The 72,089-nt window shown below is 40.0% G+C and overlaps 3 protein-coding genes across 12 annotated transcripts; 1 reads left to right on the forward strand and 2 right to left on the reverse strand.

Moving 5' to 3' along the window:
- Positions 1-3,964: 3,964 nt before the first annotated feature.
- On the reverse strand, positions 3,965-39,894 carry Zfp182 (zinc finger protein 182). 8 transcript variants are annotated; one of them, NM_001013387.2, is made up of 5 exons: positions 39,675-39,819; positions 38,284-38,309; positions 14,409-14,553; positions 14,118-14,252; positions 3,965-9,433 (listed from the first exon to the last, which is right to left on the reverse strand). In NM_001013387.2, exons 2-5 carry the CDS (start codon positions 38,296-38,298, stop codon positions 7,845-7,847), a joined length of 1,884 nt encoding a protein of 627 aa, NP_001013405.2. In that variant the 5' UTR covers positions 38,299-38,309; positions 39,675-39,819; the 3' UTR covers positions 3,965-7,844. The 8 variants fall into 8 exon arrangements, with proteins under 8 accessions (NP_001013405.2, NP_001104546.1, XP_030107227.1 ...); NM_001111076.1 differs by having other exon boundaries at positions 38,284-38,333; XM_030251367.1 differs by having other exon boundaries at positions 3,970-9,433; positions 38,284-38,338; positions 39,724-39,894.
- A 6,316-nt stretch (positions 39,895-46,210) lies between these two features.
- Positions 46,211-55,739, forward strand: Spaca5 (sperm acrosome associated 5). Its single transcript, NM_001085393.3, has 4 exons — positions 46,211-46,413; positions 54,306-54,464; positions 55,388-55,466; positions 55,570-55,739. The coding sequence occupies exons 1-4, from the start codon at positions 46,269-46,271 to the stop codon at positions 55,667-55,669; spliced, it is 483 nt and encodes a 160-aa protein (NP_001078862.1). The 5' UTR covers positions 46,211-46,268; the 3' UTR covers positions 55,670-55,739.
- A 249-nt stretch (positions 55,740-55,988) lies between these two features.
- Zfp300 (zinc finger protein 300) lies at positions 55,989-67,479 on the reverse strand. 3 transcript variants are annotated; one of them, XM_006527628.3, is made up of 5 exons: positions 66,787-67,479; positions 66,303-66,361; positions 61,997-62,123; positions 61,689-61,781; positions 55,989-61,069 (listed from the first exon to the last, which is right to left on the reverse strand). In XM_006527628.3, the coding sequence occupies exons 2-5, from the start codon at positions 66,315-66,317 to the stop codon at positions 59,367-59,369; spliced, it is 1,938 nt and encodes a 645-aa protein (XP_006527691.1). In that variant the 5' UTR covers positions 66,318-66,361; positions 66,787-67,479; the 3' UTR covers positions 55,989-59,366. The 3 variants fall into 3 exon arrangements, with proteins under 3 accessions (XP_006527691.1, NP_001345769.1, NP_899008.2); NM_001358840.1 differs by having other exon boundaries at positions 56,931-61,072; positions 66,787-67,010; NM_183185.3 differs by having other exon boundaries at positions 56,931-61,072; positions 61,997-62,136; positions 66,787-67,010.
- Between the last annotated feature and the right edge of the window lie 4,610 nt (positions 67,480-72,089).

Here is a 72,089-nt window from a genome sequence, read left to right on the forward strand (position 1 = left end):
CTATTATCTGTAGGTTTGGTCTTCTCATTGTGTCCTGGATTTCCTGCATGTTTTGAGTTAGGATCTTTTTCATTTTGCATTTTCTTTGATTGTTGTGTCCATGTTTTCTATGGAATCTTCTGCACCTGAAATTCTCTCTTCCATCTCTTGTATTCTGTTGCTGATGCTGGCATCTATGGTTCCTGATTTCTTTCTCAGGATTTCTATCTCCAGAGTTTTCTCCCTTTAGGTTTCCTTCATAGTTTCTACTTCCATTTTTAGATCTTGGATGGTTTTCTTCGATTCCATCCCGTTTGGTTGTGTTTTCCTGTAATTCTTTAAGGGATTTTTGTGTTGAGCAGTGTTTGCTTGTAGTTCTTTAAGTACTTCTACCCGCTTAGCAGTGTTCTCCTGTAATTCCTTGAGGGATTTTTGTGTTTCCTCTTTAAGGGCTTCTACCTATTTAGCTGTGTTCTCCTGTATTTTTTTTAAGTGAGTTATTAGTGCCCTTCTGAAAATCTTCTACCACCATCATGAGATATGATTTTAAATCCGCGTCTTGCTTTTCGGGTGTGTTGGGGTATCCAGGACTAGTTGTGGTGGGTGTACTGGGTTCTGATGATGCCCAATGTTCTTGTTTTCTGTTAGTAAGATTCTTACGTTTGCCTTTCGCCATCTGGAAATCTCTGGTGTTAATGTTCAAGCTGTCTCTGCCTGGAGCTTGATCCTCCTGTGATTCTGTTAGCCACTGTCAGCACTCCTGGGAGTCCATCTCTCACCTGAGTTCCAGTGGTCAGAGCACTCTCTGCAGGCAAGCTCTCCTCTTGCAGGGCAGGTGTCCGGCAGCCTGGAGTTCTGACCCACCTCCTGAGTCCTGGGGTCAAAGCCCTCCCTGTAGGCCGACTCTCCTCTGGCAAGGAAGGTGCCCAGGGGTCTGGGTCTCAGCTCTGCCTCCTGGCTGAGAATGAAGGCCAGACGGGACCCTGACCAAGAAGCTCTGTTGCTTCTATCACCCACGTGCTCTCAGGTGATCACGAGGTCCTGGGTGTGTTATGGGTCCTGTGGAGAGTCCTCTGGTGCCCTAGACACCCTCGGCTGGGTTCACACAGAAGATGGCGGGGCTGGCCTTGACCTGAATGGATCCCATCCTCTGGTAAGGCGGGGTTCCTCTGTCCCTGTTCCTCCTGGCACAAGACCCTCCACAATTCTTTGGAGCTGATGTTGCCTTACACTCACCTGTGATCCCGAGGTGATCCCAAGCTCCTGCAGTGTGGAGAGGACTCTGGAGCTCTTAGTGGCCTCTGCTGGGCTCAGAAGGAAGATGGCGGGGGTGGCTCTGACCGGAAAGCATTTCTTGACAATTTGATATGCAATTGTATTTATTAGGGATTTAGTTCATAATCAATTGTGCGTGGGTGCATGCATGCTAGGGTGCACCCTTGTGGAGGTTAAAGGACAACTTGCAGGAGTCTGTTCTCTCCTTCCACCATTTGAGTTCCAGGGATTAATTTAGATTTTTAGGCTTGCTAGCAAGAGCTTTTACCCAGTGAACTGTTTTGCTGGCCCCTACTGAAAACATTTTACTTACATGCCATTAATTATACATGATAACAGAGTTCATTAAATATTTATATTCATGAACATAGAATTCACCAATCAAATTCACATTCTTTTCAAACTCATCCTTATTCTATTTAACTTATTTTCAAACTTAAGATTTTTAATTTGATTGTACCAGTCATGAGCATTCTGGTTATAATGATTGCTTCCATGTGCTATAACTAAGTGTGATTTAAATGGGCCTCAATTGGTGTGGTCCATTGCCTTATGTGATGACACTGATGATATTTCCTACCATGAACAGTAACCAAGACCAGCACTAATCCAGAGCTCCCTGAGACAGAACTTGGTGGACTCTGGACTAAGTCATCATGGTGCATGCCACCAGAGTATGTCATTTTGTATGCTTACCCCGAAATCCTATAAGTTGCTGAACTCTTTGGTCAGCTAATGTTTTCTGTTGAAATTACACAGGAACTTATGAGGCCTTATAACCACTTACTCATGTCATAGAAATCCTCACTAACTAGGCAGAGTGGACTATGGTCCAAATCTTCATGCAGGTTTTCTTTTACCCTTCTGTAGATTGGCCAGAATGCTGTAGTATGGATGCTATTGTCCCCACCCATGTTGTGGCAGCTATGTCTGGTCTTTGAAGGTGGTTGGGCACCAAACTCCTCTCTGAGTGGCCTTCTGGTAAGAAGCAGTCCTAAGGCTCAGTATGAATTTAATAGGATACCCATCTCCCTGGAGTCCTTGAGTGGGCAGAAGTATAAGATCCCTTGAATCTAGTCTAATTCATTAGCTGTAGAACCCAAATGTGTGATCTTGATATCCTGCAGGGAGGGCCTTAAAACATGACATCTGCAACAAATAACTGTGCTACAATAACTGTGGCTAGGTATGTAGGGGCCAGGCCTTAGCCTAACAACCCTGCCTTACCAGTTCAGCTTTCATTATGGTTCTTAGGGATAGATATTCTTCTCCCAGTCCTCCATATCAGTAACCCCACACATGGAGCTCTTCCCATTATAGTCTGTTTTATGGTCAGGGTAGCCCACCGTCCAGGATGGCATGTTGTTCCTTTTATGTTCATCCCACAGATTTCACAAAGTCTAGAACTAATGTAATTGAAATTGAGTGGCTAACCTTTCTCAGGTAGTTGGATACCTCATACATCTAGCTGTCAATCTTCATTGAGTGTGGGATGGTAAAACCATGCCAGGAAGCTCGGTGGGTAGAGCAGGAGACTTGGTGGGCACATCCCTGAGACTTAGGAAACTCCCTGCTCCCTGCTAGATACCTGGCTGTAACATGTGCCATGCTTCCCATGTTGGTCATGTAGCCCTAAACAGAGTTCTCCATACTAATAAGGTACCTAGAGGTCCTGAGGGCTTAGCCAATAAGCTTCCTGTTCCAGACATTCCTCCCTGCAAAAGGTATTTAATCTCATTTTCTGCCATGAACAGTTAATAAACAGTTTAGAACCATGGACTGTCTCTTTTAACTACTATCTCCATGGGGAACATGTAGGCCTTTGCCTACAAAGCCACAGCTTAAATCTCCCATAGGTCTAGATGACAGTCTTCAGCCTGTGGCTCTGACTCCATTTTTGGCTTTTCTCTGACTTCCACTAGCTCCTGGATGTCCAAGAGTCGGAGAACCCAACAGCCCTGGCCTCTTTGCAGGTCCAGATACCCCCGAATCAGCCCTGCTTTGCCCCTCATTTCAGACTGCATTTCCCATCTCCAGAGCAGCATCTTGGTGCTCCCCTGAAGCCCAGCATTGGGAGACACAGTCAAGCACTTCTCAAATTCTGACTCCCCAAGAGGCAGTGCCTAGTAGCCAGGCATATGTGGACCTACAACTGAGTGCTTTCACCCATATTCTGGTGCTACTGCTTGACCATTCTAGTGATACACAGAGGGAGTCCATAAAAAATGGAGTGTAGCATGGTACAGAAAACTGCCATGCCAGACTGCTACAGTAGTATTCTTGATTCACTTACCCTTTGAGGCTCTTTATGATCAACTTGCCAATTATTTAATAAACTGTGTAGACCCTGTGCCACCAAAAATGTGGCCTTACACTGGAGAATAATCAACGTACCAGGGGCTTTCACCCTTTTGGTAGCTAAAATGGTGGTACTTTATGCCCACTTCTTCTATCCTTATTGGAATTTAGTCTTAAAAACTACTACAAGTTCATATGTGCAACTGCTCTGCTGTGCCCAGAAGACACCCTTTCCTTGTTATCCATGGCTCATGCTGCAGTGGAAGCCCACACACCCAAGACTATATGAGTAAATATTGTACAAAATTCTCATAGAACTAGTGAAAAATTCAAAAGAAAACATCTGTACTGCAGTGTCTAGTGAGTTTGAGGATTTCTAGCTGGTCAACCAAGAGATATGATCTTGAGATACCAGTATTACACAGGAAGTGTTTATTCCAGTTTCAATCAGATGCCACTGATTTGTATATCATCCATTTCTAATATGTTCATAATTAAAATATTTTAATACATGAGTGATTTAGGATAACAGAAATTACTTGAATTTATTGCATTGAACCTAGAAAAACATGCCCCTGTGATTGGCTGAGCCTTTTAAATTTTGAGACAGGTATTGCTATATAGCTGTTCTGGAATTCACCAGGCTGGCCCTGAATTCACAGAGATCCATCTGCTTCTGCCTCCTGAGTGCTGTAATTAAAGACATGTGATATCACATGTGGCCGGCTGCTGGGCTTACATTTATGATCTTCTACTTACTAAGTGACTAACTGGTAGAAGCCAATAACATGGAAATGCCTGATAAGGAGATGGTTTATAGGATGGTGTAAAGTCTGGTGTAACTCAAAATGGCACTCAATTTAAAACAGTGTTTCTGGAATTTTCCATTTAATGTTTTCAGAACAGAGTTGACAACTAAAAGAAAACTTAGGCTTTGTAAAAGGAAACTACTGTATCCTTGTATAGCATAGGCACACTTACTTTTTTGGATTCTTCTTTGAATGTTTATTTTTGTCCATTTTGCCTGCCTTGTGTTCTCATAGTTAAGATATCTACTTATCTTGGACACTGAGAACAAGGCTTAAACTAATAAAAACATTAGCAGAGGAGCTGATACATTGGCCTGAGCTACTTTTTTAAAAAAATATATGATATCTTGAGGCATGCTAAGTATAACCCACAAGGACATGGAGAACAGAGCTGACCTTAATTGAACACTGAGTCCAGAGTCCAGGTTGTTTCCATCTCATATACCTATGTTCATGGTGGGGTTCTCTACTTGGCTCTCACCAATTGCCTAGCATTACCCAAGGTCTTGTGATTGTAACTCTTGATACCATAGCTCCTTGTTACCTATGAATACTCATCATTCTTTCACTCTAGCAGTCTGCCTACTTTGTTGACCCATCCCTTTTCCTCTTTTCATTCACCTGCATGGTTCTCTACTCAACTTCATCGAGCAGGAACATTGGCTATACCTCACCATCCCTCACTTCCAATACAATTTTCTTTGCCCATTCACCCTCAAATCCATGTTTGCTTATGTTCATCTAGTCTCAAGTACTGTACTCCACTGGAGATTTCATATTTCTCCTCCTTCCCCCTATTCGCTCCCCAACTCTGCCCTTTACTACTCCATTGACCCATACTTGGTGCTTCATTAGCCTTCTCTCTTTCCCTCTAACTTTAGCCCATTTGCATCCTACAGTTCATCCTTATCCCATCCTTTTCAGTCTATGTCTCTGTCACTTCAGTTTACCACATGCAGCTGGAACAAATTGCCATCTGGTGCACAGGAAGGTGTTCCAAGATTCACAGGATAAGGCACAACCTGAGCTCTCACCTGACTGCAGATTAACCTTAAATGGAGATGATTTTCTATTGGTAAAAAGATCAAATAGCTATTTCTGGTTCCCTTGAGAATCTTTAATGTAGACTGCACCAGGAACAAGCTAGTGGGCCCTACATTTTTTTTCTCCCTGGAAATGGATGGATCTATCTATCTATCTATCTATCTATCTATCTATCTATCTCTTATGGAGTTCAAAAATAAAGGGAAGACACAGCAGAATGTGGGAGCACTTCACATCTGCAAAGCCCCTTGTTTGACCTACAGCATTAAAACATTGCCCCCTCAAACCTGAGCCTATTGCTTACTTGTTCACCCAAAATTAAACCATAAAAAAGAGGCTTGAAAGATGGCTCAGCCATTAAGAAAGCTTTTTACAGAGGACCCAACTTCAGTAAATATTTATACATTAAATATTGTTTGACTGGGGCTATGGCATTTGAGAGAGAATTATTGAGAGCAGATATATTAAACTTTCTAAATGCAATTTAGAAATCTATATAAAAGCAATTTAGCATCTAGGCTTTGACCCTGGAGAACAAATATGAACATACACAGACAAAAAAAGTTGGATTGCGACTCTCTGGTCCTCAACATACATGTATATATGCATGAGTGCATGAATGCAAACACAACACACACACTTAAAAATAGGTAGTCTAGAAAGGCACAAACAGACTCAAGTCTAATTCATCTGTTTTGGTAAGTACAAACCTAGCTGACCTCCAGGTTTTATATAGCTTGTGTTGCTTATTAATGCTAGACAAGAATCAATGAATAATCGCCACATTAATAAGAGGGCTTACAAATACGGTAATCCACAACAAGACCTCTTGTTCTCCAGAAAATGTTATATTGTTCTCATGGGTCTCAATTTCATCTCTGATCTTAGAAAATACATGTCACCAGCACTAGTATGATATTTGGAGGATGTTACTCTACCTCCTGTTGAATTGGTATTTTATGTTTTTTTGTAAAAAATGGAGTGATTTAAAATCACTTTAAGATTTAAAAAGATATAAATGGATTTTAATAAAGTAACTTCCCACGTGTGTCACTGTGCACCTAAATTGGAAATGTGTTCCAGATTTTGTTATTTTAGGCTTACGTAATATGGTCCCCAGGTGACCACACACACAGATTCATTTGAGGTTTGGGGAAAATGTCTACATATCTTAGGAATTGAATGAATATTTTTGTTTCTCTGTTTGCCTGGTTATCCAATTTGCTCACTGAAAATAAATTAAACTCCATCGAGCTTATATACATTAAGTGTTATGAATTCTGTATGTAGAGTGACCATTAAAGGAATACAATATGGTTTTAAATATAGTTTTTTTTCAAACAGGTAGTATATTCACACTGTACAACTTTCCAAAGCTATGAAAGAATACAAAATGTGTCTCCAAGTTTCATCTCCCTAGTAACCTACTGACCTCTTTCCTTTTGTAAGGTAGTAATTGTAATTACATTTTTATATTCCTTTCCAGGAACAGTTTATACATACAATTCATTCTGTACTTACAATTTCCTCCCTTTTATATACAAATAGTAGCACATAGTACTCACTTTATTGTGCGTTGCTTTTTGTAGCTAATTATGTAACTTGGAGATTATCTCAAATCACTAGAAAAATCATATCCACGTTCTTTCTGTTCATTTTTGTCTCTGAGGAGTCTACTGTAAGAATATATCAGTTTCAGGAAGCAGAATCCACATGATGCAATTTCAACAGCTTCTAATCTTTTGTTTTCAAACAATGCATCAACAAATACCTCTGCATTTTGATTATTTTTACACATATATGAGTATATGTATTCCCAGAAGTTGAAATTTATTTGTGGTTTTCATTACCTTTAAATGCTTTTCTTTGAATGAGAAAAATCATTCCTGGACTTGCTGTTTGCCAAAAGTTTTTGTGGAGAATGTGCCAGGATCACAGTTTTTTAAACAACTGATACACATATTAGTTCTTTCAGACTTTACTTTGTCCAAATCATTAAACAAGACCAACTATATCCCTATCTTCCCCATCTCTAGCTGTTCCTCAAATCTGTCAGATTACTTTCTGTAAATGCAAGGTTTTTCTGCTTGTTTCTCCCCAGACCTCATATGGTCTTTGTCACAGCTATCTGTGGTCATGAACCTTAGTGTGCTACCGAACCCTCTCCAGAGTCCTTAGCTATGCTGCCTCACTTCGGAAGCCCTTAAATCTCCTGCACTGGTGCCTTATCTGGTCTCTTCATCTCTTCAAAGAAATTACACATACACTACGTTTTCAACTTGCATTAGGGTGAAAAAGATGAAAGGAAATGCTGTTTATCCCAATGATTAGGCTAGAATTCAGGTCATACTTTTTAAATATTAAATGAATAGATATTTCCTTTGGAATATATAAAAGACAATATAGCGTAGTAGGCTTTGACTTGTGAGTGTGGTCTTTTCAATGGGCTTTCTTTACTGTATGCGTCCTCTGATGTACAATAAGGTTGGATTTCTGGGTAAAGGCTTTCCCACATTCTATACACTTATAGGGCTTCTCTCCAGTGTGAGTTCTTTGATGTACAGTGAATGTCGATTTTTCCCTGAATGCTTTGCCACATTCTGTGCATTCATAGGGCTTTTCTCCTGTGTGTGTTCTCTGATGGATAATGAGCTGCGACTTCTGGCTGAAAGCTTTCCAGCACACAAGGCATTCATAGGGTTTCTCTCCTGTGTGGATTCTCTGATGGATAATGAGCTTTGACTTTTCTCGAAAGGCCTTTCCACACTCATTACATTTGTAGGGTTTTTCTTCTGTATGAGTTCTTTGATGTATAATGAGATAGGACTTCTGGGAAAATGCCTTCTCACATTCATTGCATTCATAGGGCTTCTCGCCAGTGTGGCCTCGTTGATGTAGCATGAGGTAGGATTTCTGAGAGAACGCTTTCTCACATTCATTACACTCAAATGGTTTCTCTCCTGAATGAGTTCTTTGATGCACACCCAGATTTGATTTTTGGGTGAAAGTTTTCCCACACACATCACATTCATAGGGCTTCTCACCAGTGTGAATTCTTTGGTGCACAATGAGGGTTGACTTTTCGTTGAAAGATTTCCCACATTCAGTACACTTATGAGGTTTCTCTCCAGTGTGAGTTCTCTGATGTATAACGAGGGTTGACTTATCACTGAACGTTTTCTTACACTCACTACATTCATGAGGCTTCTTTCCTGTATGAGTACTATGGTGTATAATTAGGTCAAGCTTCTGTATGAAAGATTCCCCACACTTGGTACACTCATAGGTTTTTTCTCCTGTGTGGGTTTTTTGATGAACAATGAGGTTTGATTTCTGAGTAAAGGCTTTCCCACATTGATTACATTCATAAGGCTTCTCTCCTGTATGAGTTCTATAATGGATGATGACAGTTGACTTTTCTCTGAAGGCTTTGCCACATTCTGGACATGCAAAGGGTCTTTCTCCTGTGTGGGTTCTGAGGTGTATAATGAGCTGAGACTTTTGGCTAAAGGCTTTCCCACACTCAGAACATTCAAATGGTTTCTCTCCTGTATGAGTTCTCCAATGGACAATGAGGTGGGACTTTTTGCTGAAGGTTTTCTGACATGCAGTACATTCAAAAGGCCTCTCTCCATTTTTAATTCTCTGATGAAGGCTAAGACCTTTCTTTTGCCTGAGGGTTTTCTCATATTCTTTATATCCACAGGGTTTCACTATGAAATTAGGGTTTTCATATTCTGTATGGAAGAAAAATTTTGCACACCCAGTATCATGTTTATTTTCTGTAGAGCTTCCAGTAAGCAAGTTTAAATTGTCTACCATAGTATTTCCAAATGATTCAAATTTATGGGATCTCTGCATTGGAACAAGAAGGCCTGTGCTCAGATGAAATGCATTTCTAAAATCAGTATAGTTCTGGCCACTCTTGGTAATTATGTTGTCATTAGGGAGTCTAACTTGCATCAACAGATACTTATCTTGTTTATCTTGATGTTGCCTCTCAAATTGTTCATTAATTTGGCAGACTTCTAAAAAAAAGCACAATAAGTTATGTTTATACTTTGTCAGTATGGGGAATAGGCCTTTTTCTAGAACTGCTATGACCTCAACTATTACTGCCATACTGCTATTGACCACCTGAGATGCAGATTTAGCAGATCCTAGGTTGTGCTTGGCTCACTCAAAGTGCATCTTATAAGAGCTTATCCTGGAAATCAGTTTGGCTGTTGCTCAGAAAATCAGACATAGTACTACCTGAGGACCCAGCTCTACAACACCTGGGCATATACCCAGAAGATGCTCCAACACGTAATAAGGACACATGCTCCACTATGTTCATAGCAGCCTCATTTATAATAGCCAGAAGCTGGAAAGAAATCAGATGTCCCTCAACAGAGGAATGGATACGGAAAATGTGGTACATTTACACAATGGAGTACTACTCAGCTATTAGAAACAATGAATTCATGAAACTCATAAGCAAATGGATAGAGCTAGAAAGTATCATCCTGAGTGAGGTAACCCAATCACAAAAGAACACACATGGTATGCACTCACCGATAGTGGATATTAGCCCAGAAGCTCAGAATACCCAAGATACAATTCACAGACCAAATGAAGCTCAAGAAGATGGAAGACCAAAGTGTGGATACTTCAATCCTTCTTAGAAGGGGGAACAAAATACCCATGGAAGGAGATACAGAGACAAAGTGTGGAGCAGAGACTGAAGGAAAGACCATCCAGAGACTGCCCCACCTGGGCAAACCCAGACACTATTGTAGATGCTAACAAGTGCTTACTGACAAGAGCCTGATATAGCTGTCTCCTGAGAGGCTCTGCCAGAGCCTGACAAATGCAGAGTGGATGCACTTAGCCAACCATTGGACTGAGCACAGGGTCCCTAATGGAGGAGCTAGAGAAAGTACCCAAGGAGCTGAAGGGGTTTGCAGCCCCATAGGAAGAACCACAATATGAACTAACCAGTACCCCTAGAGCTCCCAGGGATTAAACCACCAACCAAAGAGTACACATGGAAGGACCCATGGCTCCAGCTGCATATGTAGCCTTGTTGGTCATCAATGGGAGTCGAGGCCCTTGGTCCTGTGAAGGCTTGAAGCCCCAGTGTAGGGGAATACCAGGACAGAGAAGCGGGAGTGGGTGGGTGGGTGTGCAGCGGGAGGGAGGATGGGATAGGGGGTTTTTAGAGGGTACCAGGGATAACATTTGAAATGTAAGTAAAGAAAATATCTAATTTAAAAAAAAAGAGCTGATTCTGTGAGTCAGATTAGGCTGTCACATCATTTTTATCAGAGTGTCCTGGGAGAGAGAGGATCTTTTAGTACATAGACTGGGCTAACTGATAGAGATCCATCTGCCTTAGCCTCCTGAGTGCATGTGCAGGAGTGCTGACTCCTGGCTTACTTATATCAACTTCTGACTACACATGACTTATATTATATCCATCTAGGGGGAAATTTCGTACTGTGCTTCCTAAACCCAATATTAATAATCCTGGATCCACCTGACAGGAAGTCTATAATACTGAGCTCAACAAAATCAAAATGTACTTAATCACCATTCACAAGCGCATCTCCTTTAACATATATACAGCTCTTCAAAACCATTGTTTCTGCTGTCTACTTTATTTCACTTACAAACTATGCATATTTTAACTGTGACTTTTAAGATGTTTCATTATCTATATTACCCTCCCTTCTTTTATATTTTGCTATATTGAAAATCTGTATAGCTTTTAAGAGGCAGTTGTATCACTTCACAAAAAGCTTAATCTGACCTTCCTATATACTTTTATCATCTGTAAAATATTTCACATTTTAACACCTCTAAATTCAAATGTAGCTTAAAATCAATGCTATCATCATGCCATAAATTAATTAGTAGCAATATTTGGTGGCACATCTTAAAATCAATGGTGTCTTGAATCTAACCCCCCAATATATATATATATATATATATATGTATATATATATAGTTCATATATATCACATAAATATGAATTATGTTTTTAGTTTACTTAAATATTTTAGATTTAATAATTATATGTATATAAGTGTTTTGCTTGCATGTATGTGCCTGGTACCAACAGAGGTCAGAACAGTAGGTCAGACCCTTGGAACTGGGATGGTTGTGAAGTACCATTGCAGTGTTGGGAACTGAACCTAAGAGTTTTACAAGAGCAATACAAGCACTCTTAACCACTGAGCTACCTCTTTGGTCTCTGTAATTTCTAAGACTGTATTATGAGACAAGTTGAAACAAGTGGAGTACAACTACTTCTCAAGTTTCTAGCTGGATTTCATAGTAGTAGGACTTAATTTTTTTTTTTTTTCGAGACAGGGTTTCTCTGTGTAGCCCTGGCTGTCCTGGAACTCACTTTGTAGACCAGGCTGGCCTTGAACTCAGAAATCCGCCTTCCTCTGCCTCCCGAGTGCTGGGACTAAAGGCGTGCGCCACCACGCCTGACGACCCAAAACTCTTGTTCTTGCCTAAAAGAACTGCAGGGATAAAAATAGAGGAAAAGAAGGTCCAGTGACAGGCCCAAAGTGGGATCCAGCTCAAGGGGAGGTCCCAAGGCCTGACACTATTACTGAGGCTATGGAGCACTCACAAAAAGAGACCTATCATGACTGCCCTCTGAAAGACCCAACAAGTAATGGAAAGAGTCAGATGCAGATATTTGCACCCAACCAATGGATAGAAGCTTCTGACTCCAATGGTTGAATTAGGGAAAAGCTGGAAGAAGCTGAGGAGGAGGGCGGCCCTGTAGGAGGACCAGCAGTCTCAATTAACCTGAAACCCTGAGACTTCTCAAATACTGGACCACCAACCAGGCAGCAGACACCATCTGATATGAAGTCCCTAACACATATACAGCAGAGTACACTGCCGGGTCTGTGTTCATTCAGAGATGATGCAATTTGGGCTGGCTTAGTCTTGTGCATGTAACAACTGCTTTGAGTTACTCACATTCATGAACATATGGACAGCACCAACTGGACTTGGTTGTAGGAAAAAGAAAAGACATGAAATTGGGAGAAAGATATGTTGAGGGGATGATGGGAGGAATAGGAGGTAGGAAATGGTTAGGTAAGTGTGATCATATTTCATTGTATGAAATTCTCAAGAATAAAAAATTAAATTTTTTTTGGTTGTGAGCCTAGCCTTTGATGGCCCAGTCAAGTACAGGATAAGCATGTTATAATCCATAGAAGCTAAGTAACAAGGAGGGCCCAAAGGAGGGCCCAAGGGAAGATCCTTGAATCTCACTCAGAAGGGGATATAAAATTGACATTGGAGGTGGATGGTGGGAGGGAACTGAGTGGGAGAAGGGGTAGAGAAGGTAATAGGGATGGGGGACAGGTGTAGGGAAGAGTAGGTGTTGGGGTATGTGTAAGGGGGCAGAGAGAATGGAAATCAGAAGGGGAACATCTCTGGGACAAGCTGGACACCAGAGATGGGGGAGGCTCCTGAGAGACTATGAGAGTGACCCTAGCTGAGACTCCTAGCAGGGTGGATATGGAGCCTGAAGTGGCCACTTCCTGTAGCCAGGCGGGACTCCCAGTGGAGGGATAAGGACAGCAACCCACACACAAACATGTCCTGCCTACAAAATGTACAGGGGCCAAGATGGAGCAGAAACTGAGGGAATGACCAACCAACAGCTGCCCCAACTGGAAATCCATACCATGGGAGAGAATCAACCTGACACTATTAATGATACTTTGCCTGGATTCAGGGGCCTAGCATAACAGTCTTCTGAGAGGGTTCATCCAACAGCTGATGGAAACAGATGCAGAGACCCACAGCCAAACATTAGGTGGAGCTCAGGGAGTCTTATGGAAGAGTGGAGAAAAGGACGGAGGGAGCCAGAGGGGTCAAGGACACCACAAGAAGACCTGAGGAGTCAAATAACCTGGGCCCATGGAAGCTCACAGAGACTGAACCACCAACCAAAGAGCATGCAAGGAATGGACCTAGAAGCCCTACACATTTGTAACATATGTGAAGCTCGGTCTTCCTGTGGGTTCCTGAACAATTATAGTGGGGGCTGTGTCTGATTCTGTTACCTGTCTTTGGATCTCCTTCCCCTAACTGGCCTGTCTTGTCTGGCCTCGGTGGAAAAGGATACAATTAGTCCTGCTGTGACTCGATGAGCCAGGGTGGGTTGGTACCCATGGGGTTCTTCTTCTTGGAGGAGAAGAGGAGAGGAAGGTTTGTTTGGGGGAGGGTTTGTGAGGGTGGGACTGGAAGGAAAGGAGGGAGAGGGATGCAACGTAAAATGACTAAGTGAATAAATTAATTAATGAAAAATGAAAAAGTCGCCCGGCGGTGGTGGGGCACGCCTTTAATCCCACCACTTGGGAGGCAGAGGCAGGTGGATTTCTGAGTTTGAGGCCAGCCTGGTCTACCAAGTGAGTTCCAGGACAGCCAGGGCTATACAGAGAAACCCTGTTTCGAAAACAAACAAACAAACAAACAAAAAAAGAAAAATGAAACGTCATAATTTTGCATTTATTAGTGAATTAGCCTAAGCAGCAATTACCAGTAACTAATAGCATAAAACAGACAATTGTGCCTGACAAGCCTGATGGGAATAATTAGGCAGTTTGGAAAAAAAAAAAGAAAAAGAAAGCCCTGAATTTAATCTAGCTTAAAAGAAAACAAAGACAGAGGGCTACAGTAAGATACTACCTGGAAAGCTCCAAACTGGAATTTCTCCATCTTCTGGGTCTGGTTCTTCTACCTCCAGCTTGATAATGAGATCTGGCTTAGTAACCTGCTGCTCTAAGGATGATAAATGAGAGATACCTCCTTGGTCTTCAGAGCCTGAAACAGCACAAGTTGCAGTTTGGGGTCAGCAGAAGGGACCTGTCACGTAACATAAACCATTTAACCAAAATTTTGAGTTTCCTTTAAGAAAAGAAAAATGTGAAGGGAAGCAAGCAAAGCTCCCGCACTGAAAAAATGACCATCAAAAGTTACCTATGGAAGCCACCTCACACACAGAAACGAGGTTGCTGTAGGTTTCAAGCATCACATCTCGGTACAGGGTCCTCTGTGGAGAGTTCAGGTATTGCCACTCCTCCTGAGTGAAATCCACAGCTACATCCTCAAATGTCACTGGTTCCTGTAATGGCAAACTTCTTTTACTCTAAAATGCTGACCACTGAATGATAAGTATATAATGTGAGAAAACTGCTAATTGAGCTCCCAGTTCAGGTCCTGGTCTACAGGCATATCTGTCAAGCATTTTCTTAATTGCTAATTGATAGAGGAGGCCCAGCCAACTGTGGCAGTACTTTGTAGGTGGGTCTGGGTCTTTGGGAAAAGTAGCTGAGTAAGGCAGAAATAGCAAGCCCATAAGTAGCATTCCTCCATAGTCTCTGCCTCAGTTCCTGTCTAGTTTCTTGAAAAATTCTATGTGCTTTGTTCTGTGTCTCTACCATGTGGTTGTTCCTGAGTTGTACCCTTCTTCTAGTTTGGTTCTTCTGTTGCTATGATATTCACTATGACAAAAAGCAGCTTAGGGAGGAAAGGGTCTATTTGCCTTCCACAAACTGATCACAGTTCATCATTGAGGAAAGTCAGGACAGGAAACCAACCAGGAGCAGAACTCATAGCCTAGGAGTAGCATGTCCACATGAGCAGGGTCTTCTCACATTAATCAATAATCAAGAAAACTGTCCCATAGATATGCCCACAACCATTACCTTCCTGAGTTCTCTGAGTAATTCAATTATATTATTGAACTTGTACAGGATAGTTGCGGGGGGGGGGGTTCTCTTTACAGCCCCATGTTAATTACTTTGGCTTGTCTACTTGAAATGCCTAGTTCATTAGTGAAGCACACTTGGATATGTCCATGAAAGCATTCCAGATTTGATTAACTAAGGAGGTACAGCACCACTCTAAATGTAGACAGCACCATCCAAGGGCTGGGATCCCAGAATAGATAGAAAGGGAACAAAGGAGAAAGCCAAGGTGAAGTGAGCACCAGTGAACCCTTTTCTGTTTTCTGATCTGCAGGGAAGCAGTCTTCATGCTCTATGATTTTCTCTGTAGGATGGATTATACCATAAAACCATTGAGTTTCTCTGTTTATTAAGTATTTGGTTACAAAAATGAGAAAACTCCATAGTATACTCTCAAATTTGCAAGTGGGTAAGCAGAGGTATAAGTAACTCAGGAACTCCATTTTTGGCTGGTATCTGAAGTCAAGAAACTTTGTGGGACTACTGTGTGGTCTCCACTAACACTGGTACAAAAAGTTCCTAACTCAAAACATCCACAAAATTTGGGACACAATGAAAAGACCACACCTAAGAATAATGGGCATAGAAGAAAGCAGAGATTCCCAACTCAAAGAGCCAGAAAACATCTTCAGCAAAATCGTAGAAGAAAACTTCCTTAACCTAAAGAAATAGATGCCCATACATGTACAAGAAGCCTACATAACACCAAATAGATTGGGCCAGAAAAGAAAATCCTTCCATTACATAATAATGCATAAAACACTGAATGCACAGAACAAAAAAAGAATATTAAAAGCAGTAAGGGAAAAAGGCCAAGTAACATATAAAGGCTGACCTATCAAAATTACACCAGACTTCTCAACAGAGACTCTAAAAGCCAGAAGATCCTGGATAGATTTCATCCAGACCGTAAGAGAACATAAATGCCTGCCCAGACTACTATACCCAGCAAAATTCTTAATCATCATAGATGAAAAATACAAGATATTCTATGACAAACCCAAATTTAAATGATATATTTCCACCAATCCAGCCCTACAGAGGATACTAGGGGGAAACTCCAACACAAGGAGGGTAACTATACCCAAGAAGACAAAAGAAATTAGTGATTTCACAACAAACCCCCAAAAAGAGAAACACACATAGACACACACACACACACGCACACACACACACACACACACACACACACACACACACACACACCTCCAACAACAAAAATAACAGGAACTAACAATAATGGGTCTTTAAAAATCTCTCAGCATCAATGGACTCAATTCTCCAATAGATACAGGCTAGCATACTAGATATGTAAAGAGGATCCATCATTCTGCTGCATATAAAACAGCTGGGCAACAAAGACAGATACTACCTCAGAGTAAAGGTCTAGAAAAAAGCTTTCCAAGCAAAGGGTCTGAAGAAACAAGCTGGAGTAGCCACTCTAATATCCAATAAAATAGATCTTTAACCAAAAGTAATCAAAAGAGATAGGGAAGACACTTCACACTTACCAAAGGGAAAATATCTACTAAGAAGTCTAAATTCTGAATATCTATGCTCCAAAGGCAAGAGCACCCACATTCATGAAAGAAATTCCCCAATAAAAAGACACAGCCTAACAGAGTGGATGTGTAAACGGTATCCATCATTCTGCTACATACAAGGAACATACCTTGGCAACAATGATAGACATTACCTCATTGTAAAGGCCTGGAAAAAGGTTTCCCAAGCAAATAGACCCAAGAAAAAATTTGGAGTAGTCATTCTAATATCTAATAAAATAGACTTTCAACCAAAAGTAATCAAAAAAGATGGAAAAAGATACTTCATACTCATCAAAGTAAAATGCCACCAAAATATCATCTCAATTATGAACAACTACAACTCCAAATGCAAGGGCACCCACATTTGTAAAAGAAACATTACTAAAGCTTACATCACACATCAAACCCCACACACTAATAGTGGGAAACTTCAACACCCCACTTTCACTAATAGACATGTCATCCAGACAAAAACTAATCAGATATAATGAAAATAACTGACATTACAAATAAAATGGACTGAACAGGCATCTACAGAATATTTCATTCAAACACAAAAGAATATACCCTTTTCTCAGCACCTCATGGAATGAACCTTACCCAAAATTGGTAACATAGCCAAGATTCAAAAAACTCCTTGTAATCTATCAACCTACCATGGATTAAAGCTGGACTTCAGTAATAACAGAAACAATAGAAAGCCTATAAACTCATGGAAACTGAACAACTCTCTACTCAATGATTAATGGGTCAGGGAAGAAATAAAGAAATTAAAGACTTTCTAGAATTCAATGAAAATGAAAGCGCAACATACTTATGGAACACAATGAAAGCGGTGCTAAGAGGAAAGTTCAGAGCACTAAGTGCTTCCATAAAGAAATTAAATAGTTCCCATACCAGGAATTTAAGAGTACAACTGAAAGCTCTAGAAAAAAAAAAAGAAGCAAACACACTCAAGGGATTCATGGCACATACCTAAACACAATAAAAGCAATATACAGCAAGACAATAGCCAACATTAAATTAAATGGAGGTAAACTTGAAGTAATGCCACTAAAATCAGGGGAAAGATATGACTGCCCACTCTTTTGCTATCTATTCAACGTAGTGCTTGAAGTTCTAGTTAGAGCAATAAGACAACAAAAGGATATCAAAGGGATATAAATCAGAAAGGAAGAAGTCAAGGTATCACTATTCATGAATGATATGATAGTATACAGGAGTGATCCCCAAAATTCTACTAGAGAACTTCTATAGTTGATAAAAAAAAACTTTAGTAAAATATGTGGTTACAAAATTAACTCAATTTTAATTAATCAGTATCCCTCCTTTATATAAATGATACATGGCCTGAGAAAGTTATGGAGATAACACCCTTCTCACTACCCATAAATAAAATAAAATAAAATAAAATATACTGATGTAACTCTAACCTAGCAAGTAAAAGACATGAATGACAAGAACTTTTAAGTCTCTGAAGAAAGAAATTGACAGGGCTTTATACTCAAATAACACCAGGAGAGAGCTAGCCTCTCCAAGAGTACAGGCAGTCTTGTGAGCACAGATTAGACCACCACTGCTATGTGGAGGAACTCACCTGGAACCCTCAGGGCACAGGAACCAAGGGGCAGCCTGGGACGGAGTCTTCCGGTTTCCATTTGTGCCTGGAGCCGATCCTCTGCCACAGAGCTACACACAAATACCACCAGGAGAGAGCTGGTCTCCCAGGAATGGCTACACTCCTGCGAGTACAGGTAAGACCACCACTTCTCTTCAAATTCCTGGCCCAAGAGGGACCCTCCCATAGCCATCAGGACACAGGAACCAAGGATTGGCTGGGGACAGGATCCTTCTGGTTTCTGTCTGCACCACAGAGCTGACCCTGTGCCATAGCTCTCCATACCTAAATTCCTCCAAGAGAACTGGTCTCCCAGAAGTACTGACACACAGACTTGCAGGATGGGGAAGTCACAGTCAGAGATAGCAAGATGAGCTAACACCAGAGATAACCAGAGGGAGAAAGGTAAGCACAAGAACATAAGCAACAGAAAAAAAAGACTACTTAGCATCATCAGAACTTAGTTCTCCCACCACAGCGAACCCTGGTTACCCCAATATACCAGAAAAGCAAAACTCTGATTTAAAATCACATCTCATGATGATGAAACAGGACTTTAAGAAGAACGTAAGGAACTCCCTTAAAGAAATAAAAGAGAACACAGGAAAACAGGTAGTAGACCAAAAATCCCTTAAAGAATTTCAGGAAAACATAACCAAACAGGTGAAGGAACTTAACAAAACCATCCAAGATCTAAAAATGGAAATACACACAATAAAGAAATCACAAAGGTAGACAACCCTGGAGATAGGAACCTAGGAAAGAGATCAGGAGTCACAGATGCAAATATCACCAAACGAATACAAGAGATAGAAGAGAGAATCTCAGGTGCAGAAGATACCATAGAAAACATTGACACAACAGTCAAAATGCAAAATGTAAAAAGCTCGTAACCCAAAACATCCAGGAATTCCAGGACACAATGAGAAGACCAAACCTAAGGATAATAGGTATAGAAGAAAGAAAAGATTCCCAATTTAAAGGGCCAGTAAATATCTTCAACAAAACTATAGAAGAAAAGTTACCTAGCCTAAAGAAAGAGATGCCCATGAACATACAAGATACCAAACACCAAAGTTAAATCAGGATCAGATAAACAATCTAAATAGTCCCATAACCCCTAAAGAAATAGAAGCAGTCATTAAAAGTCTCCAAACCAAAAAAAAGCCCAGGACCAGATGGTTTTAGTGTAGAATTCTTTCAGACCTTCATAGAAGACCTAATACCAATACTATTTAAAGTATTCTACAAAATTGAAACAGAAGGAACACTACTCGATTCATTCTATGAAGCCACAATTATGCTGACCAAAACCACACAAAGACCCAACAAAGAAGAGAACTTCAGACCAATTTCTCTTATGAATATCTATGCAAAAATACTCAACTAAATTCTTCCAAACTGAATCTAAGAACACATGAAAACCATCATCCATCATGATCAAGTAGGCTTCATCCCAGGGATGCAGGGGTGGTTCAATATATGGAAATCCACCAATGTAATCCACTGTATAATGAAACTCAAAGGAAAAAAAAACACACTATCATTTCATTATATACTGAAAACGCATTTGACAAAATTCAACATCTCTTCCTGTTAAAAGTCTGGAAAGATCAGGAATTCAAGGCCCATACCTAAACATAGTAAAAATAATATACAGCAAACCAGTAGCCAACATCACACTAAATGAAGAAAAACTTCAAGCAATCCCACTAAAATCAGGAACTAGACAAGCTGTCTACTCTCTCTCTCTCTCTCTCTCTCTCCCTCTCTCTCTCTCTCTCTCTCTCTTTCTCTCTTCAATATAGTACTTGAAGTTCTAGCTAGAGCAATTAGACAACAAAAGAAGATCAAAGGGACACAAATTGGAAAGGAAGGAGTCAGACTACCACTATTTGCAGATGATATGATAGTATACTTAAGTGACCACAAAAACTCCACCAGAGAACTCCTATAGCAAAGTGGCCAGATATAAAATTAACAAATCAGTAACCTCCCTCTACTCAAAGGATAAACAGGCTGAGAAAGAAATTAGAGAAATGACACCCTTCACAATAGTCACAAGCAGTATAAAATATCTAGGTGTGACTCTAACCAAACAAGTGAAAGTTCTATAGGACAAGAACTTCAAGTCTTTGAAGAAAGAAATCGAAGAAGACCTCAGAATGTGGAAAGATCTCCCATGCTCGTGGATTGGCAGGATTACCATAGTAAAAATGGCCATCTACAGATTCAGTGCAATCCCCATCAAAATTACAACATCATTTTTCACATAGATAAAAAGAGTAATTCTCAAATTCATTTGTAACAACAACAAGAACAACAACAACAAAAACCCATGATAGCGAAAAATATTCTCAACAATAAGAGAACTTCTGGGGAATCACCATTTCCGACCTCAAGCTCTATTCCAAAGCAGTAGTGATAAAAACCTCATGGTATTGGTACAGAGACAGGCAGGTAGATCAAAGGAATAGAATTGAAGGCCCAGAAATGAACCCACATACCTACGGTCACTTGATCTTTGATAAAGGAGCTAAAACCATCCAGTGGAAAAAAGAGCATTTTCATCCAATGGTGCTGGCTCAACTGGCAGTTAGCATGCAGAAGAATGCGAATTGATCCATTCTTATTGCCTTGTACAAAGCTCATGTCCAAGTGGATCAAGGACCTCCACATAAAACCAGATGCACTGAAACTAATAGAAAAGAAAATGGGGAAGAGCCTCAAGCACATGGGCACAGGGGAAAATTTCCTGAAGAGAACATTAATAGCCTATGCTCTAAGAACAAGAATTGACCAATGGGACCTCATAAAATTATAAAGCTTCTGTAAGGCAAAGGACACTGTCAATAGGATTCAATGGCAACCAACAAATTGGGAAAAGATCTTTAACAACCCTATATCCAATAGAGGACTATTGTCCAATGTATACATAGAACTCAAGAAGTTAGACTCCAGAGAATCAAATAACACTATTAAAAAATGGGGTACAGAGCTAAACAAAGAATTCTCCACTGAGGAATACTGAATGGCTGAGAAGCACCTAAAAAAATGTTCAACATCCTTAATCATCAGGGAAATGCAAATCAAAACAACACTGAGATTCCACCTCATACCAGTTAAAATGGCTAAGATTAAAAACTCAGATGACAGCTGATGTTGGCGAGGATGTGGAGAAAGAGGAACACTCTTCCACCTCGGGCAGAATTGCAAGCTTGTACGACTACTCTGGAAATCAGTTTGGTGGATGCTCAGAAAATTGGACATCGTACTATCTGAGGATCCAGATCTACCACTCTTAGGCATATACCCAGAAGATGCTCCAACAAGTAATAAGGACACATGTTCCAGTACGTTCATACCAGCCTTATTTATAATAGCCAGATGCTGGAAAGAACCCAGATGTCCCTTAACAGAGGAATGGATACAGAAAATGTGTACATTTACACAATGGAGTACTATTCAGCTGTTAAAAACAATGAACTCATGAAATTCTTAGGCAAATGGATGGGACTAGAAAATATCATCCTGCATGAGGTAACCCAATCACAAAAGAACACACATGGTATACACTCACTGATAAGTGGATATTAGCCCAGAAGCTCGGAATACCCAAGACACAATTCACAGACCAAATGAAGCTCAAGAAGAAGGAAGACCAAAGTGTGGATACTTCGATCCTTCTTAGAAGGGGGAACAAAATACACATGGGAGGAGATACAGAGACAAAGTGTGGAGCAGAGACTGAAGGAAAGACCATCCAGAGACTGCCCCACCTGGGGAATCCATCCCATATACAATCACCAAACCCTGACACTATTGTGGGTGACAGAAAGTGGTTGCTGAGAGGAGCCTGATATAGCTGTCTCCTAAGAGGCTCTGCCAGTGCCTGACAAATACAGAGGTGGATGTTTGCAGCCAACCATTGGACTGAGCACGTGGTCCCCAATGGAGGAGCTAGAGAAAGGACCCAAGGAGCTGAAGAGGTTTGCAGCCGCATAGGAGGAACAACAATATGAACTAATCAGTACCCTCTGAGCTCCCAGGGACTAAACCACCAACCAAAGAATACACATGGAGGGACCCATGGCTCCAGCCGCATATGTAGAAGAGGATGGCCTAATAAGGGACTTTACTGGGAGGAGAGGCCCTTGGTCCTTAGAAGGCTCAATGCCCCAGTGTAGGGGAATGCCAGGACAGGGAAGCGGGAGTGGGTGGGTTGGTGAATAGGGAGTTGGAGAATGAGATTGGGGTTTTTCAGAGGGGAAATCAGAAAATGGGATAACATTTGAAATGTATATAAAGAAAATATCTAATAAATTAAATAAATACAAAAAGAAATTAAAGAAGATATCAGAAGGAAAGCTCTTCCATGCTCATTGATCAGTATGATTAGCACAGTGAAAATGGCCATTTTACCAAAAGCAACATATAGATGTAAATTCCCATCAAAATTCCAACACAATTCTTTAGACTTTGAAAGGGCAATTCTCAACTTCATATGGAAAACCCCAAATCCCAGTAATCCCAGTATAGCTAAAATAATCCCCCCCAAAAAAAACCCACCAAAAATCAACCAAACAAAACCCCCTTGGAGGTATTACCATCCCTGACTTCAATCAAGCTGTATTACAGAGCAATAGTAATAAAAGTTGTATAGTATTTGTATAGAAACAGACAGGTTGATCAATGGAATCAAATCAAACACACAGAAATAAACCCACACATCTATGGATGGACACTTGATTTTTTTTTTTTTAAAAAGAAGCTAAAATGGAAATTGGAGAGCATTTTCAAAAAATGGTGCTGGTCTAACCGGAAGTTTGCATGTAGAAGAATGGAAATAGATCCATATTCATTATCTTGCACAAAACTCAAGTGTACGTGGATCAAAAACTTCAATGTAAAACCAGATACACTAAATCTAATAGAACATCAATTGAGAATACCTTTCAATACGCTGTTACAGGAGACAATATCCTGAACAGAACACCAATGGCTCCGGCTCTTAAGATCAACAATTGATAAATAGGACCTCATAAAACTGAAAAGCCTCTGTATGTCAAAGGACACTATCAATAGGACATACTAGCAGCCTACAGATTGGGAAAAGGTCTTTACAAGCCCTACATCCAACAGAGGGCTAATATCCAAAACATATAATGAACTCGGGAATTTAGACTCCAACAACCTAAATAACCCAATTACAAAAATGGGGTACAGAGCTTAACAGACAAATCTCAACAGAGGAATCTCTAGTGGCTGATAAACATTTAAAGAAACTTTCACCATCCTTAGTCATTGTGAAATGTAAATCACAATAACTCAGAGATTCCTCTTTACATCAATCAGAATGGCTAAGATCAAAAACTCAAGTGACAGCACATGCTGGCAAGGATGTGAATGCAAAGGGAACAGTCTTTTTCTTTTTTAATTTATCTTTTACACTCCATATTCCATTCCCTGCTCTCCTATCCACACCTTTAACTGCTCCACATCCCACACTTCCTCCCCATCCCCTGTCTCCATATGGATGCCCACAGCCCTCCACCCCACCCAAACTCTAAACTCCCTGGGGCCTCCATTTTTTTGAGGGAAGTCCTCTATTCTCTTGTGTGCTGGGGGCCTCATATCAGCTGGTGTATGCTGCCTGGTTGGTGGTCCAGTATTTGAAAGAACTTGGGCATCCAGATTAATTGAGACTGCTGGTCCTCCTACAGGGTCAGCTGCTTCTGTCCATTGGTTGGGTACGAATATCTGCATCTGACTCTTTCCACTACTTGTTGGGTCTTTCAGAAGACAGTCATGATAGGTTCCTTTTTGTGAGTGCTCCATACCCTCAGTAATAGTGTCAGGCCTTGAGACCTCCCCTTGAGCTGGATGGCACTTTGGGCCTGTAGTTGGACCTTCTTTTTCTCAGGCTCCTTTCCATCTCTGTAATTCTTTCAGACAAGAACAATCATGGGTCAGAGATGTGACTGTGGGATGGCAACCCCATCCCTCACTTGATGCCCTGTCTTCCTGCTGAAGGTGGACTCTATAATTTCCCTCTCCCTACTGTAGGACATTTCACCTAATGTCCCTCCCTTTGATTCCTGAGAGTCTCTTACCTCCCAGGTCTCTGGTGTTTTCTGGAGGGTTCCGAAAGCAGAACACTCTTACACTACTGGTGGAAGTGCCAAATTTATATAACCAGCCTGGAAGTCAATATAGCTGTTTCTCCAGAAATTGGGAATAGTTCTACCCAAAGACCCAGCTATATCACTCCTGGGTATATACCCAAATATGCTCCATCATACCAAAAGGACACTTGCTCAACTATGTTCATACCAGCTTTATTCATAATACCTAGAAACTGCAAACAACCCAGATGTCCCTCAAGTAAAGAATGGATGAAGAAAATGTGGTTCATTTATACAATGGAATACTACTCAGCTATTAACAATAAGGACATTACTAATTTCACTGGCAAATGGATGGAACTGGAAAATATCATCTTGAGTGAAGTAACGCAGACCCAAAAGGACATGCATGGTATGTACTCACCTGTAAGTGGATATTAGCCATAACATACAGACCCAAAGAAACCAAATAAGGAAGGCCCAAGGGAGGATGCTTAAGTGTTACTCAGAAGTGGAAATAAAATAGATATTGGAGGTGAATGAATGGAGGAAACTGGGTGAGAGTGGGGATGGAGAGGGTAAAGGGCAGGGTGGGGATCAGGTGTAGGGAGAGCTGGGAAGAGAGAATGGAAATAGGTGGTTGTCAGGGGGAACATCTCTAGGACGTGCCAGAGACCTGTGATGGGGAAGGCCCCAGGAAGTCTAGCTAAGACTCAGCAATGGTGGATATGGTTCGTGAAGTGACCACCTCCCATAGCCAGGCAAGACTCCCAGTGGAGGGATACAGAAACCAACTCACCCACAACACCTTCTACCCAAAATGTGTCCTGCATACAAGATGCACAGGGACGAAGATGGAACAGAGGAGGGAATGGCCAACCAATGACTGTTCTAACTTGAGACCCATCCCATGGGTAAGAACCAATCCATGCTACAATTAATGATACTGTGTTATGCTTGCAGACAGAAGCCTAGCATGGCTGTCCTCTGAGAGTTCCACACAGCAGCTGTCAGAAATCAATGCAGAGACTCACAGCCAAACATTAGATAAGAGCTTGGGGAATCTTGTGGAAGAGTTGGGGGAAGGATTGAGGGACCTGAAGGAGATAGGGACATCACAAGAAGACCAACAGAATCAACTAATGTGGACTGTCGGGGCCTCCCAGAGACTGAACCAGTAACCAAGAGCAAGCCTGGGCTGGACCTAAACCCCCTGCACATATGTAGCAGATGTGTAGCTTGGTCTTCATACAAGTCCTCAACAACTAGAGCAGGGGCTATCCCTGATTCTGTTGCTTGCCTGTGGATCCCGGTCCCCTAACTGAGCTAGCTATCTTGTCTGGCCTCCGTGGGAGAGGATTCACCTAGTCCTGCAGTGACTTCATGTGACAGGGTAGAGTAATACCCAGGGGGGCCTCCTCCTTCTCATAGGAGAAGGGGAGGAGGGAATTGAGGAGTGTCTGTGTGAGGGGGGAACTAGAGAAGGGGAGAGCTGTGACCAGGTTGTAAAGTCAATAAATAAATTAATGGGAAACAAGAAGTAAAAGTGTTAAAAAAAAAGAAAGTTGAAAAATTTTGAAAGCAGCTAGACAAAGAGTGCGTTATATATAAGGGGGCAGGATTTAAATGATAGATTTCTCATATAAGGAGGTCAGAAAGAAGTAGCCCCAACACTTTTCAAATGCTAAAAGAAACACAGTGATTCAACCACAAACTGTTATTCTTCAGGAAAGAAAATTAAAATATTCTCAGATGGAAAAGAAAAAAAAAACAAACAAACTAAAAATTGCTACCAGAAGACCTACGGATAAAAAACATGCCAAAGGTAGGCCTGAGAGAGCATACTGGGATTTCAGCAACTTGGAAGGCTAACACAGAAGGATAACTTAGGACAAGAGTTTAAAGGCCAGCCCAGGAAACATGGTGAGACCTCTATCTAAAACAAAACCAAACCCCCCAATCTAACAAGATTGTTTGTAGAACACCAGGAAGAACAGCAGTAGACAGATCAGAAAGATGACTGAGTAGATACAAACACAGAGGAGGACAATGGGAGGAAGCGGAGGTGGCTTGAGAGCCATGAATAAGGTTATATATAAAGAACAGACTTCCCTGGAGATATTAACCAAACCACTAAAGAGAAGTCTTCTCTACAGGGTGATTTTTAAAAATCAATTATTTTTAAAAATATCAAGCTTTTGATATTCACATTACTTTTGCATTCCTTACTCAGGAATTAGATTTTCCTTACTCAGGAATTTAGATTTTTTTTTGGTAGGGTTCTTCCATTGCATTTGTCATAACAGAGATTTCTCTCTTTTTAAAAGAGAAAATGCCTAGGATCACTCACAACTGAAAGTAGAATGAAACAGACAATATCAATATATTCCCACTGCTTCCAACATGTGCCTAGTAGTTTAGCAACACAACAGCTGAGAGCAGTGATCTATGTATGCACTTGGAATATACAGGCATGTTCCCAGGGTCAGTGGGCAGCATGGTGCAGTGTAACTCTGGGATCCATGCTTCCAAGTAAGATGGAGTGAGCATATTCCCCCTGTGTTTCCCTTTTAGTACAGACATGAAACCTGGACAGAAGGCAAGAAAGAGCAGTTAGAAGAATCTAAAAAGGAAAAGGGTACCAAGAAGATTAAGGGAAAGGCCAGAATTCAACAAATTATGAGTTTCTACTTTTCACTGGTATTCACTGGCCCAGAGTAAAGCTAAGAATAAACACAGCTAAGAAGATGGTATGGACACAGACAAAGATCTCTAAAAGTGACTTTACTGTTTGGCTTTAAAAGAAGGGAATCTTTAATGTTCATCCACCTATTTTTTCCATCCTTTTTCTCATACCCCAAGCAACCGAAGCTTCACTTGCAAAACCAGAACACAGAGCAGCAATGGAATCTAGGATACTTACCCAAAACCTACATAGTGGAAGAAGAGAACTGACTTCTATAAGTTGTCTTCTGGCCGCCACATGCACAAATGTATGCACACACAAAAACATAAGTAAATGTAAGAAATGATAACCACACTGAAAAATCTATGCTATGGAAATTCCCTTCAGGAATAAAAGTGAAATAAAGATACTCACAATAAAGGAAAAGTCTGCTGCCAACAGACTTAATCTGAAAATAATTACTAAAAGCAGTTTACAGACAGACAACTGATTGCAGAAGGAAATCTGAATTATCAACAATGAAGGAAGAACACAGACATGTTTTTTTAAAAGATAAATAATGTCATTTCTCTTCAATTCTCTAAAATATGAAGACGCTGAAAGCAATAACTATAACAATGTAAAGACAGATGTAGTAGTACATGGCTGTGCCACCTATTCAGGATGCTGAGGCAGGAGGATCAAATGAACCTAGGAATTTGGGACCTGAGAACAAATATAGTGAAACTCCACATAAAAGGAACAACACCCTAAACCAAACAGAGACAAAGACTCTGTAAGAGTGTCCAATGCTGTCTTCTTTTTGGTTTGTTGAATGTGAAACTCAAGAAGAATGAAGACTGAAGTGTGGACACTATGCCCCTCCTTAGATTTGGGAACAAAACACCCATGGAAGGAGTTACAGAGACAAAGTTTGGAGCTGAGATGAAAGGATGGACCATGTAGAGACTGCCATATCCAGGGATCCACCCCATAATCAGCATCCAAACGCTGACACCATTGCATACACTAGCAAGATTTTATTGAAAGGACCCAGATGTAGCTGTCTCTTGTGAGACTATGCCGGGGCCTAGCAAACACAGAAGTGGATGCTCACAGTCAGCTAATGGATGGATCATAGGGCTCCCAATGGAGGAGCTAGAGAAGGTAGCCAAGGAGCTAAAGGGATCTGCAACCCTATAGGTGGAACAACATTATGAACTAAGCAGTACCCCGGAGCTCTTGACTCTAGCTGCATATATATCAAAAGATGGCCTAGTCGGCCATCACTGGAAAGAGAGGCCCATTGGACTTGCAAACTTTATATGCCCCAGTACAGGGGAACACCAGGGCCAAAAAGGGGGAGTGGGTGGGCAGGGGAGTGGGGGTGGGTGGATATGGGGGACTTTTGGTATAGCATTGGAAATGTAAATGAGCTAAATACCTAATAAAAAATGGAAAAAAAAAGAGTGTCCAATGCAACTTTCAATGCATGTAGATATATAACAACCAAAACAGAAATAGGACCAGGTAAGGTCCTATTTATATAAGTTCATTCATGTAGCTAAAGAGGTAAAAGTATTAACATTAATCGTATTTTATAAAGTTAAGTACACATAATAATCACTAGAGTAAACACAAAAGAAACTCTAAATAGGTATAGTCTAACATATAACCAAGGGCAAAGCATGGTGATACTTTTACCTGCAATCTCAATGCTTAGGAAGCAGAAGAGCCAGGAGGATCACAAGTTTGAGGCCAACCTGGGCTGTATGTATATCAATCAATTTCTAAAACAGTCTGAAACTAAAAGAACCAGTAGATAGAAAAGTAACATGTGACTTTAATCCCAGCACGCAGGAAGCAGAGCAGGCAGAGCTCTGTGTGTTCAAGTTCATTCAAGAACTACATGGTGAGACTGTGTCAAAACCAATACAAGCCAACCAAACAAACTAATATTACCAACTAACCATTTGCTGATATATACAGAATACCCCAGTAAAAAGCACAACATATATTGTTTTCAAGTATGTATGAGTTGGGGAACAAGTTTTGACAAAGTTAATATAACTGAACTCACTGGGCTACATAGCAAGACAAGATAAACACAAGATACTAAGTGGTGGAGTATGTTATCATACCAGGGTTCTGGGTTCAATTCTCACCACATACAGAGAAATAAATAAATATGTAATACAAAACACAAAACAAATGCTTAAATTTTAAAGGCAGCAAGAGGAAACACCTCCAAATAAAATGGGTAAAAGAGCAGTGAATGAATTATAAAATGGGATGCCTAAATCCAAGGGTATCAATAATTCCATTTAAATTGAGAAGACTAAAATGCACCAATTAAATGAAAATTTCCAAATGGATTACAACTATTACCCAGTATTAGGGACTGAATGTTATGATCTCCAGTTCATATATTAGAGCCCAATTCATATACTATATTTGGAGGTAGAGCATTTATAGAGAGAATTAAGAATTAAAAGAAGGGCTGGGGCTACAGATCAGTGGTAGTAGCAAGCACAACGCTAGTCCCCAGTTCGATCCCCAGCACTGCTATAAAAGAAAAAGGAAAAATTAAAGAAAGATATGAAAGTAGAGCTAATAAAGTATGGTATAAGTAGAGGAACAGTGTGAAGACAACAGCAAGGTCACAGCATGTAGGCCACCTGCAAATAGAAAGCAGGCCCTAACCAAACAAGAAGTCAGAAGAGAGAAGACTTTGATCTTGGAATTCTAGACCTATGAAAAGAGAAACCTTTAGTGTTTAAGGTATCTAGTCTGTGGTACTTTGTGATGATAGGTCCAACAGACTAATGTACCCAACTATATATAGTTAGCTACAAGAACATGCTTCAAACATAATTAATACTAGTTGTAGAAAAAGTAAGGATGAGCTAAGTGATGTGGTGCACACCTGCAATTTCAGCATTTGGTAGTTGGAGACAGGAGGATCTTGAGTGTCAGGTCAGCCTGGGCTAAACAGTGAGCTTGAAGCTAGTCAGGACTGCATACGGAGAGGCTCTATGTTGACAAAAAGGAATGAGTCTGGAGAGATGGCTCAGCAGTTAAGAGGGAAGCTTGCTCTTCAAGAGGACCTGGTTTCAATCCAACCATTGGTAACTCCACATCTAAGGAATCTGATGCCTTATCCTGGCCTCCATGGGCAAAAGGCATGCGCATGCTACATAGACAGAGATGCAGATAAAACACCTGTACACAGAAAATATGGAAAGGAAAAAAGAAAAGGGATGGAAAAGACATATTATTGAAACAGTAGTCAAAGAAAAACTGGAGCGACTATATTCCTAACAGCCAAAGTAGAACTTTGAGAGACAAACTAGACACTGAGAATAGAATCACTTAGGAGAATGGCTGACAATATATAAAAATAAGAAGGTCAATTTATAAAACCAAACAAAATATCAAAAAGCCTATCAGTCCTAAGACAACACTGGTTGTACATTCCTGTAATCTCAGTGCTAGGAAAGCTGAGGCAGAAGGACTATCAGTTCAAGGCCTACTCGAAGCACACAGGGGATTGAGGCCAATCTAAGTTATATAGTAAATCCTGTCTAAAAAACCACTACTTCTGAAAGTGCATGTATCTAACAACAGACCTTTACAATGTGTGAAGCAGGGCTGGGGAGATGTCTGTCACTGAAGGGCATAAGAAAAACACCTGATGCTGATTTCTGGCTCTACATGCATATGCATACACAGATATACCCACATGTGAATACATATGTATAAAATACACACACAAACACATTATTTGGAAACTGAAACTGACAGGAGAAATAGGCAAACCTGACAACTCAATGTTTGTTTCTTAGGAACTGACAGAGCCAATAAACAGAAAATGTAACAGATATAAAATTAAATAACACCATTAACTTATGTAAATGATATATAGAATAATCCACTAAAAACAGAAATAGACTTTTTTTAAAATGCATGTAGGGTTTTTTTTTTTAATTATTATTATATGTAAGTACACTGTAGCTGTCTTCAGACACACCAGAAGAGGGAGTCAGATCTTGTTACGGATGGTTGTGAGCCACCATGTGGTTGCTGGGATTTGAACTCTGGACCTTCAGAAGAGCAGTCGGGTGCTCTTACCCACTGAGCCATCTCACCAGCCCAGAAATAGACTTTTTAAAGTATATGTGGCTTATTAACAAAAAAGACTCTATCCCAAACAAGCTTTAACTAACTTAAAATAACTGAAATTATACTAATTATGCTACCAGATCAGAAAGAAATTTAAAAAAAACAACAGTAGTAGAAAGATAAAAGGAAAATTTTTAGACACTTGGGAATTAACTACTATTCTTCTAAAAAAATATTCTGAGTGTCATTGCAAGACCCTGACTCAAAAACAATTACCACTCTAGAAAGTATATATACATAACAAAAGACAGTTAAAATACATGAAGTAAAAACCATAAGGAATATTAGAGAATATTTTGAACTGAACAAAAATGAAAACATAAAAATATATGAGACACTGCTAACGTGCTTAAAAGAAATCTTACAGCACTAAATGAAAAAAAAAGATTTTTATGAGACAGAATCTCACACATTCTAGGCTGGCCTTCAACTTCTGACCCTCCTGCTTCTACTTTCCTAGTACTGAGGTTAAAAGCATGTGACACCATATCTTGTTTTATGTGGTGCTAGGGCTCAAATCCAGACTTCATAGATACTAGGTAAGTAAAGACTCTACTAACTCAAGTATCCTTGAAAAAAATTATTCTTAAAAAGGTATAATTTGAGTTGGTACTCTCCTTCCATTATGAAAAATCTCAGGAATTGAACAAGTGTCAGGCTTGGCAGCAGGTGCCTTTACCCACTGTCATTTCACCAGCCAACCCTTGGAAAAAATGTTTAAATCAATAATATAAACTTACTTCTTAAGAAAGTTAAAAAAAAAGAAAATTAAACCAAAACAAACTGAAGTAATAAAAAACAGAAACAAATGAAATTTAAAATAAAAAAACAACACAGACCAATCAATAAAGACATGATGATTATTTTAAAAGTATCATAATAGGCTGGAGAGATGGCTCAGTGGTTATAAGCATTTGCTGTTCTCCTAGGGCACCCTCATTTCCAGTCCCATATGAGAGCTTACAACTGCCTGTGACTCCAGTTCTGGGAATCTAATGCCTTCTTCTGACCTCTGTAAACTCCAGGCAGGCATGTGGTATGTATACATACATGCAGACAAAGACACCTGATTCATACACATAAAACTTAACAAAACAAAGCTAAAAGGATAAACACTTTACAAAGCCTTAGCAAGACTGTCAAAGTGTGGGGTCATAAATTGCTAATACGAGAAATAAAATTATAGATATTGAGAGGCTACAAGAAATCTGAAAAATAAATTATATTTATGTATATATATCTATATATGTATGTATAATTTATAAATGGAGTAATTCTTCAGACACCAAAGCTAAAAAGTTAATATTGAATATATTTGGAATTAGTAAAGAGGTTGAATATTTATTTACTTATTTTGTGGTACAGGGATATAACCTAGGACATTACACCATTAGTTATCTATTACAGCTAGGTATCACTGTGCCACATCTTCAGTCCCTGGAACTGAATATTTTTAGTTAGCCTGCAATAAAAAAATGCAAACACACAGTTCAAGCACTTTCTAGGAAATATTTAAAATAGAATCTACTCTAGTTCAAAGTAGTTCCCAGAAAATAGAAGTGAAAGGAATAGTTTCAATCTCATGAGACATTACACTAATGGTAAAACTAAATAGGAAAACAGTGTAAGAAAGCAAACTAGCTGGACATAGTGGCACACACCTTTAGTTCTGGGAAGCAAAGGCAGGTGGATATGAGTTCAAGGTCAATGTGAACTATACAGGGTTTCAGGACAGCCAGGGCTACACAGAGAAACCCTAGCCCAAATCCAAACAAACAAAAAACAAAGTCACATCTCTCACAAGAACTATGACTGTTAAAATATTAGCAGCTTGGATTTACAAATATCCAAAAATAAAAAATACACCACAACCAAGTAGGATTAAAGTACCCAAGGATAGTTCTATATTTAAAATTTAATCAGTAGAACTGTACAACTGTTGCTCATTGTAAAAAAGAAGCACCTCAGATCAAAACTGAGAGCCAAATGCATCTATGGGGATAAATAGAACTACTTAAGAGCCAAATTGGCAGGTGAATCACATCCATTTAGCAAAACTGTGATAGTTTACCTATGCCTTCCCCAGGCGAAGGCTTTTGAATGGGCTAATACTACCACATAATGTGTTTTCAAATACAGATGTGTGTGTGTGTGTGTGTGTGTGTGTGTGTGTGTGTGTGTGTGTATGTATGTATGATAGTTTGTATATGCCCGGCCCAGAGAATGGCACTATTAGAAGGTGTAGGTGTGTCACTGTGGGTGTGGGCTATAAGAACCTCATCCTAGCTGCCTGGAAGCCAGTAGTATTCTGCTAGCAGCCTATAGATGAAGATACAGAAATCTCAGCTCCTCCTGCATCATGCCTGCCTAGATGGTGCCCTGCTTCCGCCTTGACGATAATGGACTGAACTGAATCTGTAAGCCAGCCCCTATTAAATGTTGTCTTTATAAGACTTGTCTTGGTCATAATGTCTGTTCACAGCTCAAAGACAGTGTGTGTGTGTGTGTGTGTGTGTGTGTGTGTGTGCACGCATGTGTATTTCATTTTTAAAGTGACTGTAATGGCTTTTGTTTTTAAATGTTTATTTTCCAATAGTTACTATCAGTGTGTAAAAGTCTGTAGAACTGTGACTAATTTTTGTCTGTTGACTTCTATTTTGTGATTTGGTTGAACACGCTTAATAGCCTTAGGTAGTCTTAATCATGTTTTTCTTGACATGGAGATGCTTGTTTTTCTTTTCAGTCATACCTTTTATTTCTCTTTGCCTGCACATTTGGACAGGCTCGCTTTCCCAGCCTACTGTTTAGTAGCAATGGGGAAAACAAGCACACTGGCCTTGTTTGAATCTGAACTTTTATCATTCAATTTTATGTTTTTTTTTTTTTAATAGAAGGGTTTTTCTTTTCTTTTCTTTTCTTTTTTTGGTTTTTGGTTTTTCGAGACAGGGTTTCTCTGTATAGCCCTGGCTGTCCTGGAACTCACTTTGTAGACCAGGCTGGCCTCGAACTCAGAAATCTGCCTGCCTCTGCCTCCCAAGTGCTGGGATTAAAGGCGTGTGCCACCACGCCCAGCTAAATAGAAGTTTTAAAAGTGTTATTTTTTTTAAATTGGATTCAGAAAATTTCTTCCTTTTCTAATTTTCTGAGGATTTCTACCATAAACCACTCTTGAATTTTTCAAAGACTTTTCTGTATCTGCTGACATAATCTTGTGGTTATTCACTGAGAATATTTTACTAGTTTTCTAGGGGTAGGGACTACTGAGACATTATTCTCTCTAGGAATCTATAGGCAGGTAATGGGTGCTAGAGGGATGGAGAGGAGGCATTTTTTTCCAGTGGGCTAGCCACTGGTAAGGTGTTCTTAATGTTGCAGTAAATAATCTCTCAACTCTCTTCCTGTAAACAATCCTAATGAAATTCATTGGGTAACACCCCCCCCCACCCGCCCCAAAAGACATGAAAGTAGGGATACTATCTGAGAATCTGAGAAGAGTAAGAGCATTGTCCGAAGTGGAAGTGTGAAGGAAAGTGAAAATGATCAAAATACATCCTATCCATGACAATGTATAATATGTGCTAATAAATCTATTAAAAGATACATCAGTATGGACTGAAACTATATCCTTCAAAATGTACATTTGAATCTTAAATCTTTATATAAGCCAATGTGGTTTGGTTTGGGGGTGCAAATTAGGGAGATAGTAAGGTTAAATGGGGTCAGAAGGGTAGGGCCTTCACTTGATTGGAGTCCATAAGAGGAAGGACAACAAATTAAGTTCTCTGCCCTCCTCTTCCCATATGATGTACACACAGGAAAGGCCATATAAGAGCACATAAAATGGTAGCCACCAACAAGTCAAGAAGCCACTGTCCCAGAAACCAACCCTGTTGGCACCCAATCTTATACTTACAGTCTCCAGAGCTATAAGAAGTTAAGTTTATATAGTTTAAGCCACCCAAAATGAGGCTTGCCTTTTTTAAAATCAATTTTTGTGGTATTGATAGCTGAACTATATCTTTATCAACTGTGATATCTTCACATGGTAACCTAAGCAGAATAAAATATATGCATAGGATATGTATGCTGAAAACAATATAACATCAATGAGATGATCAAAGATCTAAATAAATGGAGAGGTATACTGTATTAAATATTATTTAATTTGATCACAGTCCTAGCAAAATATTTTTAAACATATAAGCAAGATCATTCTAAAATTTATGCAAAAAGTCAAAAGGAAAGAAACACACATAGGTTAACAATTTTGGCAAGGCAGAATAAAGTTAAGAGACTTCACACTATCTAATTTTAAGATTTACTATAAAGCTCCATTAGTGAAGGAACTGTAGTACTGGTGGAAGACACATACACAAATCAACAGAACAAAATAGACAACTCCTAGATAAAAATACAGAACCAGGCCATGATGGTGCATGGATATCAGCATAGCAGTCAGATGCTGAGAGGCAGGAAGATCAAGAGTTTCTGGCCAAAAAAGAGTATACAGTTAGTTTCTGGCCAACCTGGGTTACATAACAAGACCTTAAAAGTTGGGTTACATATCAAGACCTTAAAAGTTAAGAAAAAAATTAAAATTCCACGAGTAAAACACAGTCTGGCAATAGTTGGTTTGGGATGTGATCCCTAAGGCTCAACAACAGAAATAATAATAGGTAAGTAGGATTAAATGAAAAAAAAAAAAACCTTCTACATAAGGAAAAAATAGCTAAGAAAGTGAAGAAGCAAACATGTGGATTGGGAGAAAATAAAAGTTATATTTAAATAATTTTAAATCATTTTTTTAATAAAAATCATTATTTCTGATAAGGTATTAATAGCCAAAAAGTACAAGGGACTGAACTCAATAGCAAGTAAACAGCTCCACTTGAAAACAAGCAAGGAACCTCAACAGATTCTTTTAAGAAAAAAGACACAGGCAAGCAAACACCTATAAACCTAGCACCTGGGAGGTAAGCATAAGCTACATAGCAAGTTCATTGCTAGCCTGGGACACTGTCTCACTTACATGTAGAACCTAAATCAAACTCAATAGTAGTAGAGAGCCAAATGCTAGATACCAAAGTATAGAATTAGTTAGGCAGGATTAAGTGATAAGTATTTGAGGTGACAGATGTGTTGGGTGTGATCTAAGCATTCCTCAATATATAAATGTCATCATTTTGTGTGACTTCCTATCACCTTGCTTTTTATATAACCCAGGACCATCTGCCTAGGAGTGGCACCATCCCTAGGGGGCTAGGATTTCTCATATCAATCAGTAATCAAAAAAAAAAAATGATTCACAAGGCCAATCAGCCAGAGGCATTTCCTCAATTGAGCCTCCTTCTTCCCAGGTGACTCTAGTTAACAAACACACTAGCCCCCACAGTATCCAGTAAATATATACAACTATGCTGAATATTCTTTTTTTAAGTCAGAACAGAGATAGATACCACCAATAATTTTTTAATGTTGGGAATTGAGCCCAGGGTCTTGCGTTGCCTGAGAATCTGTTACTTAGATGATTTCATTTATATCATATGAAATAACCAAACTCTTGAAATAAGAGAACAGATAGGTGTTTCTAGAATTCTAGGTCTGAGGTGGAAGTCGGGGGCGGTGGGGGGCAAGCGTTAGGGAGCAGTGAATGTAGCCTTGAGGAAGCCTTAAAGTGATGCAAAATTTTGATCATGTTAATGTCAATACCCTGTCTGTGATGCTGTACTATAGTTCTGAAAGATATAGTGGGTATACAGGGCCCTTTGTATTATTCTTCGAAGTATATGTACATATTCTTCAAACAGTATGTAAATCGATAATCTTGAATCTAGTTAACAAACACACTAGCCCCCACAGTATAAATATGTTATAAATATGTGATCCCATCTTATATGACATCCTTGTGAAAACAAAACTGTAATAACACAGAATAGATCTATAGTTGCCTGAGTTTACAGGATGGGATACTATAAGAGAACAGCATGAAACAGCTTTTAAGGACGATGAAACTATTCTCCATCTTCCTGGTTAGTTAGTTACATCAATCTACTTGTGTTAACATTTATCAACTTGTACAACAGCAAGATTTCACTGTAATTAAAAAATGAACAAAAAAGATGGTAAGGTGTACATATCTTGAGGAATTTGTCTTTTGGATGCAAGAGAAATGAAAATCCAATTGAGGAAATGATTGCAGGAAAATCATTTGAAAGAGAAGAGATTTCATTCCCAATGTCTCCATTCTCTCTAGGGAATTTTGTGAGAAAAAACTGCAGGAAAGCAAGGATACATTTGATCAGTCTATTACTGAAGACAATTCTACATAAAGACACCAAAAAAAAAAAGGCTCCAAAATACAATTCCAGAAAACCTTGATTTTCCCTGAAGCCTTGGTATGCTCTATCCTAATGAAATAAGGCAAGTCAAAGTAGTGGCCACACAACCACATGGCTGCCAGACTGTTCAACAACAAACTGGAAACTCCAGTTTAGTTAAGATAATCTTAACTAAAGAATTAACATTTTTTTTAATTTTTTTTTTTTACTTTACAGTGGTGCAAAAATGATGTGAACTGAATAGAAACCATACTTCAAAGTTTGATTTTTCCTGGAATAAACATAATTGATACTCTATTCTCTCATGATATAAGGCAGCAGCACTGAGAAATAGCTCCTGTAAGAAATGTCATTATGGTCTATACACACCACATGATGTTTAGTGGGATAAGGGTATTAAATGAAATTTCAACTATGAATTGACATAACTTCCGAATACAGCAGCATCATAAGTTAAGAAACATCTGTTACCCTTCCTTAGTCAATGCATCAGCTATCTAACTTGACCTTAATTGACTATTTTTCATTTTCACTGATCTCAGTAATTTATAGTTTCCTATTTTGCAGTGCTGATGCCTAAATATCGCATCACATCTATGATAAAATATAGAAACAGATAGACCACATACTTACCTGGGGTTTGGCCATTTCCTGCTTTTCTTGAGAAAACAAATGTATGAAAGCTGAGCTAGAATGAGTAGAGTAGAATATAACAGTAGAAACCATTAGCTTTGCAGTACTCAGAATCATCTGCCCAGAAATCTCTTCACATGCGAGGCCACTCTCTGGAAGAGTATGGACAACTCTAAGTTTTTTGTTTTGTTTGGTTTTTGTTTGCTTGTTTGTTTTTTGTTTTGTTTTGTTTTGAGACAGGATCTCTCTGTGTAGCCCTGGCTGGCTTTTAACTCCCAAGTACTAGAATTAATGGAGTGTGCCACCACATCAGCAGCAACAATTCCTTGTAGTACTGATAGAATCTATTCCTAGGGCTCTGTGCATGCTAAGCCAGTACTATACCACTGAGATACATAGAACAGATTTTAATAATGCCAAACTAAAGCAATCATAGAAAATGTGTAATATGATAATAAATAGAAATTCAGGATGAAATGCTCTATAGTTGTTAAAAAATGTATGGAACTACACACGTATTATCTACATATTTTGTAACTCAAAGTTTAGAAAACTGTTTCAGAAAAATATCTTAAGCCAAATTAAATTTCTAAATAAGATATATAAAACTGCAGGCATACATTTTAAATATATAAATTAAATGTTAACTATTAAGTGATATATAGCTCTTGAATGTCTAAGAATGGACATTTAAATAAGGGAAAATTAGCTCCTATTTTCTTCTCTATTTTCAAGTTAATTCTTTATTTCTTTATTTATTTAGGTTTTTCGAGACAGGGTTTCTCCTAGCTGTCCTGGAACTCACTCTGTAGACCAGGCTGGCTTCGAACTCAGAAATCCACCTGCCTCTGCCTCCCAAGCGCTGGGATTAAAGGCGTGTGCCACCACCGCCCGGCCTCAAGTTAATTCTTAACTCAAATGCTATTTATTACACTCTAAAACATAAGCCTCTACCTATTATTCAAATGGTACCTGTCTATCCCTCCTCAGACCTCCAAATGTCCAAAGGCCGCTAAGGCTCTACAGATGACGTTTTTTGTCTGCTTGTTTTCCTTTTTCTCTCACCTCCCTCACTGGGGCTGTTTAGCTCAGGTGCTGTAAAGAAGTCTTTAAATGCTGATTTAATCCAGCACTCTTCCCCATGATTCCTGCGAGCTGTACACTGGAAGACGGAAACAAGGGGGCGCATCTAAAGAGGGGATCACTGTGCTAGAAAATGTGTAAAAGCTAAAGTTTAGTACGACTCACTTAATCCTAACTAGCCTCATAACTTTGTCCACTATTAAGTCCGCAGACCCCCGTTTACTCATCTCTCAAGCCCCCATCATCCCATCTCCCAGTCTCTCGCATCAATGACATACCCGAACCTCCCTCCACTTAGAACTACCCACCACTCAGCTCGCGACCCCAGTCTAACACAGACCCTCATCTTTACTCAACCAGATTTTTTGCAGGGTGTTGAGTAGACCTTTCCGTAAACGGCCTGGAAAAGCACTTCCGCATCGGACCAACTAGCTGTCTCTGTCGCCTAAACTTAGGACAGCGGTTTGTTCTACGCATGCTCAGGTTTGCCTTTGAGACAGCATCCGCCAATAGTCAACATGGCGCGCAAAGGCGACCAGGCTCAACGCAGGCGCAGAGGGTAGTGGGCCGCGTCGGTGATGTCACCGATTAGGAAAAAAAAAACAAAAAACAAAAAAAACAAACGGCATCCACTGTTTCTTTTATACTCCCGAGTCTCCTGACAAAGCTGGTGTTTGTTTTGCAGAAATTAGCAGTTTCTAAGGACGTCAGGCGCCATTTTTTTTTGATACAGCAGAAAATGGGAGGGTCCAATTAAGAAAATTATTAAAACAAGGACGAATTCCTGTGGTGAATTCAGAGAGTAGCCACAGGGTACAGGTGTAATTAACAAGACAATGCAGGCCTGCGACCTCTTTAAGTGATTTGAATACCAGTTTAGGGAAAAGCCTTGGCTCCATCCTTTTGTCTAGTACTGGGAGTTTGCATTTTAGTATCTAAAGGACCATAAGACAATTCAAACAACAAACTTAAGAATTTACTGCCATAGAGGGCCACACAGTGGGAAAAGTAGTGTTTTAAGTGGTGGCTGACAATGCCTTCACCTTTCCAGAGAAAGCAGTCATTGTGCTGGGAATGAGAAGGTGTGGTTATTGACTACATGGTATAGGACTTTCTAAACCAGAGACAGGGCATCATATTTTATTTATTAAAACAGACGGAGCAACCTAACATTGTATACCGAGCTTAAAATTACATATAAATCTACAAGCAGTTAGTTACCGCCCACTTCACTGCACCCCTGCAGTGTATTCAATAAAAAACTATTCTTTTAAAATGGTGCAGGATAGCCCAAATAAAACCCTCACCTCTTCGTGTTACCCAACAGCTGGCTGGGGGCCTTTTCCCAGACAGGATTAGTGGGCAGGGTAAAAGATTTTCAGTCACTGGTCTTTGGCAATTTTTTTTTTCTCCCTGTTTGGTGGCAAGTGATGGCTGCAGCAGGTGGCAGCACAACCTCGAAATGGCTTAGTTGGGAGTTTTTACCACAGCTTTGTTTTGTTTTGTTGTTTTTCGAGACAGGGTTTTTCTGTGTAGTCCTGGCTGTCCTTCTTGGAACTCACTCTGTAGACTAGGCTGGCCTCGAACTCAGAAATCCGCCTGCCTCTGCCTCCCAAGTGCTGGGATTAAAGGCGAGCGCCACCACTGCCCACGTTTGTACCACAGCTTTTGCTACCACAAAACTTGGAGAACTCAAGAACATCCTGCAACTTGAAGGGGAATATTTTCCCCCAGCTGGCCCAGCCCAGGGACTGCTGTGACTGGTCCTAAAGAGGCAAGAGTCTCAAAAGCTATGATTGATGCTAAAAGGCAAGGCTAGGGTTGTCTAAAGCATTCGGCTGTGATTAGTGCTTATGCTTGTAGAGCTAAGGGTCCACATACCAGAAGCCTACAAAGACTATACCACTTAAGGAGCTACCTGCTGCTGCCGCCACCTGCTTATTCCGGTCAAATGTGAGGTAAACCACACCTTCTAAAGAACAGTACTTGAAGAGTTTCTCCTCACCTGATTTCCCTCTCTGATTTTTTTTTGTACATTATTGGCTTTCACTTTTACTAGTATGCCTAAGTATAGCAGTACACTATGAGCTATTATACAATAGCTCTAATAAATGTGTTTTCATTGTACCCACATGCATATAATATTCTATATGTATATAAATGTCCTTAGGTACTCATCCAGGACAGGGACATTCACTTCACTAGGTGACCAACCTGACATATCTTCTTTCACTAACATTGTTTTAATTAGCACTGGTTCTGATGGTCTTTTCACCTTATTCAAGATTTTGATCTTGGTAGGACCAAAGCACTCCAGCTGGCTGTGTGACATAGGTTACACCCTTAATTTCGCTGTCCTGTTTCCTCATAACAATTTCTGCATGATTAAGGTGGTGGTGACAAATGAGTTGAAAATTGTAGAGGAACAATATCTACTACATAGAGGTGCTAAGTGATTTCAATAATCATTTAAATAAAATCATACACACACACACACAAACACACTCTTTTTTTCCAGAAAAGGCTGTTTTAAGCTGGTATGAAGGCAGACAAGCAGTCACATGGTGAGAAGAGAGACTTTAGAATAAAGAATAGGAAGCCCAGAAAGTTGGGGTGTGGGGAAATCCCGAAGTGTTATAAAAATGGTAGAAGAAAAAGGGGGGAGAAAGTTACAGTTTTTTGAATAATTCAAAAAAAGTGTGTGGATTTACAATCCCTGCATGGCTATGGCCTATGAACTACTGCTTCTATATAACTTTGTAGTAAAAAGGGAAACTTGCAAGTAAGAAATATATTGGAGGCTAGTTTGGTGAAGAACATAATTTAAAAGAACTAGAAGGTCAGTGTAGAGGTTCTGGCAACAGGCACAGGAAGTGAAATAAATGTGTCTTGTGTGCCATACACTTTGTGAAGTACATATTGAACTGCCTCAAATCAATACAACAGTCTCCTTGCTCCCATCTGTTAGATAATGGAACTGTTCCAAAGATCAGTACTTGCCCAAGGTTACAAGTTCTCAAAGTGGGATCCATAACTTCCACTCAATACTACCCTTTATATCTTTATTATTCTAGAGAATTTCTGGGAGGTATCTGATTATATAAGCATTTCATCTGAGAGAACTTGAATGGGGGCAAAGAGAACACCTGGGACTGGCAAAAGTATTGAAGAACAGTGAATTATGGGCAAAATTTGGAATGAAGGAGCACAGAGAGGAACAAAAAGTGATGGCTTGAAGATGAGTGAGCAGCAAAGTGACGAGATTGAAAGAGGATATGTGACAGAGGAGAGAAATGGCTGGTTTAGATATTTAAAGTCCCCACAAAGCTTGTTGAAAAGCTTGGTCTTAAATGTAGCAGTTTTCAGAGGTGTGCCTTTGGGAGTGGACTCGTTTGTGAGGACTCTGACATTGTGAAGTGATTCACATTCATATTTGCTCTCTGTACCCTTCTCACATATGCATACATAAATAAATAATAAATGTTTTTAGAAATTCATGTGCCAGAAACTTAATCCTTAGTGCCTTGGATGATGAGCCATTTGGACAGGTGTTTAGGTGACAAGAGCTCCACTTTCATAATAAATTAATATGACTAATGTGTTGTATAGTTTTATGTCAACTTGACACAAGCCAAAGTCATCTGAGAGAAGGAAATCTCAATTAAGAAGATAGTCCCATAAGACTAGGCTGTACTCAAGTGTGTAGGGCATTTTCTTAATTAGTGATTGACAGGGAGGAACCAGCCCATTGTGGGTGGTGCCATCCCTGCGCTGGTAGTCCGGGATGCTATAAGAAAGCAGGCTGAGCAAGCCATGATGAGCAACCCAGTAAGTAGCACCTGTCTATGCCCTCTGCATAAGCTCCTTTCTCCTGTTTCCTGCCTTGTATGAATTCCTGCTCTCACTTCTTTTGATGAACTGTTAAATGGAACTGTGAACAAAATAAAACCTTTTCCCCCAAGTTGTTTTGCTCATGATGTTTCATCACAGCAATAGTATCCCTAAGACTGTAAGGGTCTGATAATCACTGAAGGAAGACCCCAGACTCAGATAGTATACAAAGACAAAGAGTGTTTATTCTGCAGAAACATCCAGCATGCATGGCGGTGGTGGTGGGGTTTCAACCATTCTTTGAAATGGTGACTTCATACAAAGGTGCACTGGTCTTCTTATAGGGAATCAGGAGAACTCTCGAGAAGGATTAGGTAATCTCTAATAATGTGATTGGCAGGGGCCAAATCAGTGACATTACTGTAACTTTGATTGGCTACTATGTTAGTTCTTCTACATATAGTGGGTTAGGTAATCTAATATTTTGTTGGTTGATGCTGGGGAGGTACAGGGATCAGCTTCTGATTGGCTTGTGCCAGGTAGTCAGTGGTCTGCATTCCAATGTCATGAACATTTAACTACAGGATAAGATGGTGCTTCCCAGCACAGATGGCCCATCCCGGGATAAGATATTTTCCTGTTCTTGTGGTTATCCCCAGGCTGTTTTTTTGGGAGGGAGTTTTATGATCTTGTACTGGATTTTATGGTCTGTTCCAGGAGCTGGTGTCTTATAGCCTTCTTTTCACAATCAGTCCTGGTCTTTAAATGGAAACAAATGGGGTTAACGTTGTCCTTTCAAGACAACCACCAAAAGAGCTTGCAGAAGTTAGTTCACTCTCATCCCCTGCCTTCCACCATGTGAGAATAAGGTAAGAAAGCACTCATCAGATGCCATAATTGTAATCTTGGACTTATCAGCCTCCAAAACTATAAGGAACTATATTTCTATTCTTAATGAATTACATAGTCTCAGGTATTCTGCTATAGCAGTACCAACAGATGAAGACCATGAGTAAATAAAGGTAATGAGAGGTATCAAGAGGACATGATGGTCATATTCTGCATAGCATAAGGAATTACAGGTCACAGTAAACACAGTGTAGAAGACAGAACTGATCCACTCAGCAGAGTGGGTAATAGAGTCAATAAGCATCTGTGTGAATAGAAAAGGAGGTAGCCAAGTCGCAAAGAATGATTAGCCAGGATAGAATAAGGTAGGACAATATTAAAGAATGTAGAGGAATGTGGGTCTACTGTGAGGGTAAGTATTCAAGTTCCATACATCTTTTGTGTATATCCAATCTTTTTTTTTTTTTGAATGGTTACTACTTTATTTGTTGTGGTTGTTTTTATTTTTTAATTAGATATTTTCTTCATTTACATTTCAAATGCTCTCCCCTTTCCCAGTTTCCTCTCTGAAACTCCCCTATACCCACTCCCTTCCCCTGCTCCCCAACACACCCACTCCCACTTCCTGGGTCTGGCATTCCCCTATACTGGAGCATAGAATATTCCCAAGACCAAGGGCCTATCCTCCCATTAATGGCCGACTAGGCTATCTTCTGCTACATATGCAGCTAGAGAGAGGAGTTCTGGGGTACTGGTTAGTTCATATTGTTGTTCCTCCTATAGGGTTGCAGAACCCTTCAGCTCCTTGGGTACTTTATCCAGTTCCTTCATTGGGGACCCTGTGTTCCATCCAATAGATGACTGTGATCATCCATTTCTGTATTTGCCAGGCACTGGCATAGCCTCACAAGAGACAGCTATATCAGGGTCCTGTCAGCAAAAACTTGTTGGTATATGCAATAGAGTCTGGGTTTGGTGGTTGTTTATAGGATGGATTCCTGGGTGGGGCAGTCTCTGGATGATCCTTCCTTCTGTCTCAGCTCTAAACATTGTCTCTGTAATTCCTTCCATGGGTATTTTGTTCCCCTTCTAAGAAGGATAGAGGTATCCACACTTTGATCTTACTTATTCTTGACTTTCATGTGTGTTGCAAATTGTATCCTGGATAGTCTAAGTTTCTGGGCTAATATCCACTTATCAGTGAGTGTATATCATATGAGTTCTTTTGTGATTGGGTTACCTCACTAAGGATATCCTACAGATACATCCATTTGTCTAAAAATTTCAAAACACAGTGTTTTTAATTGCTGAGTAGTACTCCATTGTGTAAGTGTACCACATTTTCTGAATACATCCCTCTGTCCAGGGACATCTGGGTTCTTTCCAGCTTCTGGCTATTATAAATAAAGGCTGCTATGAGCATAGTGGAGCATGTGTCCTTATTACCAGTTGGAACATCTTCTGGGTATATGCCCAGGAGAGATATTGTTGGATCTTCCAGAAGTACTATGTCCAATTTTCTGAGGAACCACTAGACTGACTTCCAGAGTGGTTGTAAAAGCTTGCAATCCTACCAAAAACGGAGGAGTGTTCCTCTTTCTCCACATCCTTGCCAGTACCTGCTGTCACTTGAATTTTTGATCTTAGCCATTCTGACTGGTGTGAGGTGCAATCTCAAGGTTGTTTTGATTTGCATTTCCCTGATGATTTAAGGATGTTGAACATTTTTCAGGTGATTCTCAGCCCTTCAGTATTCCTCAGTTGAGAATTCTTTGTTTAGCTCTGTACCCCATCTTTTAATAGCATTATTTGGTTTTCTGGAGTCCACCTTCTTGAGTTCTTTGTATATATTGGATATTAGTTCCCTATCAGATTTAAGATTGGTAAAGATCTTTTCCCAATCTGTTGGTGGCCTTTTTGTCTTATTGACAGTGTCCTTATCCAATCTTTCTCCCTGCATCTTTCTCATATTTCTGAGGTTCTTCCTGTATTTATCTCCCTTCATTATGTGTGTATGCATCAGTGTTTTTCTTTCTCTGTTTCTCTTGGTCTCTAACAGTTGGCATTAAGGAAAGTGGTACAGTCCACAGCCATGCAGCTTATGTATTCCAGAATCTACAGTTCATACTGGTGCTCATAAAGCCTAGCATTCTAGAATGTCCCTATTCCTGATCATCAGTGGATCTGAGGCAAGGGACCATATAGAAGGGCTTTTGGCTGTCATGAAGGTCTGCAGCATTGTGGTAGTGATCTTGGCCGTATTGTTGATTGCCAAATTGGATGCCAAGATTTATGAACGCTGTGAGCTGGCAAAGAAGCTGGAGGAGGCTGGCCTCGATGGCTTCAAAGGCTATACTGTTGGAGACTGTAAGATTCCCATTGCCCCAAGTCTTCTTTTATTAGATACTTTCTTTACATTTCAAATGATATCCTGAAAGTTCCCTATACCCTCCCCCTGCCTTGCTCCCCTACCTACCCACTCCCACTTCTTGGCCCTGGCATTCCCCTGTACTGGGGCTAATAAAGTTTGTAATACCAAGGGGTCTCTCTTCCAAATGAAGGCCGACTAGGCCATCTTCTGCTACATATGCAGCTAGAGACACGAGCTCTGGGGGTACTGGTTAGTTAATATTGTTGTTCTACCTATAGGGTTGCAGACCCTTTCAGCTCCTTGGGTGTTTTCTCTAGCTTCTCCATTGGGGCCCTGTGTTCCATCCTATAGATGACTGTGAGCATCCACTTCTGTATTTGCCAGGCCCTGGCATAGCCTCATATGAGACAGCTATATCAGGGTCCCTTCAAAATCTTGCTGGCATATGCAATAGTGTCTGGGTTTGGTGGCTGATTATGGGATGGATCCAAGGGGGGTAGTCTCTGGATAGTCCATCCTTTCATCTTAGCTCCAAAGTTTGTCTCTGTAACTCCTTTGACGAGTATTTTGTTCCCTATTCTAAGGAGAAATGAAGTATACACATGTTGGTCTTCCCTCTTCTTAATTTTCTTATTCTTTACAAATTGTATCTTGGATATTCTAAGTATCAGTGATTGCATATCTAATGACTTCTTTTGTGATTGGGTTACCTCACTAAGCATGATATCCTACAGAAACATCCATTTGTCTAAGAATTTCATAAATTCATTCTTTTTAATAGCTGAGTAGTACTCCATTGTGTAAATGTACCACATTTTCTGAATCCATCCCTCTGTCCAGGGACATCTGGGTTCTTTCCAGCTTCTGGCTATTATAAATAAAGGCTGCTATAGTGGAGCATGTGTCCTTAATACCAGTTGGAACATCTTCTGGATATATGCCCAGGAGAGATATTGTTGGATCTTCCAGAAGTACTATGTCCAATTTTCTGAGGAACCACTAGATTGACTTCCAGAGTGGTTGTAAAAGCTTGCAATCCCACCAGCAATGGAGGAGTGTTCCTCTTTCTTCACATCCTTGCCAGCACCTGCTGTCACTTGAATTTTTGATCTTAGCCATTCTGACTAGTGTGATGTGGAATCTCAAGGTTGTTTTGATTTGCATTTACCTGATGATTAAGGATGTTGAAGTTTTTCTCAGGTGCTTCTCAGCCATTCAGTATTCCTCAATTGAGAATTCTTTGTTTATGTCTGTACCACATTTTTTAATAGGGTGTTATTAGACGCGTTCTCACGCCCGGCCAGGAAGAACACCACAGACCAGAATCTTCTGCGGCAAAACTTTATTGCTTACATCTTCAGGAGCAAGAGTGTAAGAAGCAAGAGAGAGAGAAAACGAAAACCCGTCCCTTTTTTAGGAGAGTTATATTTCGCCTAGGACGTGTCACTCCCTGATTGGCTGCAGCCCATCGGCCGAGTTGACGTCACGGGGAAGGCAGAGCACATGGAGTGGAGAACCACCCTCGGCATATGCGCAGTTTATTTGTTTACCACTTAGAACACAGCTGTCAGCGCCATCTTGTAACGGCGAATGTGGGCGCGGCTCCCAACATCTCCCCCTTTCCTTTTAATAAGAGCAAATAGGCCACCCATATTAATGAGAGTGGAGATAGAGGTCAAATCCCCAGTGTGTAGGTAAAGGAGCCATGTACAGGATTAGCTCTTAGGCTCACAGGCTTTTACCCAGAGCAACCCTGACCTGCTCCCGTGTCGTTTTGCCTGGGGGAAGGGAACTAGGACACTGAACCTTCATGAAAGATGACATGTCTCCCTAGAATAGGCTCATATATGCCGCAGAGCCTTTCCATTGCAGTGCTTAGCCGTGCAACTCTCTCGGGCTGCTGAAGCACACTCACTCTATCCCGTGCAATGAGTCTAGCCTCGTGAGATGTAAGAGCTGAGTGGCCAGCGACCTATTGCCTAAGCATAGATAACCATATATCAGGGGGAGCTCCATGTTCTAGTCCTGCAAGCGCCTGGGCAATAACCACCTTGTCTCTCCTAGTTTGGGCCTTAAGCTTACAGACCAACCAAAGAAGCAACACTAATCCACAGCAAAGTGTATCTCCAAATAATATTAATCCCACCCATTTTTTAAAGAAAGAAAATGCTGAGGAGATCCAATTGGGTAATCCTTTGGTCAGGGACAGGTCCAAGCGCGTGGAGTTGACCTGAAGTCTCAATTCCCGAAGGATCTGTTCAAATTTAGCCATCCAATTCTGTAACATATACTGAAAAAGACTTTTTGACAATTTAGCTGCCCTAGTAAATTTAACATACTGAATGGAAGTAACACACAATCCCGGAAACTTTTGTTTACATCCCAGCTGAGTTATTTGTCATAATACATCTAGTTGTATCTGGACAAGATCTATGAGTTGATTAACCAGCATGAGACCTCTCTGTACTGGGCCAAATAAGTTCATTTGCTCATTAATGGCTCTGAGGTCATGGAGCAGTCTCCACTTTCCTGACTTTTTCTTAATTACAAAAATTGGAGTATTCCAAGGTGAGGTAGATGGCTCAATATGGCCTAGTTTTAATTGCTCCTCTACCAGTTGAATCACAGCTTCTAGTTTTTCAGAGGATAGGTGCCATTGAGGAACCCACACTGGGTCCCCTGTTTTCCATGGTATGGGTCGTGCTGCCCCAATGGCCACTAAGGAAAAACCCAGACCCTGTCTGTCTTGGTTTCCATTAGGTGAGATGGGCTCTATCCTTCCCTGTTCTTGATGTCCTAACCCTTTTCCTTCTTTATAACCCATCTTTGCCATGATATTTTTTGCTTTAGTTGAATACCCTCCCGATGGGGCGTTTTCATTGGACAAAATAAGGCCCAAATGCTGCATAATATCCCTTCCCCAGAGGTTAACCGGGAGTGGGAGCACATAAGGTATGAATTTCCCTTGCTGTCCTTCAGAGGATTCCCACGTCAAGGCAATGGAGCTTATAGTGGGACATGATTGATATCCTAGGCCCTGTAATGAATGAGATGACTCTGTGGTGGGCCATGCTTTGGGCCACCAATGTGTAGAGATTATACTTTTATCTGCTCCGGTATCAAGGATGCCTTCAAACTCTTTTCCGTTGATCTTAAGGCGGAGCTTAGGTCTATCATTTAAAGATACAACCAAATAGGCAGAATCATTTCCTGAGGAGCCCATTTTCTTTATCTCAGGTCCTGCAAATTTCTCCCTGGTATTATCAGGGAGGAGCAGCAGCTGAGCTATCCTATCTCCTTTACTAATAGAAAAAACGCCCTTAGGGCTTGAGCACAGGACCTGTATTTCAGGGGAATGTTGACAATCCATAACTCCAGGGTGGACTACTAAGCCCTGCAAGGTGAGTGAACCCCGGCCGAGAATAAGGCCCATGGTTCCCGGGGGCAAGGATGGTATAGGCTCCACTGGCACCGGCTGAATACTCATTTGAGGCATTAATAGGAAGTCGGAGGCGGCACGCAGGTCCACCCTTGTGGGTCTTCCTGGGTCGCCTCTCTGACTGCTTCCTGGGTCCTGACAAACCGGTTCCCATATCTTTGAGGGCCCTGGGACCGAGGGCCCGATGACCCGTTTTTTGGCACATCAGTTGATTGACTATCAGGTGGGGGAAGGACTCTGCCCTTTATATCCCTCACAGAGCGACACTGGTCAGCTCTATGATAACCCTTGCCACACTTAGAGCAAAGAGTGAGAGTCCCTCCCTGTTTATCTGGAGCTCTGCAATCTTTCTTAAAATGCCCAGGCTTTCCGCAATTAAAACATGTCCTCTGATCATTTCTGCTCATGGAGCGGTTCTGAGATTGGAGGATGGCGGCCGCTAAGCCTGCATTGGTGAGAGGTCCCCCAAGCTCTCGACAGACCCTGAGCCAGTCTTGTAAGCCTTTGTTCTTTCTTGGGGCTATGGCCGCTCGGCACTCCTTTGTGGCTTGCTCATAGATTAGCTGTTCTATCAGAGGCGCAGCTTGCTCTGACTCTCCAAAAATACGCTCTGCTGCCTCTGTCATTCTGGCCACAAAATCTGAGAAGGATTCCTGAGGTCCCTGGATTATCTTTGTTAACTGCCCAGTGGTTTCACCTGCTCGAGAGAGCGCCTTCCAGGCCCTAATAGCCGTGGAAGAAATCTGGGCATAAGCTCCCCAATGGTAGTTTGTCTGATCAGCAGAATAAGCTCCCTGACCCGTTAACAAGTCAAAAGTCCAATCTCTCTGCTCTGGAGTCAAAGCAGCTGCGTTTGCTCGGGCCTGCGCTTGTGCAGCTTCGTGCCAAAGCGCTCTCCATTCCATATATTTGCCCATACTAGGGAGAGCGGCTTTTACAACCGTTTGCCAGTCGGCAGGAGTTAGTGCCATGCCGGCAAGCCTGTCTAACTGCACCAAGGTAAAATTAGCATTGGTTCCGTATTTACGGACCGACTCGGCAATTTCTTTAATTTGTAAGTATTCTACCGGAGCGTGGACACGCCCACCCTCGGCTCCTTCAAAGACCGGAAATGCCTGTTGTATTTTCCTTTGTTCCTCTCTGGGAATGAATGAGTCTGCGCACTGCCTCTCTGCGCATTGTCTCTCTGCGCACTGCCTCTCTGCGCATTGCTGACGCACTACGCAGGGCGGGGACTCCGCATAGGGCGGACCTTGAAGCCGACTGCCCTGAGGCCAATCAGCAAACTGGCCTTCGCCAGCCGCTTTTGGCTTCCTTAACTGATTAGCTAGCACTTTACCTGGCTGGTACCCTTTTTTCTCATAATGAGCTGCTTCTTCCTCCCAGTCTGTTTCTTCAGAGGAGAATTCATCATCTGATTCAGAGCTACCAAGAGCTGGCTCCCCGAGCCCATCCAGCGATGAGCACAGGCTCCTTTTCCTAGAGACCTCCGCTAATTGATCTTTCTTCTTTTCCCTTTTTCCTCTTTTTCTTCTAATCTCTCTCCAGGTATTCCTACCTAACCTTAACTTTTCCTCGGGTTCAAGACCCTTGGAAAGGCCTGTATACTTATTTTGTGTACCATATTTTCTCTTTGCTCCTACTCTCTCTCCCCGCTTTACTTCTGATAGATTGTCCTGAATTTCATCTAGAATCCTCCCTGCCTTAACCACTTGATAACATGTGAAAAGGAACAAAAGGGCTTCTAACGTTAGAAAAAATTCAAGGCCAAACATTTTCCACTTTACTTCTGATAGACTGTCTTGAATTTCCTTAGAAGGTTCAAGGCCAGGCTTACCTCGTAAAGCTGTACTCACTGGTACTCTCGTCCCCCAGCTGAAAAGTTCTGAATTCATACAGTTGAATCCTTCTTAACAGTCTGCTTTACGGGAACCTTTATTACCGCGACCCGCAGTTCTGGTTCTGGAATGAGGGATCTTCCTTGCGCCAGTCCCGAGTTTTTTCTCGTCCCGGAATTCGGCACCAATTGTTATTAGACGCGTTCTCACGCCCGGCCAGGAAGAACACCACAGACCAGAATCTTCTGCGGCAAAACTTTATTGCTTACATCTTCAGGAGCAAGAGTGTAAGAAGCAAGAGAGAGAGAAAACGAAAACCCGTCCCTTTTTTAGGAGAGTTATATTTCGCCTAGGACGTGTCACTCCCTGATTGGCTGCAGCCCATCGGCCGAGTTGACGTCACGGGGAAGGCAGAGCACATGGAGTGGAGAACCACCCTCGGCATATGCGCAGTTTATTTGTTTACCACTTAGAACACAGCTGTCAGCGCCATCTTGTAACGGCGAATGTGGGCGCGGCTCCCAACAATAGGGTTATTTGAATTTCTGGAGTCCACCTTTTTGAGTTATTTATATATATATTGGATATTAGTCCCCTATCTGATTTAGGATAGGTAAAGATCCTTTCCCAATCTGTTGGTGGCCTTTTTGTCTTATTGACTGTGTCCTTTGCCTTACAGAAGCTTTGCAGTTTCATGAGGTCCTATTTATCAATTCTCGATCTTATAGCACAAGCCATTGCTGTTCTATTCAGGAATTTTTCCCCTGTGCCCATATCTTTGAGGCTTTCCCCCACTTTCTCCTCTATAAGTTTCAGTGTCTCTGGTTTTATGTGGAGGTCTTTGATCCACTTAGACTTGAGTTTTGTACAAGGAGAAAAGTATGGATCAATTTGCATTCCTCTACATGATAACTGTCAGTTGTGCCAGCACCATTTGTTGAAAATGCTGTCTTTTTTCCACTGGATGGTTTTACCTCCCTTGTCAAAGATCAAGTTACCACAGGTGTGTGGATTCATTTCTGGGTCTTCAATTGTATTCCATTGATTTCCCTGTCTGTCACTGTACCAGTACCATGCAGTTTTTCTTTTTTATCACAATTGTTCTGTAGTACAGCTTAATGTCAGGCATGGTGATTCCACCAGAGGTTCTTTTATTGTTGAGAATAGTTCTTGCTATCCTACATTTTTTACTATTCCAGATGAATTTGCAAGTTGCTCTTTCTAACTCAGTGAAGAATCGAGTTGTAATTTTGATGGGGATTGCATTGAATCTGTAGATTGCTTTCAGCAGGATAGCCATTTTTACTATATTAGTATTGCCAATCCATGATCATGGGAGATCTTTCCATCTTCCGAGATCTTCTTCAATTTCTTTCTTCAGAGACTTGAAGTTCTTGTCATACAGATCTTTCACTTCCTTAGTTAGAGTCACACCAAAGTATTTTATATTTTTTGTGACTATTGTGAAGGGTGTTGTTTCCCTAATTTCTTTATCAGTCCATTTATCCTTTTTGTAGTGAAAGGACATTGATTTGTTTGAGTTAATTTTATATCCAGCTACTGGACTGAAGCTGTTTATCAGGTTTAGGAGTTCTCTGGTGGAATTTTTGGGGCTATATATATATATATATATATATATATATATATACCATCATATCATCTGCAAATAGTGATATTTTTGACTTCTTCCTTTCCAATTTGTATCCCCTTGATCTCCTTTTGTTGTCTAATTGCTCTGGCTAGGACTTCAAGTACTATATTGAATAGGCAGGGAGAAAGTTGGCAGCCTTGTCTTGTCCCTGAAATTAGTGAGATTGCTTCAAGTTTCTCTCCATTTAGTTTGATGTTGTCTACTGGTTTGCTGTATATTGCTTTTATTATGTTTATGTATGGGCCTTGAATTCCTGATCTTTCCAAGACTTTTATTATGAAGGGGTTTTGGATTTTGTCAAATGCTTTTTCAGCATCTAATGAGATGATCATGTGAATTTTGTCCTTGAGTTTGTTTATATAATGGATTATGTTGATGGATTTCCGTATATTAAACCATCCCTGCATCCCTGGAATAAAACCTACTTGGTCAGGATGGATGCTTGTTTTAATGTGTTCTTGGATTCCGTTAGCGAGAATTTTATTGAGTATTTTTGCATCGATATTCATAAGGGAAATTGGTCTGAAGTTCTCTTTCTTTGTTGGATCTTTGTGTTGTTTAGGTATCAGAGTAATTGTCCATTGCCCCAAGTCTTATCCACCCCAATTTTCTCACTTCACTCAGACCCAGTCAACTTTTATTTTTTTTCATCTTTCCTTTTGTGTCAGGACATGATCTTTTCAGTCACCATTTGATTATGATGACTAGTTTAATTCAACTGTAAAGTCATGATCATCTCTATCTTCACAGTTGTTAGTTCTATCACTAATACCACCATTACCATAAATATTATCATATTTACCATAATTCATCACAAGCATCAGCAACAGGTCACTGGAATCAACACCCTACAGCCTATCCAAGATCACCATGTTCACAATTAATATGAGAGTCATACCCATCATCTCCCCTTATTCTTATGCTTATGCCCACCTTCTAACTACTCTCTCTCTGTCCTAGGGCTGTGTGTGGCACACTATGAGAGTGGCTTTGACACCTCTTTTGTGGACCACAATCCAGATGGCAGCAGTGAATATGGCATTTTCCAGCTGAACTCTGCCTGGTGGTGTAACAATGGCATCACACCCACTCAGAACCTCTGCAACATCGATTGTAATGGTAAGGCATCCCTGGGGACTCACAGAATGACTGTCTGCCACTAGCCTCTGGTGTCATACACAGAAAGCAATGTCTTTTGTTGTTGCTGTTTTGAGATATGGTCTCTCACCAGGCTGACCTTAAACTCAACTCAAGAGATCCTCTTGCCTCTGCCATCTGAATGCTAGGATTAAAGGCATGTACTACTACACCTGGCAGCAATGTCTTTTAAGTCTTAAAATCTTGCTGAAGCAGAAAAATATTGAGAAAGGAAGAAACTCTCTGAGTTGATAGAGAAAGCATCTTGAATCCTTAATAAGTCTACACCAGAGGTTATTTAGGTCAGAAATAGTGCAAGTGCCCATGAGCACCAAAACCTCTTTTAAAAGTCAAGCTGCAGTTTTATTAAAATTTTGGAAACAGGAAACTTTGTTCCATGTGAAATAGAGAATAATGTGCTATCTAGGCCCTGAGGAAAGAGGCATAAGTATAGAAGTAAAAACAAAAACAAACTACCTCAGGGGTGAAATGAGAGAACTTTCCAGGCAAAAATGCTGTACTGTTGAGGGGTAAACACACACACACACACACACACACACACACACACAGCAATTGAAATTTCTCTTAAGGTTAGCCACAATGATGGCTAAGGTTATCTACAACAGGCAAAAATCTGAAGCTAGGCTGAGTGGCGGTGGAGGTCATCTAAGTCTTGAGAACATGACAGAAGAGGTCATCCAAGATTGGCATGACTGAAGGTTGAGGTTGTCTAGAACCTCAGATGAACTTAGACAAAGCAAATAAATAATGAGTTTTTACATGAGTAGGTAAAATGAAGATTAAAGTTGTTCAGTTTGAGATAACATGACCAGTAAGGTCATTTAGAATTGGGAACCTACTTTCTTTCCATAACAGTCAGTCCATTCTTCTTTTTCAATCCCCAGACCTGCTCAACCGCCATATTCTGGATGATATCATATGTGCCAAGAGGGTTGCATCCTCACATAAGAGTATGAAGGCCTGGTAAGTTTGTGGGCATGGTCTGGACCTTGAGCAGCACAAAAAGTGATGCAGCCATTCCATTAACTTGTCCACTTCATTTTCCTTTCCTCCTTTCATTTCCCAGGGATTCCTGGACCCAGCACTGTGCCGGTCATGATTTATCAGAATGGCTAAAGGGGTGTTCTGTGCGTCTGAAAACTGACTCAAGCTATAATAACTGGTGACAAAGATTTTATAAGAATAGAGATTCCATTTTTTTCTTTTGTGGGCTTAATAAAAGGTGGCATACATAAATATGCTTTGATTTTCTTCATGTTCCCCAGTGCCTGGAAGTACTCCCAGTCAGTCCTTTCCTCCACAGGTTCATAGATCTAATCTGGAGATAAAAGATCACTTGGGTATTGGGGAGGATGGTATAGAAATCAAGAACAGATTCCCTTTGATTTACATATGCTATCTACAACCTACTGGTTGTGTTTCCTTTAAATAGCCACTGATTTTTTTCCTCTGACTATTTCCAAATCTGAAAAATGAGGAAGATAATGAGAGCAATAACTCATGAGGTTTATTTAGAGAATTTAATGGACTGATATTTGGAAAATACAGTACTTGGCATAAAATTCTCTTCAAGATATGCATATGATCTTTGACAAGGGAGCTAAAACCATCCAGTGGAAAAAAGACAGCATTTTCAACAAATGGTGCTGGCACAACTGGTGGTTATCATGTAGAAGAATGCAAATTGATCCATTCTCATCTCCTTGTACAAAACTCAAGTCTAAGTGGATCAAAGACCTCCACATAAAACCAGAGACACTGAAACTTATAGAGGAGAAAGTGGGGGAAAGCCTCAAAGATATGGGCACAGGGGAAAAAATTCCTGAACAGTACAGCAATGGCTTGTGCTGTAAGATCGAGAATTGACAAATGGGACCTCATAAAATTGCAAAGCAATTTGTGAGGCAAAAGACAATGTCAATAAGACAAAAAGGCCACCAACAGATTAGGAAAGGATCTTGACCAATCCTAAATCAAATAGGGGACTAATATCCAATATATATAAAGAACTCGAGAAGATGGACTCCAGAAAATCAAATAACCCTATTAAAAATGGGGTACAGAGCTAAACAAAGAATTCTCACCTGAGGAATACCGAATGGCTGAGAAGCACCTGAAAAAATGATCATCATCCTTAATCATCAGGGAAATGCAAATCAAAACAACCCTGATATTCCACGTCACACCACTCAGAATGGCTAAGATCAAAAATTCAGGTGACAGCAGGTGCTGGCAAGGATGTGGAGAAAGAGGAACACTCCTCCATTGCTGGTGGGATTGCAAGCTTTTACAAGCACTCTGGAAGTTAGTCTAGTGGTTCCTCAGAAAATTGGACATAGTACTTCTGGAAGATCCTGCAATATCTCTCCTGGGCATATACCCAGAAGATGTTCTAACTGGTAATAAGGACACATGCTCCACTATGTTCATAGCAGCCTTATTTATAATAGCCAGAAGTTGGAAAGAACCCAGATGTCCCTGGACAGAGGAATGCATACAGAAATGGTGGTACATTTACACAATGGGGTACTACTCAGCAATTAAAAACAATGAATTCATCAAATTCCTAGGCAAATGGATCGATCTGTAGGATATCATCCTGAGTGAGGTAACCCAATCACAAATGAACACACATGAAATGCACTCACTGATAAGTGGATATTAGCCCAGAATCTTAGAATATCCAAGATACAATTTGCAAAACACATGAAACTCAAGAAGAAGGTAGACCAAAGTGTGGATTACTTTGCTTCTTCTTAGAATGGGGAACAAAATACCCAATGGAAGGAGTTACAGAGACAAAGTTCAGAGCTAAGATGGAAGGAAAGACCATCCATAGACTGCCCCACCCAGGAATCCATCCCGTACACAACCACCAAACCCAGACACTATTGCATATGCCAACATGATTTTGCTGAAAGGACCCTGATATAGCTATCTCTTGTGAGGCTATGCCAGTGCCTGGCAAATACCGAAGTGGATGCTAATAGTCATTTATTGGATTGAACACAGGGCCCCCAATGGAGGAGGTAGAGAAAGCACCCAAGGAGCTGAAGGACTCTGCAACCTTATAGATGGAACAATAATATGAACTAACCAGTATCCCCAGGGCTTGTGTCTCTAGCAGCATATGTAGCAGAAGATGGCCTAGTCAGCCATCAATGGAAAGAGGGGCCCCTTGGTCTTGCAAACTTTATATGCCCCAGTACAGGGGAATGCCAGGGCCAAGAAGTGGGAGTGGGTGGGTAGCGGAGCAGGGTTGGGGAGGGTATAGGGGACTTTCAGAATAGCTTTTGAAATGTAAATGAAGAAAATATCTAATAAAAAATTGAAAAAAGATATGTATATGGTGGTACATGCCTGTCATACCAGCACTTAGGTGGCAATGGCATAAAATTACAACCATAAAGCAGCCTAGCCTACATAAAGACCCTGCATCCAAAAAAAAAAATTCAATTACAGATTTAGAGATAGAGGGGTTGGGTATAAGGATATGAAAGATGTCCTATCTTTAAAAGCATCATTTTCAGATTAGGTCACTACAGGGTCTTTATTTAAGACATTTGTGGCCTCTTCGGGGAGAATTAAATTAAATAGAGAAAATACAGTGTGCAATGAGAGTTTAAAATAGTCACATTCTACCACATACTCTAACATACTTCCATTCTAAGCCCCAACCTCCTATTATCTCTTTCATGATCTAAGTCTAAAGTTTAAAATGACAGACTTGTAATTTAGACAAAGAATTCAAAGGACACACAAAGTGATAATTTCTTTTTACAGAATGCCTGGTTTTCAGGCTGTGTCTTGAACACAGCTATTAACTACTTGCCATTTGCTCTCATTTTATTGGGCAGTCCCATTGGAAGTAGCTATTCTCATGAAGTAGTTGCTCATGTTGTTTTGTAGTCCATGGTCAGGGCTCAGTTACCCAAAGCCTTGCTTTCAGCGTTCATCAAAATAAACACAGACGATCAGTAAAACAGCTAGCTGTCCTTGCATGGCAAGGAGAGTTCAAGACCTCCTCCTTAAGGTCAACTGGAATTTTCCATTATTTCACCCCAACCGGGATAGATAACCAAATTTCACATCTCTCTGGGAGTCCATAAAAGATGCTACCATGCTGGCTATTGACAAAATTATGAATGTGGTAGGCATTAATTAAAAGCAGCAGAAATGAACACTGGTGAATTTGTGCCAAAAACATGTCTTCTAAAGCCTATTAGGCATCTTATAGTCCTTGGAAGCTTATAGTCTTCCCAGATCAGGCTGGGGAGGAAACATTGACATTATCAACTGTTATTACTGCCTAACACTGGATTTGATACTCTAGTAGTATTTTCTTACATTGTTCTGATTATTAAAATAATTTGGAATTTTGTAATATATTCCTTTAATGGTTATATTTAAATATTTAACTTAAAATTGTTTGGTAAACCACTTTTTCTAACGTTATTTTTACGTTTTCTATGAGTATTTGAAATTTGGAAACTTACATATTTCCTTTACTTTACTTCTGAGAAATTAATTAATTGAATTCTTTTTATATGTATGCCCACATTTATGATGAGGTTTGTTTTTCAACTGACAGCTTTTATACATTGAAGACTTGAAAAGATTTCAGCATTGACAACCTCTTTGATAACAAATGATAATTCAATATATCCATGATAAAAAAAAGTACAGAGGCCAAGTTCTTTTCTTTAAGAAATAAGATCTTCCTATTTCTTTTACTCAGAATGTTCTTCTCTCAATATGGCTGGTGCTGATCTTTAAGGACAAGTGTGTCATATGATTAGAAAAGCACCCTAGCTACAGCACAATTTCCCCTTGCCTTTTGCATTTCCATTTTCTTTAACTTTACTATGACAGATTTTCCATTTTCAGTTCTTTGTTTTCTTTCATCTCTGAGTTCTCTAATCCATGAGGAACTTTGATCTCTGGAAAGTTTCTTTCCAATTCAGGGCAGTCATAGGGTTTCTCTCCTATGTGAGTTCTTTGATGCACAGTGAGTTTGGACTTCTCTCTGAAGGCTCTGCTACACTTATCACATTGATACGGTTTCTCTCCTGTATGGATTCTTTGATGAATAATGAGATATGATTTTTGGGAGAAAGATTTCTCACATATATTACATTCATAGGGTTTCTCTCCTGCATGAACCCTCTGATGAATAATGAGATATGATTTCTGTAAGAATGCTTTATCACATTCATTGCATTCATATGATTTTTCAAGTCTTTCTTTTGTATGAGCTCTCTGATGTAACATGAGGTATGACTTCCGGGAGAAGACTTTTCCACATACAGTACATCCATCTGTTTTTTCCCCTGTATGAATTCTCTGGTGAGCACTAAGGCTTAGCTTAAGGGTAAAGGCTCTTCCACATTCTGAACACACATAAGGTTTTTCTCCTGTGTGAATTCTTTGATGTCTGCGCAGTGTTGACTTTTCTCTGAAAGCTTTGCCACATTCATTGCATTCAAAAGGTTTCTCTCCTGTGTGTGTTCTCTGATGTACACTGAGGTGTGCCTTTTGGTTAAATGCTCTCCCACATTCTGAACATTCATAGGGTTTTTCTCCTGTGTGAGTTCTCTGATGTATAATGAGTTTTGTCTTTTCTCTGAAGGCTTTGCCACACTCATTGCATACATATGGTTTCTCTCCTGTATGAGTTCTTTGATGTATATTCAGAGTTGATTTCTCTCTGAAGTACTTGCCACAATTGGTACATTCAAAAGGTTTTTCTCCTGTGTGTGTTCTCTGATGTACATTAAGATGAGCTTTTTGGTTGAAGGTTTTCTCACAATCTGTACATTTATAGGGCTTCTCTCCTTTGTGAGTTCTCCGATGTATGATAAGATTTGTCTTTTCTTGAAAAGCATTGCCACACTCAGTACATATATATGGTTTTTCACCTGTATGTGTTCTTTGATGTATATGCAGTGTTGACTCCTCTCTGAAGGACTTGCCACATTCATTACATTCAAAAAGCTTGTCTCCTGTGTGCATTGTTTGATGTAGACTGAGGTGTGCTGTGTTGTTGAATGCTTCTCTGCATCTTGCCCATTCATAAGGCTTTTCTCCTATGTGAGTGATCTGATGAACAACAAGGAATGAACTTGGGCTAAGGGTTATTCTACACTCAGGACATTCATAGGTTTTGTCTCCAAGTTGAGTCAAGTCATGCTGAACAAAGTTATAAATATGCTCTTTTCCAAACATATTATGCTCCTGGGATTTCATTCTGTCACTTATCTCATGTCTGCCAGGAATTAATAATTTCCTACATCTATTACATTCATAACATTCCTGAGCTGCAAAGCTCATACTACTAGGATTGACTAAACCTAAATTATTTTTAATACTTTCTCCAAATGAGTTATTCATATAGGGTGTGGGTCCTGAAGAAACTACCCATGTGCTCTGAGAAAGTGGGCTTACAAATCCATCATATTCATAACTTCTTTCTTCAGTTACATTTTTCTCAATAATGGATATAGCTTGCTCCAGGTGCATATTTTGATTTTTCTGATGCCATGCCAAGTTGTATTCAGCTTGACCATCTTCTGAAAAGAAAAATAATAAACCAGACTCTGTAAATAAAGCCAGTCAGAAGCAGGCGATGGTGTTCACTTTTATTTTCTTCTGACTCTACATATTTCCCAGAAAAAGGTTCCAAGCATGCATCTCTCTTACACTAAGAGCTTGAGGGAACAAACTCTAAGGTGATCTAATGAACATTGGAACAAGAAATAACAATAAATATAAGTAATATGACTGAAAATTAGGTTAAAAGTGGGGAAACTAAAAACAGGTTCAGAGAACTAGGAATAGAAAAAGGGATCCTGAAAAGACAGTAAATTTAGGATTGTGGGCAGGGACACCGAGAATGCTTTCAGAAAGGCTGGAGATGATTGAATGAATGGAAAAAGAAGCTGAAGGAATAAGCCAAAGCAGGGTACAGTTTCTTTCTTAACATCTCATTCAAAGGTTACTGTGAGATAAGCTTACTAAACTAAAAATTTGGAATGAGTACACACACACACACTCACACACACACACACACACACAATTTAGAAAGATATTTTTGAGATCTTTTGAGATCCTTCTATCTTTTGAGATAGAAAACCTTCACCAGAGCATTTAGGGTCTTGCTTTCACCATCTAATTTTCTCTTCTTACCTGTGCAACTTGAACTTGGAATTTCTCTCTTTATTATCCCAAGGACTCCTTTCTCTAAAGAGGCGATCACTTCTGGTTTGGTAATAGGATACCCTGTAATGAGAAATTATAGAAGTCTTGGGTACTCTGTGTGACATTCATTCAAAATTAGTAAGGTAGGTTTTAATAAGGGTACATTTCACATAGGCAATTAACATCTTTAAGAGGAAATAAAAACTTTGATCGCCAGATTCCAAGGTATTGAAACTTTAGAAACATAAAGTTACACTATTAGGGGAACTATAAATTACTCAACAAGCCATCCTCACCCAGAGAGACAAGATGACTATAGTTCTCTAGCATCACATCTCTGTATAGGCTCCTCTGAATAGGGTCCAGTTGATTCCATTCTTCCTGAGTGAAGTCCACAGACACATCCTCAAATGACACTGATTCCTGTAATTGCATACTTTTATTCAATTAGTTTGGTAAAAATTAAAGTCATCTCCAAATGTTAGTAAATCTTTGTTTTAATACTTTAAAATTGCTACATTTTATTTGCACATATTTATGGAGTATATATGATGTGTGTGTATGTGTTTGTAAGAGGGGGAAGAGCAAGAGAGAGAGAGAGAGAGAGAGTTAGTTCAGATCAGGCTAACTGAAGAGATAATGTTCTTTATGATAAAGAAATATACTTCAAATAGAAGGTATTGTTTTACAATTAAAAACTCCTTCTTCGGGACTAGGGGTGTAGCTCAGTGGTAGAATACTTAACCAGCATGTATAGGCCCTGAACTGTATTCTCAGCACTGCAAGATCTAATCAAAGCAAAGGACCTTCACACTATAGAAACTATTAAGATCTAATGAGATAAATATTGATAATCCAATAGTAAAAATAAAAATATTCCATAGATGTTTCACAAAAGAGGATATCCAAATAGTGGATAAACACACAAAAAGATGCTTGTTGTTACATTAGTCATCAGAGAAACACAAACATAAGCCTCACTGAGATACTAGTATTTTCTAACAGAACAGTTAAAATTAGGTCAAACAATCTAAATGTTATCAGTGATGTGGAACAACACGAATTTTCATACCCCGCCTGGAGTAAAATGGTACAGACATTATGGAAAATGGCTTGGTAGAATGGTTAAAGCTGAAAATACTTCTATGAAGTTTCAACCTTACTCTTTGATATGTATCTAAAGGAAATATGCACACAGGTTCACAAATACATAAACAAGAATGTTCACAGAAATGTTATTTATAATAGCAAAAATGCAAACATCTATCAGCAGTGGATCTGAAGAGTAATTGTGAAATTCTTATGCAAAATAACAAAATAGCAGAAATAGAACAAACAACTGATACCTAAAGTAACATGTATATTTAAAACATGATGGGTGAGAGATAAAGCTTAGTGGAAGAGTGCTTACATAACATTTGTAAGGCTCTGGGTTCTAGTCCCAGCATCACAAAAAAATTCATGACACGTAAAAGAAGTCAGGTCCAAAAATATAATATGTATATTTCCATTTATGTGATATTCAAGAAGACAAAAATAATTTATGATGATAGAAATTAGAAAGCTGTTAATATAAATCAAGAGCTAATAATTGGAAATGGCCTGGAAGCTTCTAGGAACCATGTTATTTCCTCCTCTTATTTGATCCAAGTACCGCTTATTTAAGTGGTTTTTAATCTTTAGAAGTTCATGAAAACTGTGTACTTTATATGCTTTTGTATTTGCTATATTTCAACAAATGTACATCATAAGATTTTTGTCTAAGTCATATTTCCACAAAATGTTCAAAAATAGGAAGACAATGATTTGAAACCCACTTAAAAAAAGGAGTATTTGGGGGAAAAAAACAAGTCACAAAAGAAATATTGTTCAACCATGTTGATAAACACAAACCTAAATATAAGATATTTCCAATTATCATATTGCAAATCTTTTAAACTATGACAAGCGGATTGACAAAGGTCTTTTCATTGACTATCAGAGAAACTGTCAACTTGAATTAACATTTCAAAATGCAGGTTGGCAATATCTATGCACATTCACAGCACACCCACCTCTTCAAATAGACATTTTAGAAATACTTATCTCTGAAAACAAAGATGACAAACCATCACTATGCCACTATCAGAAATTACACAAAGTTCCTTCAACATGAAGTACATCAATAAATCATGATGCATGAATACAAGAGAAAAACACAGCTGTTCAAAATATTCCTATGTGAGCTAGCTTTGGTAACATATGTCTATAATCTCAGCACTCAGGAGGCTGAGGCAGGAAAATACCTAGTTCAGGACTAGCCTGGGTTATATGTGTGAAACCCTACAGCAAAACTAAAATAATCAAATTAAAGAAAACAAAATAAAATATCTATTAGCAAGGTGTGTCACTTAGTAATAGAATGCTCATTAGCATATAGGAGGTCCTGGATTTCATCCTCTGCATTGATTTAAAAAGCACAAAGAACAAAACCCCTGTGTGTCCTGATATTGAAACATCTGTAAACAAGTATTCATTTAGTAGGGGCTATTCCAGCTGTGCTAGTGATCAGCTGTGTAAATCTTATTTACTCTGTCCCTCACCTAGAATACATGATTGATCATGGTGTCTATTTAATAGTGTTATTATGAAGATTAAAGTTGGCAATGCACATAAAGTATTTCTTCAGTAGAGTGCTATGCATAGTATGAGGTCACTTGCTGCCAGTCTTATTACCATTAGCACCACCATCATTACTACTACAGATTGTGCAGTCTTTATCCAAAATTCATGAGACAAAGAAGCATTTTAGATTTGGGATTTTTTGAATATTCACATAATAATATATTTTTAGTGATGAGATCCAAATGTACACATGAAATATATATATATGCTGTTTAAGGAAATTTTACAAAATACTTTCAGAATGCCTGCATTTTGGCTATGATTCATCATCACATAAGATCATTTGTGGAATTTTTATGTTTCATATTTGTAACTTTGGGAAATTTAGATGTTCAGATTATGGATGATCACTTTATATTGCTGTGACCATTATTACATTGTAAAGAGAAGACAGAGTTGCAAAAGTTTTATTTAATGAGTAAATTTTAACAAAAGGAATGCATGTTAACTATTATGTTTAGAAACATATGTACATACAGAAAGATCAAGGCAGAGTAGCAAAAGATAACCAAATTCAAATGATCTGCAATGATTGATGATATAATGAGATATTCTGCCTTTTATTTTTATTTTATTTATTATTATTGCTTTCCTGGAAGAAGAACAAAGGGTATCTTGAGCATTCTAGCCAAACGAACTACATATAAGTGCTTTTCTAGACTGTAAATTCCTGGAGAGTTTGTTTTCTGCATTTAGGATTGAATCCAAGGCCCACTATATGCTAGAAAAACTACCACTGTGCTACACCCTCAGTGTGCTCTACCTATCAATCTCCACTGCCTCCTCATCTGTTTCCCCCCTCCCTCTCTTTCTCTGGGGGGGGGTGTTGAATTAACCCTTGATTTTTTTGGATACACAGTCTGCTACATAGGCTAGGCTGGAACTCACTAGGTAACCAAGGCTACCCTCGAATTCTGGACCTCCTGAAAATTGGGATAATAAGCATGTGTGACTACACTTATTAAAGAAGTTTGAATTTTTGGTCCTATGCTGCTTTTGTATGAAGAAAAAAGAAGATGAAATAGTAGACTTGTTAAAGAAGAGCAGAAAAGAAAAAAATGTAAAATATTCAGAGATGTTATGAATTTTGAGGCTAAAAGTAAATGGACAACCCTCTGAATTTCTCAAGGTTTCCTTCTAGATCATAAAAATGAAAAACATTCTGGAAAAGAATATGAAGGACATATGGCTTATATAGTCTTCTTGGTCATCAAGTTTTTATTCACATGTAGTCCAGGACATATTTGTTGTAGGCTTGGCTTGGCTTTCCTGAACAGTCACATCCTTTTTAGTTTTGTTTTAGCAAGACACCTTTGGTTGACAGGAAAATAATTTAAGTTACAACAGAGCAATATTAGCCTTGTGTTTTCTAATAAGGACTTGAAGGACCCATCAGAGGACTGTCTGACCAACACTAGGAAGTTTGTGCACCCGTGGAAGTGGCTTACTGTTTCTTTAATAATGAGATACAAGTGAATATGTTTCATTCCTCTTATGTTATGGCTTACAGAAAGCTCAGAAAATTAACTGTATTTTAACATAAAATATAAAATCCTATGACACACTCACACTCTTGTGCTGGTCTTGTTCTATATCCTTAAAGTTTGTGTTTATATGTATCGGCCTTATAGAATAAATAATAATGCAATAATTCATATACTCACATATAAAGTTTATTATATATGTATCAAAGCATTGTTCTAAACATATATTAATTCAATTGACCTTCACAATCACCATACAAGGTAGATATTATCGTTATTATCTTAACCATTCCCATTTTACAGTTAAGAAAATTAAGGCACAGAGAGCTTTGGTAAGCTCATAATGCTGTTAAGAGCAATTTAGCTGCAGATTCTATAGTCTTAACCACTAGACCATATTGCTTCTATCCTAATATGGGCAGAGGATAACTGGGAGAAGCAAATAAGAACTTACCTGGGACTCAGTCATGACTGACTGTTGTGGAGAGAAGCCAAAGGCCTAAAAAGGCAGAACTGTTGAGAGGGAGAAGAAAAAAAGAGTTTCAGATGGCAAGGATACGCAGACTGAAAGTTCACCAAATCACCATGCCAGAAATTCACAAATGCCAGCAGGTAAAATGGCCACGGTATATAGCTAAGAAAAATGCGAAAGGGAATTTGTTTTCCCTCGCAGATCCTCATTATCCAACAACACAGCTCTATCAGGGTCCTCATAGGCAACTGCAATACTCCACAGAGCTCAACATCACTTACACTACTGACCCTATCACTCTACTGCACGCTCATTACAAACCCCAAATATTCCCATCATTCACTTCACTACCCGCCTCCATCAAAGCCTCTACAGATCACTCATTTAAGGGATCTCCATCACTCAGCCTGCAGCCTCCCGCCCACATTTTCAATTCTCATTTTTGAGCCCCTCCCCAAGTACTCACCGAGTAAATTCGTGTTTGCAGTGTGTTTGCACTTGTCTGTCTCACTCCGCCTGCAGAGTGCCAGCCTGCTCACTTCCGCTCTGAATGAACTCTGCACTCCTTCACTCTCTTCTCCGATCTTAAAATCTGAATTCTTATGCCGGCAAAGTCTCTTTTATATTTCCCGTATCAGTCATAACTTCCTGAGATAACCACTTTTTAGTCCTTTTCCCCGCCTTAGTTACTGCGAGCACTAAACTTGCGCATGCGCAGTAGCCCTTCCTGAAGCTGTCAGCGCTAGCGGACCTAAAATATTTTGATTACCACAAGGATTGAATTTGCAGGCAGGAAAAATGGATGCGCCAATAAGCCGTGTTTTTAAGGGAGCAGACATCTTTATAACTTTTGCCGTTTCGTACAGCGGAGAAAAAAATCTGCCTCAATGTTTAAAGGAGATGAGATTTTTTTGAGGAATTTGAACACTTGGACAGAGGCACACTAAGACGGGCGACCTTTAGAGCTAAGGGCTACAACCCCAGCTCCGTATCCCCACCCCGACCCCTGGGCAGGGAGATACCAAGAGGAGACGGGATTGGGTGAGGGAAGATCTGGAACGCTGCTACCCTTCCTGGGAACTATATGGGGTAAAAGAGAATCAGAGCAGAGAACAATGCGTTCCTCTAAAGAGCAGCACCATTATGGACACGGGGAGAAATCATGGAGTTGGTAGTTCTTTCAAGGAAATACCACTAGAGAGGTAGGCATATTTTATTTAGGCTAGCTGTGAAGAAGACTCAGATTGGTATGATCCTCTGTATGGGAAATACCAGGATGCTGACGTATGCAAATCTAAGGGCAGTAAGAGTCTGTGCTCAGAGAAAGGGATACTGAAGAAAGTGACGCTGGTAAACTCAGGTGCAAGGAAAATTGGAGACAAAAACGCAGGCAACGTTGTTGTGGCTTAGAGATGAGGAGGAGAGTCCACAAAGTCCTGACTGTGACACCTCACCCCCAACCCCGCATACCCACATTCCTGGAAACATGTGGCAGAGAGATTTGGGAAAGTGCCTATGCCAGGCTCTGGGTCCTATGGAACCCATCTCAGGGTCTTCTACAGTCATGGAGGAACCAACAGGAGACTGATCCAGCTTTAGACTGCAGACACTGCATTATCATTTTACCACGTGAAAGCCGACGTAACATGTAAGGGTCAACTAAGTGATTCTTTTTCATGGCTATTGCAATAGAGACATTTTTTATTAATGAAAAATATACTAAAGACAAGGAAGAAGGGTTAGGGTTAGGGTTTTTATAAAGACACATCAATAGAGCAGTCATCCTTGAGCCATGAGCATGGATGACTTGGGTCTTATTTCAGAATATGGAAAAGGCACGGGGAGTGCTATGGATTTGTGTATCCTCCCCAAACCAATGCACTATTATTTGGAATGTAGTCTTTGGAAAGTAATTAGAATTAGATAATGTTGTTAGGGTGAACCCTGCTCCAATGGAATTGGTGGACTAATAAAAGACACATAAGAGTTTACTTATTTTTTGTTCACACATAAATCAAGTCACATGACAATGCAGTAATACACAGCTATTTGTAAACAAGAAAGACAACTTTTACCCCAAACCAAATCAGCTGACGTTGCCTTTCCCAGCTCCCTGAACTATGAGAAAGCAACTTCCTAGTGTTTATGCTGGCATGTTGTTGTGGCAGCCAGAGCCAGAAAAGACAGGGACCTGGAGAGTTAGCCTTTTACTGGACCACAAAAGGAAACAGATAGGGAGCTTCATCCCTGCTTTCCAGGAGCACAAGACTCAAGCTGAGTGACATTTTCAACAGCATTTCAGCTTGCTATGCTCTCATGATTCTCACTTCTTCCCACTCTGCCAATCACACTAATTCATACCCATTTCAGTTGCACTGTTACTAACTGTTCATTCATGGCCCGTGTTCACATTTACTACCTCATATGAAAACTGTGCAAGGGGAGAGGATCTGGGTCCATAATTCAGTGGCAGCTCACATTTGTACCATGTAAAGAGTTTTGCTTTGGAGTCCCCACACAAAACCCAAAGAAACATTTAAAGACAAGTAAGCCTTTATTTCCATGTTTCTCACATAAGGTCAAATGAGTTGCTTATTTTTTGATGATTAGAGACCAAGTGTTGTATCCTTATCTGACTCCTCCAGCAACAGCAGAAGTGGTGTTAGTGGAAGTAGCTACAGGAAAATGACCCACAAAGGCAGAAGGCCTAGATCTTTTTAGTAAGTGGGAAGCTATACTCGGTGTCCCCAGTCAGGACCCACTTGTGCCCATCTATGATAAAATGTGGCACTGAAGCAACAGTCCCATAACCACTGTGCAGACAAACAGTAGCAACATTTATGGGTGCCTTGTAAGAAATGAGAATGAAAAAATAGATTAGGGATTTAAAGCACTTTGTATATAAAGAGCACTGCCTCCTTAGTGAACACAAAACCCACTTTACCCTGAATATAAGGAAACTGTTTCTCCAGAGTTGGCTTCTCTTCCAAATACCTTGTATAACGTGGTGTTCTTGTCTATTAGTAGCACAATCTTCCTTCCAAATTTGCTTGGAGTCTACATTGTTTGTTCCCACAATGAAGCATTTAGGATAAACATCCAAAAACCTGGATGGTTTTAAGAAAGAAGTTGGATTTCTAGCTCTCCCTGACTTCCTTGAGCACCATGGTGAAGAGCCAGGGATTATTTATTATGCAGGGTTTAAAGATAATGTCACTCTAATGAGGATGCCTGGGGAAAAGGCAAACTTTTTTATTTGAAAAAAAAACACATATAACATGAAACTTACTATGTTATCCATTTTAAAAAATATTTTTATTATTACGTATTTTCCTCAATTACATTTAGAATGCTATCCCAAAAGTCCCCCATACCCTCCCCCCCACTTCCCTACCCACCCATTCCCATTTTTTGGCTCTGGCATTCCCCTGTACTGGGGCATATAAAGTTTGCAAGTCCAATGGGCCTCTCTTTCCAGTGATGGCCAAAAGGCCATCTTTTGATACATATGCAGCTAGAGTCAAGAGCTCTGGGGTACTGGTTAGTTCATAATGTTGTTGCACCTACAGGGTTGCAGATCTCTTTAGCTCCTATGTTATCCATTTTAACACATGCTATTCATTGCCATTTACTGCATCTACAATGCTGCACAAGCATTTCTGCTATCTAGTTCCAGATTGTCTTCAGTACCTAAGACAAAATCCCATGGTCATCAAACAACCATTTCCCACCCTTCCCTGATCTTAGCTACAACATACTTTTTTTTTTTTTTTTTTGCTGTCACTATGGGTTTGCTTATTGTGAACATTTTATAAAAGTAGAATCATACATTCACTTTTGTGTTTTGCTTCTTTCACTGAATATAGAATTTTTGTGTTAGCACATTTCTGTGGTAATAACATAATAACACATACTGGATAATTTTAAATGATAGGTGTTTATTTGGCACATGGTTTGGAGGCTGAAAAATCCAAGATTATAACATTGCAAAAGAATATTACGCACATTTTGGAGGAAGAAAGGGAAATCAGGAAACGTAATGGTTTTTAATCAGGAAGTACTCTTTCTTTGAGGTAACTAACCTACTCCTTCATTAAAGGCAGAATGACAGAAAATAGCAAAATTTTTGGATATAATGCTGATCTGGACAGGAGACCATCTAATCAGTCACCCAAATTGAGAAAACAATTCTGGATGACTTCAAATACTGAAAGTCAGAATCAAAAATTCCACAGCAACAGTTTGGCATGGTAGTGATTTGTGCTGTCATTACAGTTTTATTATATGTGGCTTCACTCTATGGAACCAAGCAGGAATAAGAGTACTTAAATGAATCCACCTTGGTAGAATTAATTACCACACACACACACACATACACACTTCCCCTCATCCTAGAAAGGGAATCCACAATATGTCAAAATAATGATTGCTTTTGTGAGTCATCATCAATGTTGTTTTCTTTTTATTTTATATTTTTTATTAATCATTCCATTCGTTTATATCTCAAATAATAGCCCACTTCCTGGTTACCCCTCCACAAATCCCCCATCACACATATGCCCTCTCTCCCTCCCCTCTGCCTCTATGAAGGTGCTCCTCCACCCACGCTCTCCCACCCCACCACTCCAGCATCCCCCTAAGCTGGGGCATCAAACCTCCACAGGACCAAGGTTCTCTGTATTAATTAGGGTTGTATTGCTGTGAACAGACACCAGGACCAAGGCAAATCTTATAAAAAACAACATTTAATTGGGGCTGGCTTACAGGTTCAGAGGTTCAGTCCATTACCATCAAGGTGGGAGCATGGCAGCATCCAGGCAGGCATGGTACAGGAGGAGCTGAGAGTTCTATGTCTTCATCCAAAGGTTGCTAGTGGAAGACTGACTTCCAGGCAACTAGGGTGAGGATCTTCTGCCTACACCCACAGTGGCACACCTACTCCAACCAGGTCACACCAATTCCAACAAGGCCATAACTCCAAATGGTGCCACTCCCTGGTCCAAGAATATACAAACCATCACATTCCACTCCCCAGCCCCCATAGACTTGTTCAAACACATGAGTCTATGGGGGGGCATACTTAAACATAGCATAATGCAAAATGCACTTAGTCCAACTTTCATAGTCCTCATAGTCTATAGCAGTCTCAACAATGTTAAAAGTCCAAAGTTCAAGGTCTCTTCTGAGATTCATCCAATTACTTAGCTGTAATCCCCAAAGAAAGACAGGAAGCCAGCTGGGCAAATTCCAAACTCCTACATTTCCCTGGCTGATGTCAAAGTGGTCTTCAGATCTCCACTCCTTTTTCATCTTTGTTGACTGCAACAAACTGCTTTCTCCTGGGCTGGTTCCACTCCCTGTTAGCAGCTTTCCTCAGCATGTATCCCATGGCTCTGGCATCTTTAACATCTTTGAGTCTCCAAGGCAATTTCAATGTTACAGCTTCATATTTCAGTGTCTGGGATTCCACTTGATCTTTTGGACTCCTCCTAAGGGCTGGCATCACTTTTCCAGCTCTGCCCTCTGCAGCACTCTAAGCTCAGGTTGATCCACTCCACTACAGTTGCTGTTCTTGGTGATCATACCATGGTACTGACATCTCCAATACACTGGGGTGTTCCACTCCAACTAGGTTTCACCTCTCAGAGGCTCTCTTCATGGTGCCAAGCCTCAAATCTTTTGCAGGACCACTTCAGTCCTGGGCCATCAACTAACAGCTGAGGCTATACCTTCTCCAATGGCCTTCCATGACCTCTCACAGTGCCAAGC

The sequence above is a fragment of the Mus musculus genome, chromosome X (genome assembly GCF_000001635.26).
Source record: "Mus musculus strain C57BL/6J chromosome X, GRCm38.p6 C57BL/6J".
NCBI lineage: Eukaryota > Metazoa > Chordata > Mammalia > Rodentia > Muridae > Mus > Mus musculus.

Excerpts from the sequence above, each read along its gene's own strand:
- Zfp182 (XM_017318523.2), bottom strand. The coding sequence starts at position 39,843 with ATGCGTAGAACAAACCGCTGTCCTAAGTTTAGGCGACAGAGACAGCTA. Across the intron at positions 14,554-38,283 it reads AGGAAATGGCCAAACCCCAG|GAACCAGTGACATTTGAGGA; the intron begins GTAAGTATGTGG and ends TTGCCATTACAG. Across the intron at positions 14,253-14,408 it reads GTGTGAGGTGGCTTCCATAG|GCTCTGAAGACCAAGGAGGT; the intron begins GTAACTTTTGAT and ends GTGCTGTTTCAG.
- Spaca5 (NM_001085393.3), top strand. The coding sequence starts at position 46,269 with ATGAAGGTCTGCAGCATTGTGGTAGTGATCTTGGCCGTATTGTTGATT. Across the intron at positions 46,414-54,305 it reads AGGCTATACTGTTGGAGACT|GGCTGTGTGTGGCACACTAT; the intron begins GTAAGATTCCCA and ends TCTCTGTCCTAG. Across the intron at positions 55,467-55,569 it reads CATAAGAGTATGAAGGCCTG|GGATTCCTGGACCCAGCACT; the intron begins GTAAGTTTGTGG and ends TTCATTTCCCAG.
- Zfp300 (NM_001358840.1), bottom strand. Across the intron at positions 61,782-61,996 it reads TAGTCATCTTGTCTCTCTGG|GGTATCCTATTACCAAACCA; the intron begins GTGAGGATGGCT and ends TTCTCATTACAG. Across the intron at positions 61,073-61,688 it reads TCCAAGTTCAAGTTGCACAG|AAGATGGTCAAGCTGAATAC; the intron begins GTAAGAAGAGAA and ends TTTTCTTTTCAG.